The sequence below is a fragment of the Carcharodon carcharias genome, chromosome 18 (genome assembly GCF_017639515.1).
Source record: "Carcharodon carcharias isolate sCarCar2 chromosome 18, sCarCar2.pri, whole genome shotgun sequence".
Taxonomy (NCBI): domain Eukaryota; kingdom Metazoa; phylum Chordata; class Chondrichthyes; order Lamniformes; family Lamnidae; genus Carcharodon; species Carcharodon carcharias.
This window is the reverse complement of record NC_054484.1, coordinates 68201458-68262405: the sequence shown is the minus strand read 5'-3', so window position 1 is coordinate 68262405 and position 60948 is coordinate 68201458. Positions and strand designations below refer to the sequence as shown.

Here is a 60948-nt window from a genome sequence, read left to right as displayed (position 1 = left end):
GGTATCACACTGCTGTCTCTCCCATTGTGTTGTTTCATGGTTTCTCACTGCTCCCTGTCCGCTTTCGCTGTTCCATGGTGTTTCACTGCATTCTCTCCCCTCGTGCTGTTTTATTGTGTCCCAGTGCTTATTCCCTTCTGCGGTTTCATGTTGTCTAACTCCTCGCTCTCTCCATGTACTGGTTCACCACCTCTCACTGCTCTCTCCCATTGTGCTCTTTCAAAGTGTCTCACTGCTCTCTCTCCCCTCGTTCTCTTTTTTTGGTGTGTCACTGCCCTCTCTCCCATTGTGTTCTTTCATGGTGTCTCACTGCTCCCATCGTGCTATTTTCTCGCGACTCTCTCTCCTCTTGTGCTGTTTTATGGTGTCTCACTGCTCCCTCTCCCCTCGTGCTGTTTTATCGTGTCTCACTGCTCACTCTCCCCTCGTGCTGTTTTATAGTGTCTCACTGCTCCCTTTCCTCTCATGCTGTTTTAGCGTGTCTCACTTCTCTCTCTCCCCTCGTGCTGTTTTATGGTGTCTCACTGCTCTCTCTCCCCTTGTGCTGTTTTATGCTGTCTTACTGCTCCCTCTCTCCTTTTACTGTTTCGCCACATATCACTGCTTTCTCCCCTTTTGCTGTTTCATGGTGTCTCACTTCTCTCCCCCTTCGTGCTGTTTTATGGTGTCTCACGTTTCTCTCTCAACTTATGCTGCTCCATGGTGTCTTACTGCTCTCTTTCCGCTCCTGCTGTTCTATAGTGTCTCACTGCTTTCTCCCCTTTTGCTGTTTCATGGTGTCTCACTTCGCTCCCCCCTCGTGCTGTTTTATGGTGTCTCACGTCTGTCTCTCAACTTGTGCTGCTTCATGGTGTCTTACTACTCTCCCTCCCCTCGTGCTGTTTTGTTGTGTCCCAGTGCTCTCTCCCCTTGTGCTGTTTCATGTTGTCTAACTCCTCCTTCTCTCCATATACTATTTCACCACGTCTCACTGCTCTCTCCCCTTGTGCTCGTTCATAGTGCCTTACTGCTCTCTCTCCCCTCGTGCTCTTTTTTTGGTGTGTCACTGCCCTCTCTCCCATTGTGTTCTTTCATGGTGTCTCACTGCTCTCTCTCCCCTCGTGCTGTTTTATCAAGTCTCACTGCTACCTCTCCCTTCGTGCTGTTTTATAGTGTCGCACTGCCCTCTCTCCCCTTGTGCTGTTTCATGGTGTCTCACTGCCCTCTCTCCACTTGTGTTGTTTCATGGTGTCTCACTGCTCTCTCTCCCCTCGTGCTGTTTCATGGTGTCTCACTGCTCTCTCTCCCCTTGTGTTGTTTCATGGTGTCTCACTGCTCTCTCTCCCCTCATGCTGTTTCATGGTGTCTCACTGGCCTCTCTCCCCTTGTGATGTTTTATAGTTTCTCACTGCACCCTCTCCCCTCGTGCTTTTCTATGCTGTCTCACTGCTCTCTCTCCCCTTGTTCTGTTTTATTGTGTCTCATTGCTCCCTCTCCCCTCGTTCTGTTTTATAGTGTCTCATTGCACCCTCTCCCCTTGTGCTGTTTCATGTTGTCTAACTCCTCCTTCTCTCCATGTACTATTTCACCACGTCTCACTGCTCTCTCCCATTGTGCTCTTTCATAGTGTCTCACTGCTCTCTCTCCCCTCGTGCTCTTTTTTGGTGTGTCACTGCCCTCTCTCCCATTGTGTTCTTTCATGGTGTCTCACTGCTCTCTCTCCCCTCGTGCTGTTTTATAGTAACTCACTGCTCTCTCTCCCCTTGTGCTGTTTTTTGGTATCTCACTGCTCCCTCTCCGCTCGTGCTGTTTTATAGTGACTCACTGCTCTCTCTCCCATCGTGCTGTTTTATCGTGTCTCATTGCTTTCTCCCGTTTTGCTGTTTTATGGTGTCTCATTTCTCTCTCTCAACTTGTGCTGCTTCATGGTGTCTCACTGCTCTCTTTCCGCTTGTGCTGTTCTATAGTGTCTCACTGCTTTCTCCCCTTGTGCTGTTTCATGGCGTCTCACTGCTCCCTCTCTCCTTTTACTGTTTCGCCACATCTCACTGCTTTCTCCCCTTTTGCTGTTTCATGGTGTCTCACTTGTCTCTCTCAACTTGTGCTGCTTCATGGTGTCTTACTAATCTCTTTCCGTTCGTGCTGTTCTATAGTGTCTCACTGCTTTCTCCCCTTGTGCTGTTTCATGACGTCTCACTGCTCTCTCTCCCCTCGTGCTGTTTTATCCTGTCTCACTGCTCCCTCTCTCCTTGTGCTGTTTTATAGTGTCTCAATGCTCTCTCTCCCCTTGTGCTGTTCTATGGTGTCTCACTGCTCTCTCTCCCCTCGTGCTGTTTTGTTGTGTCCCAGTGCTCTCTCCCCTTGTGCTGTTTCATGTTGTCTAACTCCTCGCTCCCTCCATATACTGTTTCACCACGTCTCACTGCTCTCTCCCATTGTGATCTTTAATAGTGTCTCACTGCTCTCTCTCCCATCATGCTCTTTTTTCGTGTGTCACGGCCCTATCTCCCATTGTTTTCTTTCATGGTGTCTCACTGCTCTCTCTTCCATCGTGCTGTTTTATCGTGTCTCACTGCTACCTCTCCCCTCGTGCTGTTTTATAGTGTCTCTCTGCTACCTCTCCCCTCGTGCTGTTTTATCGTGTCTCACTGCCCTCTCTCCCCTTGTGCTGTTTCATTGTGTCTCACTGCTATCTCTCCCTTTGTTCTGTTTCATGGTGTCTCACTGCTATCTTTCACCTCCTGCTGTTTTATGGCGTCTCACTGCTCCCTCTCCCCTTGTGCTGTTTTATAGTTTCTCAATGCTCTCTCTCCCCTTTTGGTGTTATATAGCTTCTCACTGCACTCTCTCCACTTGTGGTGTTCTATGGTTTCTCTCTGCTCTCTGAGCCCTTGTGCTGTTTCATGGTGTCTCACTGGCCTCTCTCCCCTCGTGATGTTTTATACTTTCTCACTGCACCCTCTTCCCTCGCGCTGTTTCATGGTATCACACTGCTCTCTCCCCTTTTGCTGTTGCATGGTGTCTCACTGCTTTCTCTCCCCTCGTGCTGTTTTATTTTGTCCCAGTGCTCTCTCCCCTTTTGCTGTTTCATGGTGTCTCACTTCTCTCTCCCCCCTCATGCTGTTTTATGGGTTCTCACTGCTCTCTCTCCCCTCGTGCTGTTTCATTGTGTCTCACAGCTATCTTTCCCCTCGTGCTTTTTCATAGTGTCTCAATGCTCTCTCTCCCCTTGTGTTCTTTTATGGTGTCTCAATGCTCTCTCTCCCCTTGTGTTGTTTCATGGTGTCTCACTGGCCTCTCTCCTCTCGTGATGTTTTATAGTTTCTCACTGCACCCTCTCCCCTTGTGCTGTTTCTTGATGTCTCACTGTTCTCTCTTCCCTCATGCTGTTTTATAGTGTCTCACTGCTCTCTCTCCCCTCGTGCTGTTTCATGGTGTCTCACTGCTCTCTCCACTTGTGCTGTTTCATGGATCTCACTGCTCTCTCTCCCCTCGTGCTATTTCATGGAGTGTCACTGCTCTCTCTCCCCTAGTGCTGTTTCATGGTGTCTCACTGCTCGCTCTCCCCTCGTGTTGTTTTATGGTGTCTCCCGGCTCTCTCCCCTCATACTGTTTCATGGTGTCTCCCTACTCTCCCTCTCTCTACCCTCGTACTGTTTTATGGTGTCTCCCTGCTCACTCTCCCTTCGTACTGTTTCATGGTGTCTCACTGCTCTCTCTCCCCTCATACTGTTTCATTTTGTCTCCCTGCTCCCTCTCCACTCCTACTGTTCCATGGTGTCTCACTACTCTCTCTCCCCCCGTACTGTTTTATGGTGTCTCCCGGCTGTCTCCCCTCATACTGTTTCATGGTGTCTCCCTGCTCTCCCTCTCTCTCCCCTTTTGCTGTTTTATAGTGCCTCACTGCCCTCTCTCCCCTCGTGTTGTTCAGTGGTGTCTCACTGCTCTCTTTCCCCTTGTGCTGTTTTATGGTGTTTCACTGCTCCCTCTCCACTCATGCTGTTCTGTGGTGTCTCACTGCTCTATCTTCCCTCGTGCTGTTGCATGGTGTCTTACTGCTCTCTCTCCCCTCCTGCTGTTTTATAGTGACTCAGTGCTCTCTCTCCCCTTGTGCTGTTTTATGGTGTCTAACTGCTCCCTATCCCCTCATCCTGGTCTGTGGTGTCTCACTGCTCTCTCTCCCCTTGTGCTGTTTCATGGTGTCTCCATTACTATGCCCGACTTGGTTATCTGGACCTGCAGATGAAGAATAGCCACTAAGGCAGAGGACTGTTAGCACCACACATGGAACCAACCATATCTCATTTACAGCCTTCAGAAAAGGAAAAGAAAGTTGCAGATGGGGTGGAAATTATTATAATTCATTGTTCTGTTGTCAGCAGAAATATACCATAACAACATGAATTTACATAACACCTTTAATGTAGAAAAACATCCCAAAAGGTCTTAAAGGTGCATAACAAAAATACTTGGATGACTGTTCAAAAAAGCTGTTAGATGATGTGACCAAAGATTTAGTCAAAGATCTGGGTTTCAAGAGGGAGAGTGAGGTGGAGAACCCCCAGAGGAGTTTAGGAAGGGTATTCCAAAAGCATAGGGCCTAGTTTGCTGAAGATGAAGGTGAACAAAGAAAAGTAGGGATGCAAAAATGACCAAGTCAAACAAACAGAGTTGGAGAGGTTTGGAGAAGGGATTTCATGGTGAGTCACTTCTCTCTCTCCGCTCATGCTGTTTTATGGTGTCTCACTGCTTTCTCCCCTTGTGCTGTTTCATGGTGTCTCACTGCTCTCTCTCCCCTTATGCTGTTTTATGGTGTTTCACTGCCCTCTCTGCCCTCCTGCTGTTTTATAGTGTCTCAGTGCTCTCTCTCTCTGCTTGTGCTGTTTCATGGTGTCTCACTTCTCTCTTCCCACCTCGTGCTGTTTTATGGTGTCGCACTGCTTTCTCCCCTTGTGCTGTTTCATGGTGTCTCACTGCTCTCTCTCCCCTTGTGCTGTTTTATGGTGTTTCACTGCCCTCTCTCCCCTCGTGCTGTTTTATAGGTGTCTCGCTGCCCTCTCTCCCCTTGTGCTGTTTCCTGGTGTCTCATTGCTCTCTTCACTTGTGCTGTTTCACGGTGTCTCACTGCTCTCTCTCCCCTTTCACTGCTTCATGGTGTCTCACTGCTCTCTCTCCCCTTGAACTGCTTCATAGTGTCTCACTGCTCTCTCTCCCCTCGTGCTGTTTCATGGAGTGTCACTGCTCTCTCTCCCCTCATGCTGTTTCATGGTGTCTCACTGCTCTCTCTCCCCTCGTGTTGTTTAATGGTGTCTCACTACTTTTTCTCCCCTTGTATTGTTCTGTGGTGTCTCACTGCTCTCTCTCCCCTTGTGCTCTTTCATGGTGTCTCACTGCTCTCTCTCCCCTCCTGTTTTATAGTGACTCAGTGCTCTCTCTCTGCTTGTGCTGTTTCATGGTGTCTCACTTCTATCTCACTCCTCGTGCAGTTTTATGGTGTCTCACTGCTCCCTCTCCCCTCGTGCTGTTCTGTGGTGTCTCACTGCTCTCTCTCCCCTCGTGCTGTTCTGTGGTGTCTCACTGATCTGACTCCACTCGTGCAGGTTAATGCTTACTCTCAGCTTTCTTCCGTCGCCGTGTTTTATGGTGTCTTGCTGCTCTCTCCCGTTGCGCAGTTTTAAGGTATTTTGCTAATGTCTCTCTCCTCTCACTTTTTTAATGGTATTTCGTTGCTCGCTGTCTCCTTGTGTTGTTTTAGGTGGTGTTTCACCTTTCATTTAAATCTTGGTTGACTGCTGACTACCCAGTACCGTACCCGTTTCCTCTACAAGCTACTTTTCGTGCTCCCCTCTGTCTGCCAAATGACTTCTTATCCTTACTTGCACCAAATCCTGTTAACCCATCACCCACTGATCTCCACTGGCCTCCTGGTTAACGCCTCAGTTTTAAAATTCTCGAGTTCAATTCTCACCTGTCATTCTAATTCTCCACCTTTCTTTCGTGTTGATTTCTGTCTTCAGCCTCCCACAATGTTCCAATGAGGCTCGATGCAAGCATGAGGAACAACACTTCATTAGTTATGCACTTTCCAGCCTTCTGGACTCATTCAGCAGTTTCAAACTATAATTTCTGCCCCTTTTGTGTTTCTTTTCAATTTTACTGTCATTTTTCCCATTTTTGTTTCGTGGCAGCTGTTCATAATGCTGCCATTCACACCTCCTCTGGACACATTGTTTGCTTTCACTTGTTCCATTACCTATTATTACTCAACCTCTTCTGCCTTCCACCCTATTACAGCCCTTTCCTTTTGTTCGTTTTTGCCCTTTCCCTCCTTCACTTGATTAAAACCTATTACATTTATAATTCTCCCCAGTTCTGATGAAAACTCATCAATTCTGTTTCTCTCGCCACTGATGCTGCCCAGCCTGCTGAATACTCGTAGCATTTTGGTTTTATTTCCGATAACCAGCATCTGCAATGTTTCCCTTTTAGAATACTCATCCTTGTTTTCAAATTCCCCCATGGCCCAGCCCTTTCCTATCTCTGGTCTCCTCTAGCCTTACAACCCTGTGAGGTATTTGCATTGCTCCAATTCTGGCTCCTTGAGCATCCCCAATTTTAATCACTTCACCATTGGTGCTGTGCCTTCAGCTGCCTAAGTTCTGGAATTCCCTCCCTAAATCTCTCTCCCTCTCTATCCAGCTTTCCTCGTTTAAGACATTCCTTAAAAACTATCTCTTTTATCAAGCTTTCAGTCACCTGCCCTAATATCCTTCTGTGGTTCAGTGTTATATTTTGTTTTATAATGCATCTGCGAAGCAGCTTGGGATGATATGCTAAATTAAGAGTGCTATATAAATACAAGTTGCTATTGTTGTTGTTCAGGGAGTGACTCCAATTGCATGTTAATAGGAAGAATTTGCTTCATTATATATATAGATGATGTGTAGTGTAGCAGGTGGAAAATTTCACTAGTCAGTGCATGTTACGCTGGACCGATGGGGCAGGATTTTCAGGTCGTCGGGTGGGCATAGTGGGCGGATAGAGGAGCAGCCATAAAATGGCTCATTACCCCCCGACTGTGATTCCACGCCGGCCGGCCAATTAACAGCCAGCCAGCATGAAAAGTGTGCTGAGAAACTCAGTGCTGCCGGGGTGAGGGCGGGAGGAGGGTGAGTGCAAAACTCTGTGCATGCTTGGGGCAGCACGCACTGAAAGCTCTCGGAAAGCAGGGAGCTGTCTCAGGGAGCTGAAGAATTTTAAAATCAAAAATATAGATTTTAAAAATCAGAAAAAAATGCGCCCACATAGGGCTCACTCACAGGAGCAGAAACATAATAAAAACTATGTCAAAACGTCATTTTTTTTTTAACAAAAGCAAAAATACCTGGAGAAACTCAGCAGCATTTGCAGAGAGAAATACAGTTAACGTTTCGAGTCCCTATGACTCTTCATCAGAGTCTTCTGGTGAAGAGTCATATGGACTCGAAACGTTAACTGTATTCCTCTCCACAAATGCTGCCAGACCTGCTGAGTTTTTCCAATTATTTTTGTTTTTGCTTTGGATTTCCAGCATCCGCAGTTTTTTGCTTTTATGTTACTTTTTTTTAGTTAGTGTTGGAAACCTCATCCCGCCCGTGGATGAGGTTTCCTCAAAAATGCAAAAGCCTGCCTGGCAAATTTGCCCGCCCGCCAACTGTAAGGTTGGACGGTAGCGAAAAATGGCAGTTAATTAATACTTTAATGGCCTTGATAGGTCTTGTAATTGTCAGCAGGCGTGCTGCTGACTCTCGTGCGTGCCCACCAAGCAAAATATCGCACGCTATTGCACTCTTGGGCATGTCGGGTGCACACCCGCAAGCAAAGGTGAAAATCCTGCCCATGATATTTTTATTCTCAGGCAATGTGACATCAAGTGTGGTAACCCTCCTGCAGTTTCCATAGCCAACCCAGCTTGTCTAATCCCAGTGAATTCCAGGTACTAGTAACATGTCTGATTGGAAGTTTACCATTTTTGTTGGAATACAAAGGTTGGGGTGAGGAAGGTAAGAAAACTTGAGCGCTGTACAATTTATACCAAAAGTACCCAAATTATTCCTACATAAAATGTATACAAATAATGCACCATAAAATACAAAATTGCTGTTTCTATGTATCCATTTATTTTACATTATGGCTACAAGTTGTCAAATATCTGTAAAGTGAAGCAACTGTTTTCAGTTTCATTTGAAACACATGTTAAATTTTTTTAAAAATTACTATTAATATTTACAAACTTCATTCAGTATTCATGACTATTCTTTCCATTGCAAATATTTACAAGATTCTGCTTTTGTCTTTGAAATAGTATATTTTCTCAACGTCTTTTTAAGAACATGTTCATAAATGCATCTCATCAGCACCCAGTTAAGATGCCTTTGTCTCCAAGTATGCACACATTCCAGTAAAAATTTTAGTCACTTAAGTTTATAATTTTCTTTTCTGATAATTACAGCATCACTGGAATTAACGTGCAAAATGTCAAAACCTTTATCCTTTGAAAATTGATTCATGTGATTTATTCTAACTTGCTGGCACAATCCTAGCCTCAGGTGAAAGGTTGCTGCTGTCAGCTTTCCCTTGTAGCAGAAGTAGGATAGGATTCAAGGCATTTTACCAAGCTAAAACCCTGTTCAAGAGGCACTATCTGACAGGTAAGCTGAACTTAAGAAAATGTGATGACCTGCCAACAGCTCAACCATCAGGTTATTAGGTTTCGATATTGGTGTTGTTCTTGACAACCATGTTAGGTGTTTTGCATCTAGTATTTCTCTCTCACATACAAAGCAGATAAATTTGCTGTGATACCAAACAGTTTACCACAGAAATCCCCAAGATGAGTGAAGAATCTTAAGTTTTGATGCAATTAATTATTTTCTGTAAAATGTCCCAAAAAAATGTATACTTAATTTACAAGACAATTAGCTGTATTTTTTTTATCCTCCTGACCAGCAGATACTGAAGTTACAAAGTTTTTTGTGATTATTTTAGACCTTGCTTGCATGGGCTTTGAAGAACTTTGTCATGTTTGGCACTTATATGTTATTATAGGGCTTTCACATTTTAATCAGTATGCTAAACAGACTTTTACACAATATGAGACTCAAAAATCCCACTTCTATTTTGCTATCAAGGAACAATATAACAGCGCTTGACTTTAACAAACCAGTACACAAATTCATTTATCGTAAACGGTAAATATCCATTGAATGGGGTTTATTACATCTAAATCTACAGTGAATAATTTAGCAAGTTCTACATTTCCTATTCATTTATATATGGCAACTTTAGTGTGTGATTTATCAACATAGTGTTAACATTTGAAAAGGCAATTCAGCCCATTAAACATTTTCCTTCCAGCCAACTGTAAACCCTGCACTGTCATGGATTTTCCCCAAACAAGCTGTGTGATGAGAATAACAAGTAAGCCAACACCCACCCCTGAAAGATTATCAATGGGGGCAAGACTAGGGGAAGAGTTGATATAGTATAGGCACTAGAATGAGGAAAAGTGGGGCCCACCTGAGGCCCAAATTCTCAAAGATTGGAAGAGATTTTTTTTAAATGGGAAGCACATTCCTTATCTGCAGCCACTGCTTTTATTCTGGAAGTATGCATGAATGGATGGGAAAGGAAACCGGGTTTATCTTTCACATTGGAAAGTCTGCTGACTCTCTCAGGCTCACGTGAATAATGATCACATTGGTAAGGTGTCAGGGATGTCTCCTGCCTGTGGAATAACAACCCAGAAAGAGAATCAATTCCTTCAGAAAAGGGGAACTGGGAAAATTAGAATGAGAGAAAAATAAATTTGTTTAAAAATCTTGTGGCAGAATAGATCTACCCCTACTGAAAAAAAAGACCAGTATTCCACAATGTACCTTGGTTAAGTTAAGATAAGATCTAAGCATAGTTAAGCAGATGGCATTTAACTACCTGGAAGATAACTTTGAGGATACCATAAAGCTTATGTTACTGTTTTTTTTCCAAATGTTGCATTTGTGGATAAGAAACTTTAATTTGTCTAGAATTTGAATTCTGATATTCAGATTTCAAAAATATGATATTGAGTAATAATCACTGTAATTCTCAAATCATGTTGGCTTTTTGCACCAAAACTCACGTAGCAACTTTTGCAGGAAACTTAGTTGGAGAACAATAGTTTAGAAATTATGTACAATATTTTATTTGTATGATATTCCTATGCCAATCATTCTAACCGCTTAAAATAAAGGATGAGGCTTCTGTTTCTGACAGTAGAAAGAGGATTATCACATTGATACAATAACAAATAGTTTCAAGGTGAGTGAGTTTTTCACTCAAAGAAACCATGTAATTTGCATTTTATAAATCGATCACAAATACAAATTGGGAAAATTTGCATTTGCTCTAAATTGACTGAATGTGCAGAGAAATGATTTTTTTTTCAGTATTGCTGAAAAAAGACATTTTGTCAAAGCTTTTCATTTTACACTCATCGGGACAATCGCAAGAATACCAATACAAAAACAGAATTACCTGGAAAAACTCAGCAGGTCTGGCAGCATCGGCGGAGAAGAAAAGAGTTGACGTTTCGAGTCCTCATGACCCTTCGACAGAACTTGAGTTCGAGTCCAAGAAAGAGTTGAAATAATACCAATGTCAGGAGAACAACTTTATACTATATGAGAATCGAGTGCTGATTGGTTGGCAATTGGACTCTGATTGGTAGAGATGTTGCCATGGAGAATGCACCAGTTAATGGTGACTGACAGTTTACTGCCAAGCATTGTTTGAAATTTAAACCAGGCAGCTTGACTCTGATTGATTAAGGCAATGCCCTGAGGAATGAGTCAGGAAATGTCTGTCACTTATTTTGTTTAGCTCTCATGTGTACATGTTCTTTCTGTCTGCAAAGAACAGAGCCCTGTGCATTAAAAAAGCAGCTTCCAGCATATGCAAATGTGTCACACTGCGAGCCTGACTAACAATCTTAAATTGGTTGTCAGCATAAAATTTAGCACATTGATGATTATTTAGTAAATGTTGTCCAATCACAGAATCACATCTAATGTTGGACACTGTGATTTGAGTTCTGGAAGCACGAGCTAGTTGGGGATGCTCTGTACTTTGCCTGTTGCGAACATAGAAGGGACATGCTGTTTGATACGATCCGCCAATCTTTGGGATGTACAGCCTACATAGCTAGCACCACACTGGCACTGAAATTCATACACAACACTACTCATTTGTGTGATAGGCAGAGCATCTTTTTGCCTTGATCGCAGCATCTTGTTAGTGGTATATACCACTTGTGTTGCTACTGCAACTGCAAAGACACACAACACACCTGTTTCAGCTGAACCAAATAAGTGATAGCCATTTGCTGGTTCATTCCTCAGGGCAATGCCTTGACCAATCAGAGTCAAGCTGCCTAGTTTAAATTTGAAACAGTTCTTGGAAGTTAACTGTCAGTCACCATTAACTGGCATTCCCCATGGCAATGCTTCTACCAATCAGAGTCCACTTGCCAATCAATCAGCATTCTCTTCTCTTCAATATAAAGTTGCTGTTTTGGCTTGGCCTGAATAGCCAAGTGGTTATGGTACTGAGATTATAACCCCAAGATCAAGAGTTCAAATTTCACAATGGCAAACTATGAAACAATATAACTTGATTTGTATAAACAGATGGAAACGTGTTTGTACTCGAAAGAATTACAATAAAGTTGTTGTTTCCCCTGACATCGGTATTCGTGTGATTGCCCTGATGAGAGCAAGATGAAAAGCTTCGACAACATGTCTTTCTTCAGCAGCACTCAAGTTCTGTACTACCAAATGACAATTTTTTTTCAATTCTGTTTGCCGTTCATCTCCAGTTCTACTTCAGTTATGCACACTCAAGGATCGATACAATAAAAAGCTAATGAGTCACAAGTAGCAACTGGAAGTGGCACTTCATTTAGGATTGTTAATAGAGTAACCTTCACCACTGGGGTTGCATATTGTCAAACTAAGGCTACCATCCTGTTTAATTTCCATTTATTAATACTAATGGAATTTTAAAAAATCATGCAACATACGCCTGCAATTTCCTGCTATGTCCTCTGGGCAGGTAAGGCTTCATGCTGGGAATCTGCAATTGTTAAGTTTACTGTCAAGGTTCACTGAAATTAATAGCAGACAGAACCTTAATCATTGCACCACAACTACCTTTCATAGGAATTATAAGCTGCAGAGCTCATCTAAAGATAAGTTTATAATTTATAGTGAGAACCGTATCCAAACAAAATGGATGCATACAAAGAAAATGCTGTGCCTTGCCTATTGCACTCTGCAGGTTCTTCTAATCTTGAGATTTACTGGTAGGTTCAGCCCCCTGTTCATGGTCACTGGCATTGTTTGGTTCCAAGACAGCCTTTTCTGCAGGTTCAGAAGTTTTGCGACAATAGCATATAAAACAAACAAAACGGACGCAAGCTAACAATCCTTCAGAAATGCTGGAGGTGAAAAGTTTTTTACATGGGTGGCAAAACTGGTAAAACACAAGCATAAAAAATATTGCAATACAATACCCTATTAACAACTGTATGACCAACAAAGGAGCACATACATAGGTATACACATCAGTTTTGTAGATGTACCATAAGAGAATAAGAGCAGCATTTTCAATGAATCTTAACATATAGTACACAGCTAGTCTGTACCAATTCTGGGATTTATTAATTAAATCAGGATCGTTTAGCTTGAGCTGAACTGCTGACCAACAGAACATATTAACGCCAGCATAAAGAAATGTAAGGCAACACAATACTATTGTTGTACCTACTCTGGTAAATGTTTTTTCTATGTTCTCAGGGAAAGGTGATTTACTATTCCAGAATAATATCCATGGATAGAAAAAAAATGTAAAAAGGTTCAAGAGAACCACCGGAAGAATCCATATCTGCAACACAGAGCTGAAAAGGACCAAAACAACAACTCTGGTGGCAATCTCAAAGCTTCGCCATAGAAATATGCAGATGTAGGCCGCAGGCTTCACTTGTACCTCGTATTCATCATACTTGATTTTGATAGCAAGGATATTGCACCGTAAGGCTCCATATACAATGGTAAGCAGAGAAATGACCATGAGTACTCCTGAAAATGAAACAGGGCTTGTAGTATTTTTTTATATAAGAAAGAGGTGTCAAAACAAAGCAAAAATGGTCATGATAATCAATGTTCATATAAATGCATTAAATTATAAAGCAGACACATAATTTGGTAGCCAAGTGAACAGTGGCATTGAATGGTAAAGTGGTATAAATGTGAGGAAAAATTCATTTAGGTTGTTTTTCTGAGATTCCCCCAATCCTTCTTCAGAAGTTATGATGGACAATTAGGAGAATCGCTATGGAAATTCACCCCTAGATATTAAATTAAGTGTGGCAGCGTGAATTGAAAATTCATTAAAGTTCAGAAAACAGAAATTAATGGTGAATAGATTTTTTTTTGGACTGGATGGATATGTAAAGAGTGGCATCCTTCAGGGGTCAGCCCTCGTTTTTCTCCATATTTATCCTGGACTTGGGAGTGCAGTATCAAAATTGACAGGTAACACAGAAATAGGGGATGCAGTAAACTGGGAAGAGGGCTGCATTGGCTTCAGGAGGACACAGACTAGAAGGACAACTAGTAGATAGAGTACATAGATATCAGATAAAAGTTAATGCAGAAAAATGTGAGATGGTACATTACCGAGTGAAGAATAACGTTAGGAAATATACTCTAAATGGTAATACTTAAATATTAGAAGTAACAGAAAGTCTTGGGGGTTCAGATACATCTTTCAAACTTGATTAAAATAAAAACATTCAGGATCCTAAGGTCAGTATAGAGAGGTTTCAAATACAAAAGCAAAGAATTCATTCTAAAGCCTATACAAATTATTGATTAGACTACTGTTTGAATATTCTGTCCAATTTAGCTAAGGCCATGGAGGGGGTGAAGGGAAGGTTCACTAAGCTGATGCCAGGGCTGAGAAGCTTTAGTAATGAACCAAGAAACTGGAGCAGTTCTCATTAGTCCAAATAAGAAGGGTTAAGAAAAGGTCTGAAATAGAGAGTTAGGCCAGGAATTTCCAGCCCTGTTGCGGGTGGGACTCACCGCAGGTGAGGTGGCACCCCAGCCAGAAGTCCATTGACTTATGGCGGGACCGGAAGATCCCGGCGATGGGCGGGTGTGGAAAATCCCACCCTTAGAAGCAGTTTTGGCAAGGTAAATTGAACTGAGAAACCAGCATGTGCAAATGAATTTCTAGGCCTATGATCCTATTGTTGGGGTGTGGGCTGTCAGCAAGGCAGCAAGCTGAAATAAGGGGTATAATTAGGGCGACACTTTAACAAAATTAATACATAACTGTTACAAAATAATAGCAATTAACCTGGGACAATGAATAAAAGATGCAAATAAATATTGCAAACGCAAAGCACTGCAGATGCTGGAAGTCTGAAATAAAAACAGAAAATACTGAAACGCTCAGCAAATCTGGCAACATTTGTGGAGAGAGAAACAGAGTTAACTCAGGTTGATGCTAAAGAGCCTCCGAAGTAGCTAGGATGTGGCCTTAATATGTGATACTGGACTAGCGCAAGATACCTTGGACAGGATTTTTGGGTCCTCGGACAGGCGTGGTGGGCAGGCCCGGGAGTGGCTGGGAAACAGTTCGTCACCCGCGATCGGCCCCCAACCAGAGTGCAGGCCAATTAACAGGCAGCCAGCGTAAAAGGTGTGCTGAGAAGCTCAGCGTTGCAGGGTGGGGGCGGGAGGAGTGTGAGTGCTAAAGTCTGTGCATGTGCGGGGGAGCTGCCTTAGGGAGCTGAACAATTTTAAAATCAAAAATAAAGATTTTTAAAATACGGAAAAAATGTCCCGACATAGGACTCACAACACAAGCAGAATAAAATTCTGCTCAAAAATGTTTATTTTTTATTTAATTGTGGAAACCTCATCCTGCCCATGGATGAGGTTTCCTAAAAAATCCAAAGACTGCCTGGCCGATTCACCTGCCTATTGAATGGGCAGCAAAAAATAGCTTTTAATTAATACGTTAATGGCCTTAATAAGCCTCTCGCATACGCCTGCTGGCTGAAATATTGTGCGAGTGCACAATGACGTCAGGACGCTCGCCCAACGTCATTGCGCGTTATTTTATGACTGATCAGGTTGGGCGTGCGCCGTGGGACATAAAATCCTGCTCCTTGTTAAAGTTGGAGCAAGGAATGACCACCTGGATCCTGGTTAAACAGCTGACTGTCACTTAAAATGACTGCTAGCACTCCGTAAGGAGTCAGCATGGTATTTTGATGGCTAGCACTTCAACTAACGCCCTCTTCTATGTGTTTTGGAGTAAATAAAGTGTTAAAGCGTATTTCATGTGCTATTTAAGGGCTACACGCCATTTCATGTTATTTGCTGCTGAAGCTTTGAAGTGGATCTCTGAAACACAGCAGGAGACTTTTTGGGTATACTTTGTCAAGGCACCATTTTTTCTAGAAACCTTCACTTCAAAAGAGTAAGTGCTGTGCTACACCACCTTACTGGGCACCTTAAAAGAGTCACCAGGAGAAAAGGAGTACTTGGTCATGGGCATCTTGCTAGGTGTTCCCCTTGGGCCAGGTAAGGAATGGGAGGAGACATTCTGCATGGTGCCAGCAGAGCAGCGCCAGCTGCTGCAGCAGAGAGGAACAGGAAGATGAGACGGGCAAAGTGGTGTTCTTCCCCTCTTTGAATACAGGGCATCCCTCCTCTTCTGGACGGAACCAACAAGACCTCCAGTGCTGCAACCAAGAACCTGTGTGCCCTCTCCCTTCCCTCCTGAGCTATCCTGTAGTGTGCTGTTGTGTGCTAGCCACAGCACTCCACACCTTCAGTGGAAGTGAGTGTGAGGAATTCACATAAACTACTGCGTGACAATTGTGTCTAATCAGCACTTATGAGGGAAACTTGCAGGCTTGGGTTTTGCATCTCCAGGCAAGTTCAAATTATGGTCATCAGCAATTAGGAGCAAAATTACAGGCTAAATCTAGATTTTCAAACAGGTTTGTCTTATTGGTACTGCACCCATTTTGCATCTGTTTACATCCTCTTGCAAAAATAACTCCTTTTTATTTATTTATAAGGAAATTATTCCAGTTACATAAATATTAAAAGAACTGCATTGGTTCTTTTGAGCACATTGGTGATGTTGCTATCCCTGATGATCAGAGTAATTCTTTGACAATGGTAGACTATAGTGTCATTACAAAAATTAAAAGAAAAACTTAGCAGCAGATTCAACAGAAGTAATGCTGATGCCTGGATATAATGGTGATCTAATAATGGACCTTCATCCAATTAGTCTAGATTAACTCAAGCCCAGATCCCAATGATGTTGCACTCACTTAAGTAAATTTAGGTAAACATACAATTCTAGCATGACAAAAATACATACCTCTACCTGGTGTTACAAGCTGTTCTTTTACACTAATATAGAGCTGGAGGGTAAGTTGCGGTGCAGACCCTATGAAAGCCTGAATCACTGAAGTCCGGTTAAACGCAGCTCTGTGTGTGAACATTTTGCCTTCTGCTTGACCCACTTCCTTCTCAATTTCTTCAGAGTAACCATTTTTTCGCATCTGCCTCTTTCTGGTAATACTGACATAAGGTTCTTCAACTCTACCAACATTTAGGTAAATGCACAACGCTTCAAGACACCTAAAGGTATTAAACAGAAAGGAGCATGAAATAAGTATTGTGAAGTTTTGTTAAATTAGTGTATCGCTTTAAGGTGCAAAATATGTTCTAATTAATGTAAACAAAAAATGTTGGAAATACTCCACAGGTCAGGTAGCTTCTGCAGAGACAAATATAGTTAATGTTTTAGGTTGAGATGACTTTTCATCAGAACTGTTTTTGATGAAAGGTCATCGCAACATGAAAGGTTAACTCTGTTTTACTCCTCAGATGCTACCTGACCTGTTGAGTATTTCTAGCACTTTTTGTTTTTGTTTCAGATTTCCAGCATTACTGTTCTAATGAGTACTGTGGTAGGAAGAAACCATTTCAAGCCCCAGCTGCTGAATAATCAGTGATACTGAGTTCTGATGTTGAACCCATTTCCTTACTGACCAAATGACTTTCTAAAAGGGTGCTTTCTCCAGCAGACTGTCACAAGCCTTTTCATTCCTGCCACTCTGCTAACAATACAGCAGTTTCACGAGCACTTACCAGTGTCATCTCTAATCCATTTTGTGTGTGCTGTCCCTGAAGGCTGGCCCAAGTACTCCATAAACACATTTTTAGCTGACAAGTGGGGACAAACACGACAACTGCCTCAAGAGCATGACTGGTGCCCCCCTTGCACATTCCTATTACATTAAAATTGGTTTGTACAATCTTACTCTACTTCTCTTAGTTAATGTTTGTATACCAGTTGAAGAAATGTGTCAGCTCACTTTACTAAATTATGTATGTGAATGTTGGAATTGTGGGAATTAAAGGGGTGATTCTATGATCTTATGATAACATGATCTTATCATGTTGATGATAAATCTACATGGTTATAGCCCCAATTCTCTGGCCAAGCTTTCTGCAAGTGAAATGCCCTAACGGAAATGTGGAATCATGGGATCTCATCCATATATAGATATTCTTTCAATCTTAGATTATAAAGAGCCTTAAAACAATTTAAAAATAGAAGCATTACTAGAAATTAACTTGTGCACATGTTTGTTTTCTATTATTAAATCTTCATGTCATTTCTTGTAAGAAGCCCAGTGCCTGTATTTAGCATTAAACATAATTTTAATTTTATATTATTCAATCTACAATTTTACAACAGCATTAACATAAATTGATATATCGATTTTAAATGAAAAATGGCTCAACTATTGGTGTCTTATCTTTGTGCCAGGTCACTTAGATCTCTCTCACTTTTCAAGTACCATGCTGCAACAGGGCTTTGGCGACCATGGATTTCCATGTGTTGGGCCATGGTTATGCTTGGCGAGGTGTTGCAGTGGTTTGCCATTGTCTCCTGCAGGTTCTGCCTGACCAGGAGACTCTCCCACTCTTATCACCTGCCATAGGTGTATTGGAAGGAATTACAAGTTGATACTCAACTTGTTTGGCCACACTATGAACATACCTTCTTTGGCCAACAGGTCCTGGACTGGGACTTGAATCTGGAGTTTCTGACTCAGAGGGAGGGGCGCTACCTACTGCTCCACAAGACCTCCATATCACTTAAATTTAGTTCTCATGAACTAAGTTACATTTTCCTGATAGTAATCAATGTTATTTCACTATGTGATCACAATTTGCCAAAGAAAATGTCTGTGAGTGCTCCTGCGTATTCACTGGTTGGTTACTAGGGTAAATACTTAATTAGAACATATATTTGTTAGAATTATTTTTCTCTTTATTCTTTCATGGGATGTGGGTGTCACTGGCAAGGCCAGCATTTGTAGCCCATCTCTAATTGCCCTTGAACTGAGTGGCTTGTAGGCCATTTCAGAGGGTAGTAAAGAGTCAATTACATCAATGTAAGTTTGGATCCAGACTATGTGAGGATGGCAGATTTCTTCCCCAATGGGAATTAGTGAAACAGATGGGTTTTAACAACAATCGATGATAGTTTCATGATTGCCATTACTGAGACTAAGGGCAGAACCTTCCGGTCGGCGTGCAGGGGTAAAATGACACGAGATGACATCAGGCATGTGTCTTGATGTCATTGTGCGCCATTGCAATGTTTTGGAGGGTGGGCGCTATGACTTCTGAGGCGCGCCTGTCATTAATTAACAGGCCACTTAAGGTCCTTGAGGCGGTAATGCACAACGATTTTTCTCAGCCCATGCAATTTTCAGAGCATCGCATGGGTGCAATGGGCAGGCAGGTAGGCCACATTTTTAAAAACCCCATCCATGGGTGGGATAAGAGGGATGGGTGAGCTTGTGAATGCAAGTCGTTAGTCATTCACTTTAGAAACTTACTGCTACTTGCTTGTGTGAACAGAAGAACTTCAAATCTCTTAAGAGCTGTTTTTACAGGATTAACAGGCTTCAGGTCAGGACTCTGAAGGAAACATAATTCTTGGGGCCTTGCATGTATCAGGAAGCCTTCCCTTACCCTGGGAATGGGAATTGTGCTCTCCACTGGAGGCACCTCCTCTGTGGAGGAAGAGAGGGCCAGAAGGGGGAGGAGGCCAGGAGTCCATATGCAGCCTCCAGGGGAGCCATCCTTGGAAGGACAGGCACAGGCACAAGGGGCGCAGGGCCAACAGAAAGTACAAGGTGGAAGGGGCTGCAGAAGACGCCACTATCCTGCTGCCAGGGTTTACAGGCAGCGAAGCAGCTACCTCAATATGTCTGAGGTGCAGAGCCGAAGGAAGCTCTGTCTCTCAAGGGAGGCAGTGACCTCCATCTGTCGGATGATAGGCCCTAAGATCAGTTCCAGTTGTGTGGGTGGACACCCCATGCCAATGGCGTTGAAGGTCATGGCTGCCCTCAACTTTTATGCCTCCGGCTTTTTCTAGGGGTTGGTGGGTGATCTTTGCGGAGTCTCCCAATCAACTGTCCACAGTTGTGTTAAATTGGTGACTCTGTTCAGGCATGCATTGACTTTCATTCACTACCGATCGGATGAGGCCAGCCAGATAGAGCGAGCCAGAGGCTTTGCGGCCATTGCTGGCATCCCCCGCATCTAGGGTGCAATAGACTGCACACATGTGGCCATCAAGGCACCAGCAGGTGAGCCCAGTGCCTTCGTCAACAGGAAGGGCTTCCACTCCATGAATGTGCAGATAGTGTGTGATCACAGGATGCAGATTCTACAAGTCTGTGCAAGGTACCTAGGCAGCTCTCATGACGCCTACACCCTCAGACACTCCCAGGTGCCGGGGCTCTTCAGTGCTCCAGCTCAGCTGGATGGATGGCTGCTGGGTGACAAGGGCTATCCCCTCAGATGGTGGCTCATGACGCCTCTCCGCCATCCAAGAACAGAAGCTGAGCAGCGGTACAATAGGAGCCATGGCTCCACAAGGGCTGTGGTGAAGAGAGCCATCGGTCTTCTTAAGATGTGCTTCCAATGCCTGGAGCATTCAGGGGCCGCACTGCAATACCTCCCCAAGATCGTGTGTCACTGATAGTGGTTGCATGCTGCACTCTCCACAATCTGGCGCTGGAAAGGGGGGACACAGTGGAGGAAGAAGATGTAGACACAGTTGCTCTGGCGGCAGATAATAAGTCTAGTAGTGAGTCCGAGGATGAGCATACACAGGAGAACAATGAGGGGATAGACACTGACTCAGGCAACCTCCAGAGAGGCAGGGACACCTAGGAGGCTTTAATCCAATGATCCTTCGGTTAGCCTACCAAAGATGGACTTCCAACACATGCCAGGACTGCAGGCTCCACACTTGATATCTGACAGCAACATCTGTCTGGTTAGGAATATTAACTATGTGCCTTGTCAATAAAGCACAATGACAAATAAATCACTCATAACATCATGGGTTCCCATACACCTGCAGAAGTAATGATGCACCCAGAGGTTTGTTGAGAACTAAAACATTTAATGATTGGATACTAGAATATAGAAATAAAAGTGCATTAAAAGGTGTTGAGCAGTATACTTAATGAAAAGCCACTGATACGGGGGCAAAAGAAAACCACCAGTGAGAAGCCAGTATTGTGCCTAAGGTAATTTATGTTTACATTTGCGGGTGCTACGTTTAGGTGCTCCCCCCTCACTGGCACCGACATTGGAGACAGCCTGCTCACTCTGCTTGTCCTGTTGGCCTTGATGACCTTGGCGGGCATCCTCTGGCCTGTGGAACCTGTGCTGGTCCCGCCTGGGAGGGAGCGGCCAGTGGCACAGCTGGCACCTCCCCAGTCGCCGCAGCTTCATCAGATGCCACAGTCACTGGCAGAGGGGTGGAGGAGCTGCTGTCCTCATCTGGAATGCCCTGAGAGGAGCCAGCAGAGGCGACAGGCAGCTCATGCGCCAATGTGAGGTCGCTTCGGACCTCCCTGCTCACCACTGATGGGTGGGCACCTAGCTAGGATACTGGGTGCCCAATCCATCTCCCACACTGACACTGACCAGCTGAGGCCAATGCTACTATGAGGGCTTGCATGTCCAAGTGCTTCCCCAGGAAACCCTGACTGATCTCCTGATGGAGCCTCTCCATGAGAGTCGCCACTCTCTCCACGGAGGAGGTAGTGCGCTCGGCCATGAGGGTCATTGCATTGCTCATGCTCCACATAGACTCCTCCATCACAGAGACCATGGCATGCATTCCCTCATGTATCTCCGCCAAATCCTCCTGCACACCCTGCTGGACTTTCAGCATCTGCTGCGTCAGGGATGACTCCAGAGGCACATCATCAGCCACCGACTGAGCATGTTCCTGGTTCCCAGCAGTCCTCCAATTGTCCGCTCGCTGGGCACCCTGTCTCCATCTGTTCCTCAAGCGAGTGTGAAGTGACCTCACCACTGTGCACTGGGACACCAGCCAACGATCTTATCCCCACCGAGGTGCTGGTGCCTGCCTGGCTCAGAGGGTGTGACGCTGGTGCATTTATACCTTCTGGGCCCTCAGGGGTCAGTGGTGGTCCCTCTGCCTCCTGAGTGTAGGTGTGCTCCGGAGAGGCTGAAAGGAAGAACAAGGATATTTGATTAGTTGAAGTCGTTACACTGTTAATGTGTATGCCTGGCACCCGGATCAGGATGCGCTTCTCCTTCCATTATCAATGGGAAACCCATAATGGATGCTGAAATCTATATACAGTCAACAGTGGAATATTTGCACTGACATACATTGTGATCTCAGTGCATGGCACTCTTACTTCCCTGTGGCATCCCAACCTCACAGTGGCCAGTAAACCTGGATGCATGGTGTCTCTCCAGCTTGAGAGCCTCCTGCTCGTATCTGGTCAGTATGAGTAGGTGGGCCTGCCCTCCACCAGTCCACATCCGTTCAGCGTTATTGTGAGCTGTCTTCTCCTGAAAGGAAAGAAGAGCATTGATTAGTCCACCCTGTACCTGCATTGCCATTGCAGCCTGGCCAACCCCGCCTGAGTGAAACATTGCAGGGCTCATCCGACTCATGACCCTGGAGCCGCCATACACTCATTCCAAACAGCCAGGGCTGACCCCCTTGCCCAGCCGCTGCCTCCATCACATTTGCCACTCACACCGTAAGACCTTCCAGATCAAGGAGCACTACCACGTAGAACGCCAAGGCCAGCAGATGGATGGCTGCCCCACCACCTGGAAGTTCCCCTCCCAGTCAGTCAGCAGCCTGACTTTGAAATGTTTTGGCATTCCAGCACTGCACCAAGGTCCAGATCCTGGAGCTCGCCCCCAAAACAGCACTGTGGATATACATGCACCACATGCAGCGAATACAGAAGGCAGCTCACCACCACCACCAGGGGCAACTAGGCATGGGCAATAAATGCTGAAGGCCACATGAGAAGGCCGTGAATGCAATAACAAAATTTTGAGTTGGGGGAGGCCAACCTAACTGCTGTGTTAAGTGACCCATGCCAACACGGTACTTGCCCTTTCTGATCGCAAGAGGGCATTGAACTGTTTGTGGCACTGCACCCAGGTGCGTCTCACCACATCGTGGGAGTAACCCGTACTGCCACCTCCTCCCGGGCACACTTCATCATGTGGTTGGGGGGTGGGCCTCCTCCTCCTGTCCCTCGGCACTATGATGTGGCGGCATGCTGCCACCTCAGCGACGAGGGCAGCGAGTCACTCATCCGAAAATCTCAGGGCCCACTGCCCCGCCGACTTGCCCTCCCACCTGGCCTGCTCTCTAACAGCGCTCTCGGACATCCTCCTGCGTGACATCGGTGGCAGCTTTTGGAAGGCTGCCTGCGCCGTTTTTAAACAGGCCGCCCGGTTGCCATTGGACCCGGCTGTCATTGGACTCCGGCCGCCGTCCACTTGCGCCCACTCCCAAACAGCCCGCCCGCCATAGGAAAAATTCTACCCTAAGGTTATGCTCCATGTTATTAACTGAATTTAAATTCCACCAGCTGCCATGGTGGAATTTTAGCCTGCATCACCACAGCATTAGCCTGGGCCTTTGAATTATTAGTCCAGTCACATTACCATTATCTCACCATGTCCTCAATTGGAATGTGACAAAAGAGTGTGGGGGAAGACTGGAGACATGGGTCAGGATGGGATAGGGAGGAGCCTCTAAACGGGAATCAGTAGATGATCAAGAGCACCATATGTCTCAAATGTAAGAACATGTTCCTTTGTGTTGTGATAGCTGCACTAATCACAACCCCAACAGTCAAAACAAGTGATGTAAGGGGGCCAGAAGACTGAACCCTGAGCAACAGGGACATTGTGTCAACCCTATAACTGAGCAATAAGATGGTGGGTGTAAGCCAATGATTAGTCTGATAAAATTCTTGTTTTGAATTATAGAAAGGGCTATCCGAGGGAGTCTTGGCCAGACAGGAGGCGTAGAAGACTGCAGAGAGAACTTAGGGAATTTGAGAGACACTCAGAGGATAAACCAGGGGTTCAGGCCAGAGGGTGCAGGTACTTGTTGCTGCAACAACTGTCCAAGGCATAAACAGGGTAATATAACGCTCAACTATACCTTGTAAACTACTCTCAGATACTGTAATAGGAGCATAGGAACAGAAGGCCATTCAGCCCATCAAGTCTGTTCTGCCATTCAATACAATAATGGCTGATCGAACACGTCAATGCCTCTTACCCACACTATCCCCATAACCCTTTACATTAATGTTAATCAGACATCTATCAATCTCTCCCTTAAACATACTCAATGACTGAGCTTTCACAGCCCTCTGGGGTAGGGAATTCCAAAGATTCACAACCCTCTGAGTAAAGAAATTTCTCCTCATCTCAGTCCTAAGTGGCTTCCTCCTTGTTTTGAAATTGAGTCCCCTGGTTCTAGACTCCTCAACCAGGGGAAACATCTTACCTGCTTCTACCCTGTCTATTCCTTTAAGTATTTTGTAGGTTTCAATGAGATCACCTTTTATTCTTTGAAACTCTAGAGAATACAGGCCCTCTTTCCCTAATCTCTCTTCATAAGACAGTCCTGCCATCCTCAGAACAAGTCTGGTGAACCTTTGTTGCACTCCCTCTATGGAACAATATCATTTCTGAGTTAAGGGGACCAAAACTGCACACAGTACTCCAGGTGCGGTCCAACCAAGCTGCTATACAATTGAAGCAAGACTTCACTACTCCTGTACTCAAATCCTCTTGAGATAAAGGCTAACATTCCATTAGCCTTCCTAACTGCCTGCTCCACCTGTATGTTAGCTTTCAGTGACTTATGACCAAGGATACCCAGGTCCCTTTGTACATCTACACTTTCTAATCTCTTACCATTTAGGAAATACACTGCACATCTGTTCTTTCTGCCAAAGTGGATGACCTCACATTTTTCCACATTATAGTCCATCTGCCATGTTCTTGCCCACTCACTAAGTCTGTCCAAATCCTCCCGTAGCCGCTTTACAACTTCCTCACAACACACATTCCCGCTTAGCTTTGTATCATCCACAAACTTGAAAATATTACATTTGGTCCCCACATCCAAATCATTGATATATATTGTGAACAGCTGGGGCCCAAGTACTGATCCTTGCAGCACCCCACTAGTTACAGCCTGCCAAAGCAAGAATGACCCGTTTATTCCTACTCTCTGTTTTCTGTCTGTTAGCCAATCCTTAATCCATGCCAGTACATTGCCTCCTGTCCCACATGCTTTTATTTTGCTAATCAACCTCCTGTGGAGGACTTTATCAAAAGCCTAATGAAAATCCATGTATACTATGTCCATTGACTCTCCTTTATCAATTTTGTTAGTAACATCCTTAAAAAACTCCAACAAGTGCGGCAAATGTGATTTCCAATTCGCAAATCCATTCTGACTATACCCAACCAGATCATGATTATCCAAGTATCCATTTATCACATCCTTAATAATAGATTCTAGCATTTTCCATATTACTGATGTTAGGCTAACAGGTCTGTAGTTCCCTGTTTTCTTTCTCCCTCCCTTCTTAAATAGTGGGGTGACATTTGCTACCTTCCATTTCTCAGGAACCATTTCCAGAATCTATAGAATTTTGGAAAATGATCACCAAGCATTCGCTAACTCTATAGCAAGCTATTTCAGCACTCTGGGATGCAGAATATAAGGTCATGGGGACTTATCAACTTTCAGTCCCATTAATTTCTCCAATACAACCTTCTTACTTCTACTAATGTCCTTCGACTCCTCATTCTCTCTAGTCCCTTGGATCTTGAAATCTGGGAGATTTCTTGTATCTTCCTCAGTGAAAACAGACACAAAGTAATCATTTAGCTTCTCTGCCATTTCTCTATTCCCCATTATGAATTGTCCTTACTCTGCTTGTAATGGACCCACATTTATCTTCGCCAAATGCTTCTTTTTTACATTCCTATAGAAGCTTTTACAGTTCGTCTTTATGTTTTTTGCTAGGTTGCATTCACATTCAATTCTCTCTTTCTTTACCAGTTTCTTGGTCTTCCTTTGCTGTATTCTAAAAACCTCCCAATCCTCAGGTTTACTACTTACTTCTGGCAACTTTATAAGCCTTTTCTTTTAATCTTATACAATCGTTAACTTCCTTTGTCAGCTACAGTTGACTGACTTTTTGGGGGGGTTTTGCACTTTGAAGGAATTTATAGGTGCTGACTATCCATGTACAGTCATATCTTTTAACGTATTTTCCCAATCCACCTCAGGCAATTTGTCCCTCCTGCCTTCAAAGTTTCTTTTATTCAACTTCAACACCCTTGCTTCAGAGTGAGCTACCTCACTTTCAAACATAATGTGAAATTCTATCATATTGTGGTCACTCATCTCTAAAGATTCTTTTACAACAAGATTATTAATTAGCCCTTTCTCATTACATAATACTACATCTAAAATAGCCTGTCTTCTAGTCGGCTCCTCAACATACTGCTCTAGAAAACCATTCCTAACACACTCCAGAAACTCGGGTCTTCCACAGCATTAGTGCTCAATTGGTTTACCCAGTCTATATGCAGATTGAAGTCACCCATGATTACTGTATTGCCCATGCTAAATGCTTCTCTCATCACCTAATACCATGCCCTACATTACCACTACTGTTTGATGGCCTATAAACAACTCCAACCAATGTCTGCTGCCCTTTGCTGTTCTTAGCACTATCAAGTCTTGATAGCATTGAATAAAATTTAACTACTGTCACCAACACAGGTTAATATCAAAACATTGGCTATCAGATTGATCAAAATAACATATGACCACACAATGTTTTCACATACATTCTTTCATTTACTATCCACATACTCCGACATTAATTGCTTATCAGTCTTCACTGTCATGGTTTTCCACAGAAATGTTTCCCCATTTGCCACAAGAATGTCACCTGTGGTTGATACACTGGAGTTAACCTCACATTCAAATCTGCTAGCACACACTCACAGCTGATAGTGGTGAGCTCTTGCTCTCAAAAGATTGAATTGCTGCACCTTCTTTGTCCTGCAGTGCCCCATACCTAATGTCTTCAACATATTTTTGTTGACAATTAGTTTTCAGTCTTCTAGTCTTTAAAGTAAAAGTAAGGTCTTTAGTTCGTGTTTAGGTCTCTAGTCTTTTTTCTTAAAAACAGCTTGTTAAGTATAAGATCGATACTGGTGTAAAAAGAATTAATTACACTAAATTGTAAAGAGAAGGGGATTCTTCAAGTTTAAAGAGCAAGAATACATAGAGCAATTAATTAATAAATTAAATAAAATACAATAGTGATGGCAGGATGGGTGATATGTTGCTGCTGCAGCATGTGGGAGCTGCTGGACACCAAGGTGATCAAGAGTGAATACATCTGTAGTAAGTGTTTGTAGCTCAAGGAACTTCGGATCCGAGTTGAGGAGCTGGAGTCAGAGCTGCAGACATTGTGCCACATCAGAGAGGGGGAAAGTTACCTGGACACTTTGCCCCAGGAGGTGGTCACACCCCTCAGGTTAGGTAATTCAAATTTGGTTTGTATTCAGGGACAGGAGGGTGTAACTGCAGGTGAGGCAGGCATGGGGACCCAGGGCTGGCATTCGAGGAGCCTCGGTCCCTGAAATTGTCCAACATTTACAAAGTTCTTGCAAGCTGTGTGAACGAGAGTGGGGACTGCAGGGAGGATGAGTGAACTGACCACGGTGCGGTGGTAAAGGGTGACATTAAGTAGGGGGAGGAAATGGGAATGAAGTAGTGGTAGGGCACTGCATAATTAGGGGGATAGATACTATTCTCTACAGCCATGATCATGAGTCCCAAAGGCTGTGTTGCCTGCCCCGTGCCAGGGTTAAGGACATCGCCTCAGGGCTAGAGAGGAACTTGGAGCGGGTGGGGAGCGATCCAGCTATCATCGTCCATGTTGGTACCAACAACATTGACAGGACTAGAAAGGAAATTCTACTGAAAGAATTTGAACAGTTAGGAGCTAAATTAAAAAGCAGAACCTCCAAGGCAATGATCTCAGGATTACTACCTGAGCCACAGGCAAACTGGCATAGGGTAAGTAAAGTCAAGGAGTTAAATGCATGGTGCATAGATTGGTGTGGGAGGAATGGGTTTCAGTTCCTGGGGCATTGGCACCAGTACTGGGCTACAAGGGAGCTGTTCCAGTGGGATGGACTTCACTTGAACCGCGCTGGGACCAGTGTCCTGGCAAATAGAATAACTAGGGTGGTAGAGAGGGCTTTAAACTAAATGGGGGGGGGGGGGGGGGGGGGGGAGATACGTAGGCTTACAAAGTAAAAGGATATGGCAGGATTGCAGGGCAGTGCTTTAGGTAATGATACTCAGAGTGTGACAGGAAGGGACATAGTGTACAAACAAAAATAAAACAGCAGCAAAAGAGTCAAAGGGGAGAAAATGGTGAAAAGGCAAAATTAATGGCTCTTTACTTAAATGCATGTAGTTTTCGGAACAGAATAAATGAATTAACGGCACAAATAGAGGTTAATGGGTATGATCTTATAGACATTACGCAGAGGCGGTTACAAGGAGATCAAAACTGGGAACTAAATATTCAGGGGTATGTGACTTTTCAAAAGCACAGGCAGGAAGGAAAGGGTAGCGGGGTAGCTTTGTTAGTAATAGATTGAATATATATGATAGCTAGAAAGGACCTTGGATCAGAAGATGTAGAATCCATATGGGTGGAGGTAAGAAATAACAAGGGGAAGAAGCCACTGGTCGTAGTAGTGTATAGGCTCCCTAACAGCAGCTATACAGTAGGACAGAGAATGAATCAGGAGATAATGAGATAATGTAAAAAAGGCAGTACATTAATCATGGGTGACTTTAATCTTCTTGTAGATTGAGAAAATCAAATTGGCAGAGGTAGCCATGAGCAAGAATTCATAGAGTGTATTCGGGACAGTTTCCTAGAACACTATTTTGCTGATCCAACCAGGGAGCAGGCTATTTTGGATCTGGTCATGTGTAATGAGGCAGGTTTAATTAATGATCTCAGAGTAAATGATCCCCTAGGAAACAATGGCCATAACATGGTAGAATTCAGCATTCAGTTTGAGAGTGAGAAACCTGGGTCGGAAACAACCGCTAAACTTAAATAAGGGTTATTACAAAGGAATGAGGGCAGAGTTGGCTGGAGTGGACTGGGAAAGGAGTCTAGCAGAAAAGACAGTGGATGAACAATGGTAGATGTTTAAGAAAATAGTTCCTGACTCACAACAAAGATATATCCCAGTGAAGAAGAACAATTCCAGTATGGGGATAAACTAGCCATGATTAACCAGGGAAGTTAAGGATAGTATCAAATTGAAAGAAAAAACATTCAATATGGCAGAGATTAGTGATAAGCCAGAGGATTGGGAAAGTTTTAAAAACCAACAAAGGATGACCAAAAAATAATAAAGAAGGAGAAAATAGGCTTTGAGGGTAAACTAGCAAGTAATATAAAAATGGGCAGTAGTTTATTTAAATATAGACAAAGCAAGAGAGAGGCCAAAGTGAAAAAAGGCCCCTTAGAAAATGAGGCTGGGAAAATAATAATGGGGAGCCAGGAAATGGCAGAGGAGTTGAATAAATATTTTGCATCAATCTTCATGGTAGAAGATACTAATAGCATTCCAAATCAAGGGGCAAAATTGGGGGAGGAAATAAATACAAAACTATCACTAGACAAAAAGTACCAGGGAAACTAATGGGCTAAAGGTCAATAAGTCGACTGGATCTGATGGGTTGCATCCTAGGATATTAAAGGAAGTAGCTAAAGAGATAGTGGATGCACTGGTAGTAAACTTCGAAGAATCCTTAGATTCTGGAAGCATCCCAGAGGATTGGAAAACTGCCAATGTAAGACCCTTATTCAAAAAGGAAGGGAGACAAAAAACAACTAACTATAGACCAGTGAGCTTAACATCTGTCATTGGGAAAATGTCTATTATAAAGGATTTAATAGCAGAGCATTTAGAAATATATAGGGCAGGATTTTTAGCTCGGTAAGTGGATGCGCGCCCGACCTAACAGAGCCTACATCAATGCACCATTGCTTAATAGTTCATTTGGCGGGTGCGACCGGAGCCAGCAGCATGGTCACTGACAATTAAAAGGCCTATTAAAGCCATTAAGTTATCGATCGTGTAACTTTTCACTGCCCATTCATTTTTGAAAGGGCAGTGAAATGCCTTTGCAATTTTTTGGAAACCTCATCCACAGGCTGGAGGAGGCTTCCAAAATCAAATAGAAATGAAATAAAAACTTTAATTTTTAATTTAAAACATGTCCCTGCTCATGTCACATGAGGGGACGTTTCATTAAATTTTTCTGTTGTTTAATAATCTTTCCAATATATTCTTCATCTCGAGGCAGCTCTGTGCCTCAGGAAGATTATTCAGCGCTCCTTCGCGCGCATGCCTGGAGTTTGCGCTAGGTCTGCTCGCCCTCCTCCCACAGCCCACACAGGCAGTGCTCAGTGGTGCTGCTCGCGTATCAAGAAATCACGGTGTGCTGTCGATTGTGGGCAGCGGTCGGCTTCCCAAATGCTCCTGCCTGCCCCCACCAATCCCGCACGCCAAGTGCAAAATTCTGCCCATTATATAATCAAGCAAAGTCAGCATGGCTTCATGAAGGGGAAATCATGCCAGGTAAATTTATTAGAATTCTCTGAGGAGGTAACAAGCAGGATAGATAAAGGGGAACCAATAGATATAATATATTTGGATTTCCAAAAGGCATTCGATAAGATCCTGCACAAAAGGCTACTTAATAAAATAAGTGCCCATGGTGTTGGGGGTAGTATATTAGCATTGATAGAGGATTGGCTAACTAATAGAGGACAGAGAGTTGGGATAAGGGGGGCATTTTCAGGATGGCAACCTGTAACTACTGAAGTGCAACAGGGATCAGTGCTGGGGCCGCAATTCTTTATAATATATTATTGACTCGGATGAGGGAAGTCAATGTACTATCACCAAGTTTGCGGATGACACAAAAATAGATGGGAAGGCAAGTGATGAGGATGACACAAGTTGTCTATAGAAGTATATAGACAGGTTAAGTGAGTGTGTAAAAACTTGCCAGATGGAATATAATGTGGGAAAATGTGAGGTTATGCACTTTGGCAGGAAGAATAGAGGAGCTGAATATTATTCAAATTGAGAAAGACTGCAGAAAGCTGCAGCACAGAGGGATTTAGGGGTCCTCGTGCATGAATCATAAAAAGCTAACATATAAGTTCAGAAGGTAATATGGAAGGCAATGGAATGTTGGTCTTTATTTCAAAGGGAATGGAATATAAAAACAGGGAAATCTTGCTAAAACCATACAAGGCACTCGTTAGACCACACCTAAAATATTCTGAACAGTTTTGGTCCCCTCATCTAAGGAAAGATATAATGGCATTGGAGGCAGTCCAGAGAAGGTTCACTTAGTTGATCCTGGGCATGGAGGAATTTTCTTATGAGGAGAGGTTGAGTAGGTTGGGTCTGCACTCATTGGAGTTTAGAAGAATGAGAAGCATCTGTATTGAAACATATAGGATTCTTAGGGGGCTTGAGAGGATAGATGCTGAGAGATTGTTTCCCCTTGTGGGAGAGTCTAGGACCAGAGGGGATAATCGCTGAGTAAGGGGTCACCGGTTTAAGACAGAGATGAGAAGGAGTTTCTTCTCTCCTATGGTAGTCAATCTGTGGAATTCTTTACCTTAGGGGGCTGTAGAGGCTGGGTCATTAAGTATATTCAAGGCTGAGATAGGCAGATTTTTAATCAGTAAGGGAATCAAGGGTTATGGAGAAAAGGCAGGAAAGTGAAGTTGAGGATTATCAGATCATTGAGTGGTGGAGCAGGCTTGATGGGCCGAATGGCCTGCTTCTAAATAGACCCATCAAGATAATTTTAAGTGTAGCCCGCCCCCCTGCAATTTTCTTGAATTCCAGGGCGTATGGGTTACAAAAGGAAGATTCTCAGCGAAGTGTGATTTTGATATATGCAAAACTTGTCTGCTGTTTTATTGTTTAACAGTTACGCCACGCTATTGACTATTTCAACTGGCGAAAGATGCTTTAAAATATATTTATTTAGCGAGGCTAAAAGGGTTCTACATGGCCAACAATGCTGTGCTCTCCCGATATGGTTAAACACATTTTGCACTATCTGTTCACCATTCTCTACAGCCACGATCTATTGCTGCTGCACTGAACACGGTAAAAGTTTAACTGGGAGCATGAACGTCCATTCCAACATGGGCAGCTCAACGAGATAAAACAGAGGGGAGTTGCATGATTAGACACGCCTGGACCAACACACAGCGATGGCTGGCTGCACCATACGCACAGCTTGCAGGTTAACACGATCAGAAACGTGGGAAATGTTGCTAAATTATAAATGTTTCAAGGATCACTAATGAAATATCATGATTTTACATTGCTGTTTAATTTCGGCGCAAACCCCACCCCCACATCTTCCGTGGCCTTTTATAGAAATGCTTATCGTTTAATAATTCGATGTTTTTTTCCAAATAAGCAGGCTCAGATACACAATAAGCTGATTTCATTGTGATGTTGTTTGGACTTTTATCACGCGTGGGTTGCCAATTCCTGTATGAGGACAACGGCCTTGCTGCTCAAGCTCCATGATGTCGGATTCCTGGAAAGCCGTGTAGAGAGCAAAGCTATGTATCCCTCGCAATATGGAAGAATGAGAACTAAACCCTGAATTCTAAGGCTACCAATCAAGGGCGGCGACTGCAAGGGGAACATCGATGTTCTGTGCCGAGCTTTAAGTTTCAGTTTGGTAAAGAATTACTTTGGAACCTGATCATTGTGCAGACTCCACATTCTGTACAAATGCCCAGGTTGCACTTTCCGATTCATCAGATCTGCTTACAGTGATGGAGGATGAACAGTGGCAAATTATTTCATCAATGGGTGATGTTGCTGTTAAAATACTTTTACCCAGAGATGATTTTCTTCCTAGTTAACGCAGACTTTAATACACAAATGAGCACACGCCCATCCCTCTAGCTGAATAGTACTCGAAAAGCAGGATAATTTGATGCAGAGTTGATTTGTGGGTCTTACAAGCTGTAGCAGGCTCAAAGAAATGTCCCCTGTGCGCATGTATCTACAAATCCCCGTTTTCAATCTCGCTATCAATCTCCGACCAGGACGATATTCCTAATCCACCAAATGCTTGACATACATTATGTGCAGAAAGAGGACAAAGATGACCCCCTCTTTTTACAAACACTTCCTCGGTTATAAACAGATTTTACACCCGTGGTGTTTGCAATATTTGCCCTGCTTTTTAATCCATTATATCTCTCAGAAGCAAAACAAATTCGGAAATGAAAACGCTGTGTTACTAATGCACGCAAACTGCACGAAATAGCTTCGGGTTACCGCCTATCCAATAGCCCCCGCCTGCCACCAACCCCCACCCCCCGATTTTGAAGGCAACATCTAATTCGTTACACTGTCGGTTAAAGCGGTGTTCGGGCCGAGCTCAAAACTGACATGCACAAGAGATTCCGTCTTAACATTAACCCACATCCTCCCTCTCTGTTCACCACTGAGATACCCGAGGACAGGGGCGTTTGTTCCCTGAGAAATACAACCGCAGTCAGTATCGTGCACAGCATTTCGTCAAATATCCTGGCGAGATTCCTCATCCATCTCCCCATCTCCCAGTCACATCACTGGACCCGAACAGCAGCAACTGGGAGTTGCCTACCTGACGAATGGTCCCAGCTGTAAGAGATGAAGGAACAGCACCAGGGGTCTATCCCTGCTCACATCCCGGTGGACGAAGGTTAGAGTGAACTGGACCAGGATTGATGGTACCAGCACGAAAACCAGTGTCAGCCCTTGCCAGATCCTGTCCCCAGCAGATCTGTAGGTGCTGCTTAGATACAGGGCTGCGACCAGCTCAGCAGCGAAGAGAAAAACAGACACCAAGATGCCGCCCGGGGGTTTCATCCTCAACACGTTGGCTGGGATAAAAGAGGGTAAGGGGAAGGTTCAATTACCGCGAAAAAAGCTTAATGCACCCATTGCATCTGGCGCTTTGTCGCCGAACTGCTGCAGACAGAGGAGGTGGTTCGACTATTCCGCTAGGGGGAGTTTTAGAGATCTCACTGTGGAGGATCTACAATCTCAGGTTTTACCATCCTCACCCCAATCTCACCCATTATTGACAGGGGCTGCGCCATGTGGAAGCTAGGGTTTTATATTTTACGACAATCAATTATTTGATTAGAAGTGACAATAACAAAGACCAGAGGAATAGCATGTATAACATAACATGGCAAAAAAAGGGAAGACTGCAAATGGCAGATTTCAATGCCATCAATGCTGGATTTCTAAACTACTTCTCAAAGATTTAGCATATAACTTCAGTAGGGGTTGAGAGGAGTGTTATTGCTTCTTATCTAGTCAGGTTGGATGATAATCCACATTGTTTTACAGATGACTTTGTATCTGCTAATCTCAATGAACGGGTGTTCTGAATAATACATTTAAAAAGGATTATTAATCTGTAAATAATTGCTAATACAATCTCCACATGTATCTGAAGTGGCTAATAGCTTCTCTTCCATTCACAATGTCGCCCCCAGAGGTCCTTAAGGACTGTTCTTTGCCCCTATCTTTATTTACACACTGCCCCACATACATCATCATTCAGAGGTCGAGGGTCAACATGCTGATGATGTCCAGTTCTATTTCCACCACTTGCCTCACACATGGTCACCTCTGTAATGGTAGACTGTCAGATTGACATTATCAGGAATGAGCCACAAAGTATTTCAAGTAAACTTTGGACAGATTAAAGCCAACATTTTCAGTCCCCACTGTAAGTTCTAGTTTCTTGCCGCTGACATCTCCCTCTTCTTAGCTACTAGTTCAGGCTAAAGTAGATTGTATGAAATCTCAGCATTATGTTCAACCCAGAGTTGTCATTCAAACTCATACTCTATGTAACCAAGATTGACTTCTATTTCTATGGCATTGCCTTGCCTATACTCTTATACCCCCTGTTGCTGAAACCTTATAACACCTTTATTAGCTTGATGGTGTACTTAGAAATTAATTCTTATTGCATTCTTATTGTTTTCTAGATCAAAAATGGGGAAAGAAGTGAGCAATTATACAGGGCTGTGTACTTCACTCCAAGGATATTTGAAAACCATCCAAAATTACATATGGGCCTCAGCCAATTTCAGGAGTCTGGGGCAGCCACTTTAAACAGGGGTTAAGCCCCTTGTAAGTGCTAATGAGGGGTCTAACCCATGTTTTAGATCCCCTCTGGGGTATTGAGCTGTCCTGAGTGAAACAAGTAAAGGCCTGCTCAGCCCATGTTTTCTGAGTTAGCAAGTGATCACCATCAAAAAGCTCCACTGCAGTCCCAAGGGCCACAACTAACCCACAATCACCTCCACTCCCCTGCCCCTTCCCCTCATTTTTCTTTCCCTCTCCTCTCACAAACTGCTAATGAGGCAAGCAGCTCAAATTCTTCTGCCTGATATCAGTGCGCTTTCTCTGGAGGTGCACCAAGCATCACCAGCTTGCTTAAATAATTGAAATGAGATGCAAGATCCAATTTCTCATGCTCTATGGACCTGAAAATGGACAATAGCCAATTTTCACTGTGGTTTCTCTTATATCCTTCTTCCCAGCCCCACTTTCCATCCTCCATAAACTCCAACGCATCCAAAATTTCATTGCTCACTTCCTACACCTTGATCACATTCAGTGATATCCTTTATAAACTACATTAGTTCCCTATCCACAATTTATCCTCATCTTCAAACCCACACTATGTGTGCAACTGTGGCTTTGGGTGGTGTCCCTGGAGCCTACAATTTAAAATTACTGCCAGCATCTGGAGGCCATTGCGCCATTGACCAGTCTATTGCTGGGGCTGTGGGTTGTGGGTTTTAAGTCTGATGATGTGAATCAAGTAGTCAGGATTTAATTAGGATATTATTCAACATGAGAAACTGTGTAATCTGAAGAAAAAGATCAAACATTAAAAATGGAGAGAAAGATTCATCCTCAGCAAATTTAACAGGTGAAAATGAGGGAAGTTAGTTCATAAGAAAATAAGTCAGAATGGAGGTTTTTTTCTCAGTACTTTATACTTCCAGGGATATATATATACTTCTCAGATTATACTTGAGGTTGACGTTATAAATAAGGCACAATGCTCCTTGCACTGTTGTAAAGTATTGAATTTAGCTGAACCTTTATTTTAATCATGCTTTAATGTTAGGAACACTTTAGACATGAATACCCAGTGAACAGAATCAAAGAAGTAACACAAGTGACAAAATTGTAATTGATTTATAATGTGGTCCTGCCAGCTGGACAAATATTGTATCCAATAAATCCCTGACCATGTTTGTTTCAAATAATTTAGCTTAGAGAGTCAGAAACTGAAAACCAAAGCTAACCGGCAGCTTCAAAATGCCAAACTTTGCATAACTTATCTGCAATGCATCAGGGATTGCATTGTAAGAAAATGGATTGCTTGATGTTGAAAATTGGAGGCTCCTCAGCTGTCCACTGATGTCCAATTGCTGACTGATAGATTTTTCAGGTAGTACAGGCATAAGACTTTTTAAATGTGCAAGTAACGGTCCTAAGTTTGATTGTAGGACCCCTGATTGCAATTTTCAGGTTCAAATAGGTGGAGCAGGTGCCAGTGCATGATTTGCTCATCTGTACCAATGTGTGCAGCCTAACTAGCAATCTTTAAAGAGACCACTGGAGGTCCCTCAGAAAATAGTCCAAGGAATTTTTATTTTTTACTTTTGTTGGTCCAGATGAAGCAGGACTGCCCATTTGGTGCACCTGCAGGATCATTTTCACTCTCATTCCTTCAAACCTGATTGCTGCATAGCTCAGCATGGAGTCCAAATCATTTACATCCCTTCCCAATCAGTGAGCTGAACTTGGGTGCTTGCTAGCAACATTTAAGTGAGACCCAAGCACATATATGATTAATGTAGCAGGCGAGTCTGGTATATACAGGGTTAAGATGGGACTGAGTACAATACCGCCCACACAGTGATGTAAGAAGGCACATGACCTAGGCCTAGGGTCAGTGCGGTGATGGCCAGAGATGTGTTAAGACTTGGGGCGGAGATAGCTCCTTGCCTGTACCTTTTACTGTAGATTTGTATATAGTTACAAGCAGTGAATAAAAATTTGCTTTAACATGCAGAGGACTACAAAGACTTCTTTAATGGATATGTCTGTAACAAACATCATACCAACATGGTGACAGCTCCAAATCAAAAACCCTCATCATCACAGAAATGCTGAAAGACTAAGAAAAAGGACATCTTCAATGGATTCTGAACTGAAAGACTCTCCCAACTGAAGCTACAGATGCTGAGCAAATTTGTCAGAAAAAGCTCCAGAGGGAAGAGCCTGGAAGCTAAGTGCAGAAGCTTAACAGCGGCAGAAGATTCCACACAATCCCCCTTGGAAGTCCAGATTCAGCATGCAGAGTTCATTGCTTGCAAGGGTGAGCTAATCCTTTTCACTTCCAGGCTGCAGCCAGTCATGAGAAGCCCTTTCACTAATTCAGCCAGAATTACTGTTTGAACGAACCTCGTTGCTAATCCCGATCCCTGATTCCAAGTTTCAACACATGGCCATCCGGATGCTTAAAAAGAAAGCCTGTGGTGTGTTTATTTATATATTTGTTTAATTATCAATTATTTAATTAATTTTTTGTTTTATTTTATTCATTCACAGGATGTGGGCTTCGCTGGTTGGGCCAGCATTTAATGCTGATCCCTAGTTACCCTTGAGAAGGTGGTGGTGAGCTGCTTTCTTCAGCCACTGCAGTCCATGTGGTGTAGGTACACCCACAGTACTGTTAGGAAGGGAGTTCCAGGATTTTGACCCAGCGACAGTGAAGGAACGGCGATATATTCCCAAGTCAGGATGGTGAGTGACTTGGAGGGGAACTTCTAGGTGGTAGTGTTCCGACCTATCAGCTGCTCTTGTTTCTAGATGGTAATGGTCATTGATTTGGAAGCTGATGTCTAAGGAGCTTCGGTGAATTCCTGCAGTGCGTCTTGTAAATGGTACACACTGCAGATACTGTGCATTGGTGGTGGGGGGAGTGAATGTTTGTGGATTTGGTGCCATGACCAGAAACTGAACTGGACTAGCCATATAAATACTTTGGCCACAAGAGCAGGTCAGAGACTAGTAATCCTGTGGCAATTAACTCACCTCCTGACTCCCCAAAGCCTGTCCACCATCTACAAAGTACAAGTCAGGAGTGTGATGGAGTACTCTCCATTTGTCTGGATAAGTAAAGCTCCCACAACACTCAAGAGGCTTGACACCTTCCAGGACAAAGCAGCCTGCTTGATTGGCACCACATCCACAAACAACTTCTTCTCGAAGAGCAGAGCTGCCATTTTGCAAAGACCGCCAAAACTGACAAGTGTGGGAATTCCATTGTTCTGCAGTGAACAGCGACACCATCTTGGAAGCCTGTAAGCTCTTAAAGCTGCACTGACACTTTTAAAATCTTCAACATGGATCATAATTTCACATGCCAACTCCATTGGGACTCACCAAAGGCCCCCGACCAGTCACAAAATTGGAGCCTTTGGAGGAAAAGATTTTTAAGATACAGCATTGTTTCATGTTAAAATAAAATATCAGAAACTGAATAAGTAAACACACTTCTTTACTCAATAGGGTAATTGCAAATACATCTTTGCACAACAAGATATTGATAAGTGATCCGCCAAATTTGAGGAGGGTTTAAACTCCTTTGATGTTTATTTCAACTTGAGATCCAACAAAATATTGGAAGGAGCTAAATTCAATAAGAGAGTCCAACTGCTGGGAAACCTGTTAATTCCTTCATAGATTATCTCTACAGGATGGCACGGGGGGTGTGAGTATGGAGATTTAAAGCCTGACCACATCTGCGACAGAACCGTTGTGTGTTTTGCAGATAATTCACTCTCTGACCTCCTACAAGCTAAAGATTATCTTATCCTAGACAGTGCCCCTGAAGGTTACCGCTCCACTCAATTTTTTTGCCTGTAGATTGTTCCAGGGGTCACGGGGACCTATGCAGGTTCTCACAGTCATCAACGCATAAATGTATCAAAGCGACAGATGCCCTCTACTGTAAGGCTCATCATTATGTGAAGTTCACACTTGATGAAGCTGGCCAGGTTGCGAGGTTTATGGGGTTTGCAGCTATCTCAGGCTTCCCTAGAGTACAGGCTGCAATCGATTGCAAACAGGTGGCTTTGAGACCTCCAGAGCAGCAGCCCCTGATGTTCATTAACAGGAAAGGGATCCACTCCCTGAATGTTCAACTGGAGTGCATTTGTGCCAGGTACCCTGGGAGTTCCCATGACCCATACATCCTGAGTCACTCTCAGGTGTCTTACATATTCGAAAGGCCTCAGCGATTACAGGGCTGGCTGCTTGGGGATAAGGGGTACCTGTTCAAACGATGGCTAATCATGACAGTGCACTGCCCTCAGAGTGCCTCGGAGGAGAGGTACAAGGCGGCGCATGGCTCGACACAATCCATCATCGAGAAGACCACTGGCATTCTGAAGATATGCTTCCTATGTTTGGACTGCTCTTGTGGGGCTCTGCAGTAATCTCCAAAGAGAGGGTGTCCTGCATCATCATGGCCTGTTGCATCCTTCATAACCTGGCACTTCAAAGGGGATCCCTTGCCAGAGGGAGAATGGAAGAGGCTGAGAGTTTCTTAGACAATGAAGGGCAGGAAACTGAAGAGAGAGATGAGGGTTAGCTTCCATGTGAGGATGCCATTGAAGAGGCACGATGTGGAAGATGTGCCTGTGCCACACTGATAGTCACAAGATTTCAAGTGGAGTAAGATGCAGGCAGCAGGACACAGCCACATTCCTTCTGTCCCTGAGTGCCATGCCAGTGCACTGAAAGGCCTTTACAACCAGCAACATAGAGAACAAGTTCAGTATTTGGACTTATACCTTCAGCCCTCATGATTCACCAGGCCCTAATCTTTGGAAAGGTCAGTGGCAATTAGGAATGGGCAATAAATGCTGGCCTAGCCAGCGACACCCACACCCCATGAATGAATAAAAAAAAAGGGTGCCAGTGGGCACATGTGCACTGATCGTTAAAGGTGGCAGGTTGATTGAACTGGTCTGAACTTGTAGGATCTGGTTTTATTCTGGTCTGAGCTGGATTTTATTGGAGGTGACCAATTAACTGGTAATTCTACTGGACTTATCAAAAATCCAGTAGGGAATCCCAGTTGCTGAGTAGGCACCGGTAGTTTTCAGCTGACTTCAGCTGGAGCCATGGCATCTCTTGTTAATTTTACTAGGGGTCAAAGAGGGACTCACTGCCAGTACTGGGGCATAAACTCTCAGTCAGTGGGTTACAGGGTCTGAATGGTTCAGGAGTGAACTAGACCTCTCTCCCTTAGCCTGTCAGTGGGTACGTTACCCCAGAACCCCCTCCCTCAGCCTGTCAGTGGGTACATTACCCCAGAACCCTCTCCCTCAGCCTGTCAGTGGGTATGTTACCCCAGAATCCCCTCCCTCAGCATGTTAGTGGATGGCTTATCACAGATCTCTCTCACTAAATTTTTGACTGAGTTGCACTCCATCACTGGAAGTGTACAGTATGTCTGGGGTTTATATAGGGCTTCATTGCCTTGATGTGTTGCTATGTGGTGTTGGCATTATGGAGTTCATGCTCTGATACCTCTTTCATTTTGAGGTTGATGTTTCTGGGGTTCATGTTCTGATATCCCTCTCTGTCAATTGCAGCAACTCAACCCCAGCTCCCCCTACCACTGCCTGCAGAAAGTTCACCCACCCACCCCCCACCAACAACAGCCTACAGTAAATCCTCCCACCAAGCTTGCATCATTTCCCCCACTGCTGGGAGCAACTCCCTCCCCTGCTTGGAACAATTCCTTTCAGTACTGCTTGCAGCAATTCCTCCCCTCCACACCACCGTTTGCAGTAATTCTTCTCCTCCACCCCATTTATAGCAATTCCCACCTCTCATTTGCGGCATTTCCCCACCCAACCTGCATGCAGCAATTACCCCACTCACCCTGCTTGCAGCAATTACCCCACCCTTCCCCGCTTGCAGCAATTAACCCACTCCACCCCCCCGCTTGCAGCAATTATTCCACCCCCTCTGCATGCAGCAATTGCCTCACCCCCCGCTTGTTGCAATTACCCCACCCCCTGCTTACAGCGAATCCCCCCTCTTGCAGCTATTCACCCCCCCCTTGTAGCAATTCCACCCCCCCCCCCTTGTAGCAATTCTCCCCTTCTTGCACTCAGTTCCCTCCTTGCTTGCAGCAATTCCCTCCCTCTCAATTGCCCCAGAATCCCTCTGCAGCCTTCTCCTGCTGGCGAAGGCATCTGGAGGTTGGGAGGGGTGGTGGGGGGGTGGAGGCGGGGGCTGGAACCAGAAATTACATCAGAGGTCAAAGGGTGCAGTGCTCCAATGGTCGAGCAAGGCACCAATTTTAAACAGAAAAAAATCACCTAAGAGAACTGTGAAAAAACTGGAAACTGCCTGTGAAAAACACAAATGAGTGACACAAATTTGAGTAAGTGAAATGTTTGCAAAAGAATCAGGACAATGGTGCTGGTGTTGGAAATTTTTGGAGTCCTCCACTTGGATTAATTTTTTGTTGTGATAAGGAGAGACGAAGAGGGGAATGAGCAGTGATTGTATGTGAGAGAGAGGATTAATGGGGGGAGGAGAGACAGAAAGAGGGGATTAATGGGCATGAGATAGAGAGAGGATTAATGGGGGAGAGAGAGTGTGTGAGAGAGAAAGAGAAAGAGGGGATTAATGGGTTTTAGAAATGCAACGCTGTACTAACTAACTGGCTTGCTATAGCCATGTAACCTCTGCTATGAGACACTCTGCCTCTGGAGACAGACATCTTAAGATCAGTTCAATACTCTCACAGACACACACTAAAGGATACTGCTGCCCTTATACTTGAAACATGGCGTAGAGAAGTTAAGAAAAACAGATTTTTAAACCCTGCAAAAGGAGCAGAGAAGACACTGAGAACCCAGGAACTCAAAGATTCAAAGCTGCAAAAAAAAAGCTAATGAAAAGAACAAAGGAAAACAGACAAAGGCTGCAAATGAGACAGCCCAGAAAGGCACACAGTAAAATACAAATCTGCAAAACAAAAGCTGCAGAGAAAAGGACAAAAGAAACACACACGTAGGCTGCAAGTGAAATTACTGGCTGCAGAGAAAAAGGACTAAGTAAACACGGACAGAGGCTGCAAGTAAAAAATACTGAGTGAGTAAACAATAGCTGCAGTAAATTTTCCAATGCTATCTCCAGTAGCATTGAAAAATGATGCATGGCCAAACTGGCAGTTTTTCCATTCACAATGGCAAAACTATGAGATTGCAACAGATTTAATGAGCAAGCCAGAACTGTTAAGAGTAGCTACTAACGCTGCTGGGAAGGACTGCTACAAAGTGTATACCTCCCTAAATCTAATAGATGGGCAAAGAAAAAATACCATTTTAAAGATTTTTAAAGCCTTTGAATGCACGTTTTGAACTCTGAATGAATGTTACGTATGAACGATATGTATTTAATACTAGAGTTCAGAGTGAAAATGAGACTGTTTAACAATATGTCATGGCAGTAATGCAGCTAGCAGAATCATGTGAATTTGGACAGCTAAAAGATGATCTGATTAAAAATAGATTGGTCCTAGGCATGAGAGACCCCTCAGTGAGAGCAAGTCTACTGAAAGATGAGAAATTGACGTTAAAGAAAGTGATAAATGTGTGTCGAAATGAGGAAGTTGTGAAACATCGGCTAAAGCATATATATCGCAGAGCAGACCAGGAGTTATGCTGAGAGTCAGTCCAAGCCGAGAGAGCTGAGCAATCACAGACAAAGGGCAGGATACATAAACTGTGGAGGTCAGCATGCACAGGAGAAGAAAAATTGCCCAGCATGGGGAAAGCGGTGTTTTAGCTGCAAGAAGCAAAATCATTTTGCCCACAAGTGCTTGGCCAGAAAAAAGTAAAAGAAGTTGATGCAGATGGTCACAGCAGAGATATCAGCAGATAAGTCTGATGAAGAACTATGCACAATACAACAAGTTGGTTCTGTCAAGTCTATAAGAGACAAATGGTTTGTAACTGTTACTCACCTGAGGTCATCATTGTATCAATCGAATAGGAAATGTCAGATGAGAACCCAGGAACTCAAAGGTTCAAAGCTGCAAAGAAAAAGCTAATGAAAAGAACAAAGGAAAACAGACAAAGGCTGCAAATGAGACAGCCCAGAAAGGCACACAGTAAAGTGCGTCATGCAACATCATCACCTTCACAGACCTTTGCGAAGTAGTTCAATGTGGTGATCTGAAAATAAGCCCTCTAAAATAAGATTGAGGCTATATGAATGGCATGATACTCATTCCAAGAGGACAAGTAAGTCTGACAACCCAATGTAATGGCAAGAAGGAAGATCTGGAGTTCCAGATCATAGGGACGCAATGGTCACTCATTTTAGCTGAAGCAAGTCTAAAGCTTGGACTGGTATCCCTAAATATGCCAACAGAGATTCACAAAGTGTCACAGCACACAAAACCATTGACGGCAGAACAGATCCTAGGGGAGTGCAAAGTTGGGTTTACAGAGTTGGGATGTTGACAAGGTGAATGTCATCTAGAAGTAGATGAGAGTGTAAGACCAATTCAGCATCTGTCAAGAAAAGTTCCTGCTGCCCTCAAGTCAAGCCGAAAAGACAAGAGCTGGAAAAGAGGGGACTAATAATAAAAGTGACAACTCCTACAGAGTGGATTAGCTACATGGTGGCAGTGAAACAACCTGGAAAGCTGAGAGTATGCTTAGACCCAAAGGATCTAAGTAAGGCGTTGAGGAGATCTCACTACCGCATGTCAACCATCGAAGGAATTTTCCTGCAACTTGCCAAGGCAAAGACCTTTACTACCTTAGACGTGAAGGATGGTGACTGGTAAGTGAAACTGGATGAGAGCAGCAGCTTTCAAATGACATTTTGGATGCCGTTCGGAGATATGGATGATTGCATATGCTGTTTGGCATTTCTCTGGCACCAGAACAGTATAAATGCAGACAACATGAGGTAGTCAGTGATATTTCTGGAGTAGAAACCATAGTAAACAATCTACTAATCGATGGATGTGGAGACACAATAGATGTAGCCATAGCTGACCATGATCAGAATTTAATACGACAGCTAGAGAGAGCTTGCCAGATGAATCAAGCTGAACAAGAAAAAATTGCAATTGAAGATGCCTGAAGTCAAGTACATTGGTCATGTATTGGCGGCAAAAGGTCATTGTCTAGATCCTGACGAGGTGAGAGCTGTAGCAGCAATGCAGCAAGTGACAGACATGAAAGTGGTGTGATAGTTCACAAATCCAACAAATTATCTAGCAAAATTCTTGCTTAGTTTATTAGCAGAACGTGAACAATTATGCGAGCTCACGGCCTAGGAGGTGCTATGGTACTGGGGCATAGAACAAGAAGCAGCATTTACTAAAATCAAGCAACTAGTGATGACAATGCCAGTGTTGAAATACTATGAGGTCAATGAGGAAGTCACCTTGCAGTGAGATACCAGCTAGACAGGTCTGGAAGCAATTTTGATGCAGCAAGGACAATCGGTCACATTTGCATCCAGGGCACTAACGGAAACTAAACAGCGCAATGCTCAGATTGAGAGAGAGTGCCTGGCTTTTGTTTTTGCCTGTGAGCATTTTCATCAGTAACTGCTTGGAAGAGACAAAGTAACAGTGGAGTCCAATCACAAGCCCCTTCAGAGCATTTTTCGCAAACTGCTACTATCTGCCCCAAAGTGACTGCAAAGAATGTTACTTCATTTACAAACATATCATCTGTACATGGCATACAAGCAAGGAAAACAAATGTACATCACTGACATGCTGTCGAGAGCAGTGCTCCCCTGAAGAAAGTTGAGGATGCTACAACAGAATGTGACATCTTCCTGATTCATCGTGAAGCAGCAGCTAGACATGATCTGAAAGCCATCAACCCAGCAGAGACATTGAATCTGACAGACAAGTGCCTTGCTCCAATCAAGCAAACTACCCAACAAGATGCAACTTTACAAGCACTACAGGAAGTGGTGTTGAAAAAAATGGCCTGAGAGCATCAAGGACAAACCTATGGTCACAAGAGCATATTGGGCATACTGGGATGAATTGACAGCTCAAGGTGGCATCTTGTACAAAGGAAATAGAGTCATCATCCCTAAGGAGATGGGAGGAGAGATGCTGAAACGCATAATTGCAAGCCATCAAGGAATTGAATCGACCCTGAGAAAGGCAAGAGATGTGCTTTGCTGCCAAACATAAGCAATGAAATTAAAGACCACATTGGCCAGTGCAGTGCATATAACGAGTACCAAGCTAAATAAGCTGGAGAGCCATTGATGGCCCGTGACATCCCAGACAAACCATGGATGAAGCTGGGAGTAGATCTTTTCACTTTGGCAGGAACTGATTATCTTGTCACTGTAGCCTACTATTCTGACCACTGGGAGTTAGATCAGCTGACTTTGACGACAATGAGTGAAATAGTAGAATGCCCGAAAGCACATGTCAGTGGGTACAGCATTCCAGACATTGTGATGAGTGACAATGGCCTTCAGTTCACAAGTGAAGAATTCAGCTGCTTTACAAAGGATTGGGAAATTCAGCACTATACATCATCTCCGCACTATCCCCATTTGAATGGAAAGGCTGAGGCGGCAGTAATAATTCCCAAAGGACTCATCAAGGTATTGAGCAACTCTAGCGTTGACATAAGCAAGGCAATCCTTGAGTGGAGAAACACGCCGACTGAAGGCATGGAAAATAGTCCTGCCCAAGTCTGATGTCATGCCGCATGCAAGCTACTCTTCCAATTGCAAAAAAGCTACTGAAACTGGAAGTAGTAACAGGCGAGTGAAAAGATCAAGGTGAAACAACAGCCAAATTTCAGTTTGACATGACTGCTAAACCATTGTAAGAGCTGAGCAGTGGACTGCCAGTCAGAGCGCAAACCTTCAATGCTCTCAACAGGAGTCAACCCATGTGGAAACTTGGCATGAGTAGAGAAATTGTCACCTTGATCGTATGTAGTGGAAGTGAACGACCAAATATACCGGCGCAAACACAACTAGTGAAGCTGTTCCTCCACTGCAATCGAGTGGTCAGGAGGAAGGGATCTCACCAGCTGTACTGAGTATAGAACTAACATCAATCCCAGAGATCTACAAATCCCTAACAACTGCAATGGAACAACAACAGTCACCAAGGCAACAAGTGCCATGGGAACGACACTCTGTGGACAAGGGACATCACCCAGATGAACAGTCAATGTCAACGTGCACATGTTCCATTCAGAGACCTGCACGGTTTAAGGACTATGGGTGGAATTGTTCCAGATTTGCACTAAGTGCAATAGTGGGCAGGAAAAAAGAGGTTTTAACCACCGGTTGTAATGATGGCTTTTCACACCGTATCGTCCCAGTCCAGGTCCTGCCTCATTAATAATGCATTGCCAGGCAACATGCTGGTTCACTGGCGGTGCGGCCTCAGATTCATCCGCCCCACCATCACCTCATGCCTTCAGTAAACTGGGAGCCACATTTAAAGAATGCCCCTACATAGAGCCAGCACTCTTCAAGGGATTGGCCAGCTGCTGGAACTGATAGCTGCTAAAGGGAGCCCCCAAATTTAGTGACGCCCCCCCTTGAGCACCTACTGGACGTGGTAGAAGCCTGCCGAGATGGCGTCTACCCCATTCTGGGCAAAGAACAGCAAACAAGGTCACCAATCCAGCATGGGAGGCAGTGGCAGCTTTGGTCAGCATCAACACCCTGTAGAAGAGGACAGCCATCCAATGCCAAAAAAGGATGAATGATCTCCTCTGTTCCGCCAGAGTAAGTCACTCTTCCCATCACTTTCAACTCTCACACTCACAAACCCATCACACATCCACAAGGATCTCACTCACTGCCAGTTCAAGTGACATCACCATTCACTCTCTCTCACACACCTTCATTTGCCCTGTAGCTCGTGTCCTTAGCCTGTCCATGGCACCACTTGCCATCCACAAATGCCAGGCATCCTTGTTTTCTGGCTTGGCAGGTGTCCGGATTACACACTTTCCATCTCTTTTCATGCAGGACAAGCTGGCATACAACAACAGGGAGAGGTCACAGACTGGTGCAGGAATGCCCGACATCAAGGTCCTCACAGACTTTGAAAATAGAATTATCCAGCGGGCCAGCAATGATCTGTACCATTCCTGTGCTGACAGTAAGGTCGACGGTGCTCAACCAAGTGAGGATCTAGCAGTGCAACATCCATCAGACAACCGTGCTGTGAGTGAGTTCCCCTGTTCCGCAGTCCCTGCCATGCATTAATTATCTCTCCTTGTTTTCACAGGCACTTCTGGGAAGCAGCCGAGGGGGTCCATGAGCCAGGTCCTCAACTCAAGCCCCGAAGAGACCTTGGAAGAAGTATTCTGATGACACTCTTTGAAGACCCATCATAGCGTTCACCCACATCCTCCACCAGCACAGAGACACACACCTTGGTTGTCTGATGGACGTTGCACTGCTTGGTTGGAACTAGTTCTAGAGTCGCCTCAGGATCATAATCTGGTGAGCACATCACACTGTCTGATCCACAGCAGGTGGCAGCTTGGCACTCGGAGGACTGCTGAAGGCTAGAAATCTGCTGAGTCTGAGTCAGATGAGGAGCCTCTGGACTTAGTTATACCTCAGTTGTTGGAGCTGCAAAGGAAAGCTCGGGAACATCAGGAAAGGGTGTCCGCTGTACTCCTCAGAAAGCACGATGGAGGAGTCCGTTCGCCTTCAGTCTGAGGTGATAGCGCCGGCAAGCCAATGCACTGATGTCAATAATGGTAGGATGGCGGCCGCCATGGAGACCTTTGTCCAGAACATTGCTCCTGCATGGGCTGAACTCCATCATTGACGCCATAGTTGGCCTCCAACAGAGTCAACGTGAGAGGGGTGCAGGGCAGCTCGAACTCACTCCAGCTCCCCCTTCTCAGGGAATCAGCCAAGGGCCCTCAGGCATCCATAGGGAGGAGGATCAGTAGGTGCTCACCATGGGCTCATCCATCCAGGTGACTCCGGGAGTGTCTGGCCCATCCAAATCCCCTCTTCCTGTGACCCCAGCTCCACAGGCCAAGGAGGGTGCCACTGCCACACAGCAGAACCCTGAAAGCAGGCCGGGGCCCTCCAAGTCTCGGCCCTCCAGAGGATGCCCGTCAAGGTCATCACAGGCAGGGCATAGCAGTCAGCAGGCTGTCCCCATCTCAGCTGTGGATGTTGGGGAAGCATCAAGACATAGCGGCAGGGTTAGGAAAGTTATGAAGATGTAACTCTTTCTGAATTAAAACAATCAAACTAAATGAACAAAATTAGGATAAATTAGGCACAGCCCCTAATTCAGGTCAGCTGTAAAACCAAGAACAAAGTTTAAAGGAACCTTACAAACTTTAAACCAAAATGTGATAAAAGGGGTCAATAAAGCACCCAGTCCCCGCGGTGCCCACCGAGCACGGAAGGCATTATGAAGATGTAGTTGCACTGCGTGGGCACGGGTGTTAATCACTAGTACGTAATGTTCACTATTGTAAATAAACTCCCAAGAATGTCTTCTTGCCTATGATTCCTTGTTCTGATAAGCAGTGTTCATGTCACCTAGATCTGAACCCTTGGTTCCTGCACAATATAGAGGCAGGGGTCTCAGTCCAGGGCCTCTTCCTTGTGCTTTGTGCAACTTTCCCAGCACACTGATGGTGGGCCTTCACAGTCGATGGACACATCAGTTATGATTGCACCTCGATGGGGCTTATCATTGCTGCCAGAATGACCTGGGCCAGCAGCACAGAGTTCCATCATTCTCTCTGTGCTCTCGGCACCTTTGAGCTGTGGCTGGCCCCCATCTCATCAGCATCTGTATCCTTTGACAGTGTGGTCCTGAAGGGTTCACCTCACAAAGGATGCCATAGGATTAGGAGAAGTTAGTTTCCCCGTTGCATCTCCATGGTATGACCCTGTTCACAGAGTGCAAGCAAGCTGCCATCAGCTAGACAGGCGTCAAACATTCATAGATGCCATGTGAAGATCTATGGAGTCTCCTCACTGCATGTCGTCATCATCCTCCACAAATCTAGCTGTTTTGAGGGCCTCCCGAGTGCACCAACCTTATATAGCCAGTGGCCTTGTCACTGCCATCCTCGCCTTCGAGGACTTCATCACCCTCATCCCTGTCGACATCCTCCTCATTGTAGTAGATGTGCAGCTCCTCCCCTCGTTGCAGTGCCAGGTTGTGAAGGGCGCAGCCAGTGACGATGATGCGTGACACCCTCTGCGGACTGTATTGCAGGGCTCCAACAGACTGGTCCAGGCACCAGAACCTCATTTTCAACATCCCTATGGTTTGCTCCACCAAAGCGTGAGCCTCGTTGTACCTTCTCTCTGCTGTGCTCTGAGTCCGCCACATCCACTGCAGGTAGCCTTTGACCCCGAGGAACCAACCCTGCAGGCTCTGTGGACTCTGGAAGACATCAGGGATCTGAGACCTACTGAGAATGTAGGAGCAATGGATGCTCCCTGGGAACCATGTGCAGACCTGTAGGCTGCGTTTCTGGCGGTTGCACCCCAGCTGGACTATGAGCGAGTGGAAGCTATTGCGTTTGACATAGTTGACAGCTTGTGTTTTTTTTCTATTCATTCATGGGATGTGGGCTTCACTGGCTGGGCCAGCATTTATTGCCTATCCCTAGTTGCCCTTGAGAAGGTGGTGGTGAGCTGCCTTCTTGAACCGCTGCAGTTTGTGTAGTGTAGGTGCACCCGCAGTGCTGTTAGGAAGTAGTTCAAAGATTTTGAAGCAGCGACAGTGAAAGAACGGCGGTATATTTCCAAGTTAGGATGGTGAGAGATTTGAGGTGAACTTGCAGGTGGTGGTGTTCTCATCTACTTGCTGCCCTTGTCCTTCTAGATGGTAGTGGTCGTGGGTTTGGAAGGTGTTGTCTAAGGAGCCTTGGTGAGTTCCTGCAGTGCATCTTGTAGATGGTACACACTGCTGCCACTGTGCGTCGGTGGTGAAGGGAGCGAATGTTTGTGGATGTGGTGCCAATCAAGTGGGCTGCTTTGTGCTGGACGTTGTCAAGATTCTTGAGTGTTGTGGGAGCTCTTCTCATCCAGGCAAATGGGGAGTATTCCAACACACTCCTGACTTATGCCTTGTAGATGGTGGACAAGCTTTGGGGAGTCAGGAGCTGAGTTACTCATCACAGGATTCCTAGCCTCTGACCTGCTCTTGTAGCCACAGTATTTATATGGCTAGCCCAGTTCAGTTTTGGGTCAATGGTAACCCCCAGGATGTTGATAGTGGGGGATTCAGCAATGGTAATGCCAAAGAATTTCAAGGGGCGATGGTTAGATTCTTCCTTGTTGGAGATAGTTATTGCCTGACACTTGTGTGGCGTGAATACTACTTGCCAATTCTCAGCCCAAGCCTGGATATTGTCCAGGTCTTGCTGCATTTGGACATGGACTGCTTCAGTATCTGAGGAGTTGCGAATGGTGCTGAACATTGTGCAATCATCAGCGAACATTCCCACTTCTGATTATGATGGAAGGAAGGTCAGTGATGAAGCAGCTGAAGATGGTTGGGCCAAGGACACTACCCTGAGGGACTCCTGCATTGACGTCCTGGAGCTGAGATGACTGACCATCTTCCTTTGTGCTAGGTATGACTCCAACCAGTGGAGAATTTTCCTCCTGATTCCCATTGACTCCAGTTTTGCCAGGGCTCCTTGATGCCACATGCAGTCATATGCAGCCTTGATGTCAAGGGAGTCACTCTCACCTCACCTCGGGAGTTCAGCTCATTTGTCCATGTTTGAACCAAGGTCAGGAGGTCAGGAGCTGAGTAACCCTGGCAGAACCCAAACTGGGCATCAGTGAGCAGGTTATTGCTAAGCGAAGTGCTGCTTGATAGCACTGTAGATGACCCCTTCCAATACCTTTACTGATGATCGAGAATAGACTGATGGGGCGGTAATTGGCCGGGTTGGATTTGTCCTGCTTTTTGTGTACAGGACATACCTGGGCAATTTTCCACATAGCTGGGTAGATGCCAGTGTTGTAGCTGTACTGGAACAGCTTGGCTAGGGGCATGGCAAGTTCTGGAGTCTTCAGTACTATTGCCGGAATATTGTCAGGGCCCATATACTTTGCAGTATCCAGTGTCTTCAGCTGTTTCTTGAAATCACATGGAGTGAATCAAATTGGCTGAAGACTGGCATCTGTGATGGAGTTTAGAAGAATGAGAGGTGACCTTATTGAAATAAATAAGATTATTAGGGGGCTTGACAGGGTAATTGCTGAGAGGTTGTTTCCCCTTGTGTGAGAGCCTAGGACCAGGGGGCATAGTCTCAGAGTCAGATGAGGAGGAATTTCTTCTCTCAGAGGGTAGTCAATCTGTAGATTCTTTACTACAGAGGGCTGTAGAGGCTGGGTCGTTAAATATATTCAAGGTTGAGATAGACAGATTGTTAATAAATAAGGGAATCAAGGGTTATAGGGAAAAGGCAGGAAAGTGGAATTGAGGATTATCAGATCAGCCACGATCTCGTTGAATAGCGGAGCAGACTTAATTTACAGGACTAAAGTGCTGTTTTTAAATGGCCTACTCCTGCTTCTACATCTTGTGGTCTTATGAACTTTTGTTGGGGACCTCTGGAGGAGGCCAAGATGAATCACCCACTTCAGCCTTGTCTTTTGCACTGATGTGCTGGGCTCCCCCATCATTGAGGATGGGGATATTTGTGGAGTCTCCTCCTCCAGTGAGTTGTTTAATTATCCACCAATTTTCACAACTGGATGTGTCAGGACTGCAGAGCTTAGATTTGATCCGTTGGTTGTGGGATTGCTTGGCTCTGTCTATCATTTGCTGCTTATGCTGTTTGGCACGCAAGTAGTCCTGTGTTATAGCTTCACCAGGTTGACACCTGATGCCCGGTGCTGCTCCTGGCATGCCCTCCTGCACTCTTCACTGAACCAGGGTTAATTCCTTGGCTTAATGGTAATGGTATAGTGGGGGATATGCCAGGCCATGAGGTTACAGATTGTGTTCGAGAACAATTCTGCTGCTGCTGAAGGCCCACAGTGCCTCATGGATGTCCAGTCATGCGTTGCTATATCTGTTTGAAATCTATCCCATTTAGCACTGTGGTAGTGCTAAAACTCTGTTTCCCTCATCTCAAGTGCTGCCAAGTGTTTCCCACCTTTTCTGGTTTTTTTCCCATTTTGAGAGTTGTTCCAATGGATCAACAACAGTATATATTGAATACACATATATGTATATATGCATCTCTTTCATTGTAAAGTATTCTTGGTAGAATGATGAGTACAGAATTTACTCCCTGAAGTATTAGACAAAAGACTTAAGAGACAATGAATGCTTTTAAGAGGCATTTGGTATGCTGACTTTCTTATGTATATTATGCTTTGTTTTCTGATATTTCTGTGCAGTTGGAAGTAGCTTTGTTTAGACTATGCTTTTTAAATACAAAGGAATTCTAATATTCTCAGTAGATCAGAAGGACCAAAGAATATACTTATGTGCACAGTGCAATGTAATTACAATACTTATATCAATATTGAGCATCTGAACTATCAGCTTCCTCTATCAGGTTTACATGATTTCATTTCTACCAAATTTCTATGTATGTTAAATGTAATGGAACCAAAACTTTAATGGTACACAAATTGTCAAGTCCCTGTATAATTACAGCTTTAAGCTTCTGTTCATAAAGCCTTTACAAATGCACAACATCAAAACCTCCTTTTCTAACTGAAGCTATACATACAATAGACAATGCAAGATTTGTAGGTAAGGAAAAAGAGAGGATGGAAGCATGACTCCTTCCAGGAGATATTTCGCAAGTCTCCACTCCCAATAAAGAGTCTCACTGGAGGCAATTACTGACCAGAGAATCAGTTATGAAGATCAGTAAACCCAACGCACACTCCCAATTTTCTGGTCTCCACATTAGATAAAGCATTAATCTGTCTTTTCTCTTTTGGATACACATGTAGTTGCTCTATATTTCCAACCTGTTGCTGTCCTTATCTAATTTCCACACATGTGTACTTGCAACAGTGGTTGCTGAATAATAATTAAGAACAGGAATCCTGTCTGATCTTCCCTTCCCTAACCTATGGCTGCTGGGGCCAATTGTAGCATTGCACTGGGATTAGATTAACTCAGGCTGGGGTTGGTCCATACCATTCAACGACTTAATACATTGACTTTTCTTTTTTTTTCAATTTCTTGCTGCAATTATTACCTTAAAAGTGAAAAAAGAGTAGAGCATATCTTTCTTGTATAGTGCTAGAACAGCTGATCTGCCAGCTCAAAACTGACAAGCATCTGCAAATCCAGCATAGTACATGTTGAATGTTACACCAGACTGCTATTGTGTACACTATAATAATACTGAATCAGTGATGTACTTTCATTTTTCTATTCAAGAACATTTACAGGACTAAAGTGCTGTTTTTAAACATTTACTTCTGTAAAATTACATTTATATTTGCATTTCATAAATTATCTGCCCATTTCTAAGTAATAGCTGGGAAATTCTTTAGGGCACCCTCCCTGGACCTGGACAAACGCCCCGCCACCACCCTTCTCCTGATTTACGTCCAGAGCCCTTCCCCCTCATCAGTTACCCGACCAATCTACCCACTGAATATTCTTCTGTCAGGTTTCAATAACTCTCTGGTTGTGGCAATATGTAGGCTAATATAACTGGCTAACTCAATAGAATATGTGCAGTTAGAAGTGCTGTGTAAGGCATGTTTACTGATACAAACTGATTACAAATAAAATGCACAGCCTTTCTTTATGAGAATATGTTGCAGATTGGGAATTTAGTGCACTCTGGTTGAAGAAAATGCTGCACAGTTTGATCGTGGCTTTGTCAGACTTATAGGTCTGGATTTTTTTCTGGGGTTGGGATTCTGGCATTGGGCGAATCCCTGAGTTTTGACCCTGTGTTGCTTTGGTTCCTGATGCAATCTGTGACCAGCAGACCAGTTAGTAGCCAGGTTGTGTACTTGCCATTCTGCTGGGCTCCTGAGACCTGAAAGCCAATAGGAGGCCCTCCAGCAATGACACTTTGACAGCCCTCATCCAAGATGGGAGCGGGCGATGCAGTTGGAGAGAGAGAGAGACTGCCTCACAGTAGAGCTGCCCTCTGAAGAGATTTTTAAAATTTTCACCATTAAAGAGACCATGTTGGTGGAGAGGCATCTCTTCCGTTGGATGGACTGTGGCCACAGCTGGCCATAGGTAGGTGTGGGTGGGGGGGTTATCCTAACGGGATGGAGCACTGCACCGTAACACCTGGTTTGTTGCTGGGAGGCCGCCTCCATCTCTTGACTGTAGTTTTGGAAGGTGGCATCATCAGAACAGATGCAACAGAGACGGAGGAACTGAGAAAATGGTTTGGGGTCATTGGCTGAGGACGGGATGCAGGAGCTGGAGGTCTCCTCCGATGAGGAGGATGCCGATGGGGATGAGGGTAAGGAGTTCCTCGAAGGCAACGATGATGGGGATGAAGCCCTTGCTAGATGAGGCAGGTGTGCTTGGAGGCCCTAATAGCTGCTAGATTTGTGGAGGATGATGATAACATGCAGTGAGACACCATAAGATCCTCACATTGCATCTATCAATGTTTGACTCCAGTCTCGCTTACACATAGGTGATGCGTGACACCCTCCGTGGAATGTATTGCAGGGCTCCACCAGACTGCTCCAGGCACTGGAACCTCATTTTCAGCATCTCCATGGTTTGCTCCACCAAGTTGCGAGTTGCAGCATAAGCCTTGTTATATCGTTGCTCTGCTGCAGTCTGAGTCCACCGCATGGGTGTCATCAGCCATGTCCTCTGCGAGTAGCCCTTGTCCTTGAGGAGGCATCCCTGCAGCCTCTGTGGACCCTGGAAGACGTCAGGTATCTGTGGGCAACTGACGATACAGGAGTCATGCACATTCCCTGGAAACCGTGCACACACCTGCAGGATGTGTTTGTGGTGGTCACACACCAGCTGCACATTCAGTGAATGGAATCCCTTGTGGTTGACATAGTTGACCACTTGTTGCCATGGAGATCTGAGCACCACGTGAGTGCAGTCGATCGCACGCTACACCTGTGAGAAACCCGAGATCTGGGCAAATCCAATCGCTCTTGCATCCTGGCTCCCCTGCTCCTGGGTGAAATGCACAAAGTTGTGTGTCCTCACGAAGATGATATCCGTGACCTCATGGATGCATTTGTGGGTGAAGGCTTGTGAGATCCCACAGAGGTCACCTGTGGAGCCTTGAAAGGAGCCACTGGTGTTGAAAATGAGCGCCACAGTCATTTTCATGGCCGTTGGCAGTGTGTGCCCTCCATGCCCCCTTGGCGCCAAATCCTGCAGTAACTGGCAGATGTGACTGACCAGTTCCCTAGACATGCACAGTCTTTGGCGACACTGGTTCTTCATCATCTGCAGGAATGAAAGGTGGCGTTGATAGACCCTGGGTCCATGGCATCTCCTAACCCATGCTGCATGGCTGCATTGTTAGCTTGAACCATGGGGGAGACTGGTCCAAACGGGGATGCTAACGTTGCAAGGGGCTGTGAGCGCCTCCACCAGTATCTGTTCCATGGACAGCTTTAGCAAGAAGATTGTACAATGTGCCCAGTCATCCAACTGTTTTGCAGTCCACTGAAATGGTCATTACTTTGCAGTCTAAGCCCGAGAGGTGAAAAGCTCAGGAGCATTTGATGACACTTTGATGCCTCTGCGTTGCTGGAATGGGCAAAGAAGCTAGAGCCCCAACTCCAATCATATTCAATGTGGCTGCACTTGAACTGTCTGCAGAGGAATGGTCACTTTATACAAAGTTTCCCTCATGCATGGCTGCTTCTCTCATCCACCACCCCCCTCATCCCACATGTGCTCGTGCACTACCCTCAACCGCAGGCCAGCCCTTGACCCCCCACCCCCCCAACGTGCTTCAACCTTGAAGTCCAACAGATGACCCGGGCGAGCGCTCCACAACGTTACTGTGTACTCACCTCTGAGTTCCCCTCAAAGTGCAGCCTGCTAAATGCACGCCTTTTATGTGCTGTTGTGAAATATGTTGGTGTGCAATCACGCATGGGCGGACGATCCAGCAGGGGGAGGGACGATTCCGGCGGGCTGGGCTTATATTGATATGCAAATGTATTACAATGAGGTTCCTGATGTCCGATGGTGTGAAACGCGGCCCGCCATCGGCGGGTGGAGCAGGTAATCGCAAACTGGCTACATAGCATCATGAAACTGATTTTTGGCCTTCTTGCCATATTGTCCGCTCACGCCATCAAACACGCCTGATGCCAGGGGCCACAGACGATTCCGCCCATTAACTCTGTTTCTCTCTCCACAGATGCTGCCAGACCTGCTGAGTTTTTCCAACATTTTCTGTTTGTATTTCAGATTTCCAGCATCTGCTGTATTTGGCTTTTATTTTATTTTGCTTTTCTAATTACTTGCTGTACCTGGATGCTTAAATTTTGTGATTCATGCAATGTGGGAAAGGGAATTATATTAATTGCACAGCCTTTCAATAGACCATCAGTGATTGCCTTAATGCAATGTTAAGTAGCTCCCTAACTAATGTGACAAATGTTACCAGCTGCGGACTGGAAAGTTCTAGTTGCAAAGAGATTCAGGGCTCTTTGGAACCAATATCGGTTGGTGCAGGATAGGATATGAGCAGCAGAGTTTTGGATCATCTAGAATTTATGGAAGGTAGAAGACGGGAGACTGATAAAGAGGGTATTAGGGTAATAATCAGGAGGCAATGAAGGGACAGAGAAGCTCCACTGATTGTATAGTGCTCAGACAGGTGTTGCAGATAACATGAACAAAGAGGCTATAAAAGTATTCTGACGTGCAGTATGAATACCTAAAGAGAAAAGCTTGGCTTAAATAGCCAAGTGGTTATGGTAGTGGGTTTGTAACCCTAAGATCAAGAGTTCAAATCTCACAATGGCAAACTATGAAACAATGTAACTTCATCTGGAACAGATGGAAATGGGTTTGTACTCGAAAGAGTTAAATAAAGAGAAAAGCTTGGCCTAAATAGCCAAGTGGTTATGGTACTGGGTTTGTAACCCCAAGATCAAGAGTTCAAATCTCACAATGGCAAACTATGAAACAATGTAACTTCATCTGAAACAGATGGAAACAGGTTTACTCAAAAGAGTATCAAGAGTTCAAATCTCACAATGGCAAACAATGTAACTTCATCTGAAATGACAGATGGAAACATGTTGCTTGGCCTAAATAGCCAAGTGGTTATGGTACTGGGTTTGTAACCCCAAGATCAAGAGTTCAAATCTCACAATGGCAAACTATGAAACAATGTAACTTCATCTGAAACAGATGGAAATAGGTTTACTCAAAAGAGTATCAAGTGTTCAAATCTCACAATGGCAAACTATGAAACAATGTAACTTCATCTGAAACAAATGGAAATGGGTTTGTACTCGAATAAGTTACGTAAAGAGAAAAGCTTGGCCTAAATAGCCAAGCGGTTATTGTACTGGGTTTGTAACCCCAAGATTAAGAGTTCAAATCTCAGAATGGCAAACTATGAAACAATGTAACTTCATCTGAAACAGATGGAAACATGTTTGTACTCGAAAGAGTTACATAAAGAGAAACAGCTACTGTTTCTTCTCTACAAACTGTTTCCTGCACTCAATGACTGCTCGACAAATTACATAGATCTTCTAATTGCTCAATATGTATTCAAAATAAATCATTTGTTGAACAAAATGTTATCTTGACAAACTGTATTACGTTACTAGGATGGGTTATAATGGATGTGGTTCTGTAAGATAAATGAAATGTGAGAGATCCCAAAGTGTGCATTCGGTTTGGGTGTGAAGTAAAAATGTTAAAAATTTCGAACCTCACCTCAAACCTGCCAGCTTCAGGTTTTAATGAAGGTGGGATGACCACAGGAGGAAGATTGTTCCTTGAAACCTTTTAAGGAGGCAGTTTCTTTCTATTTTTGCATGGTTTATATTTTTTACCGCTATTGTCTGCTCCTCTGCAATCATTCTTGCCCCCTCCCACCACAATCGCTCGACGCTACCCCCACTACAATCTGTCTATACATCCTCACCCACCACAATTTCTCCCTTCACCACTGCTAAACCTACCTACAGCCTTTACTGAAGCTCATCCTCAGGCAGCCAACCCTGGCAATCAGGCTGGCTTTCAGGGCAGGGAACCTGAGGAAAGAAATCATATACCTCATGGAATGAAAATCTGCACTTTTGGGTTACCCAACCATAATTCCACGATTCATCCCATTCACCCCCACTTTGAAACCCCACCCCAGTAAACATCAGGGATGTAGCGTCAGTTTGAGTGGAGTTGAGGAATAGTAGGGGAAAGAAGTCAAGAGTGGGAGTGGTCTACAGGCCCCCTAATAGAACAAATGTAGGACAAAGTATACAAGAAGAAATACTGGGTGCTTGTGATAAAGGGACAGCAATAATCATGGGTGATTTTAATCTATATATAAACTGGAAAAATCAGATTGGCAGTAGAAACCTGGATGAGGACTTGATGAGGATGAGGATTGAATTTTACATCCAGTTTGAAAGGGAGAAGCGTGGGTCGAAGACTAATATTTTAAGCTTAAATAAGGACAACTATGTGTGCATGAAAGCTGAGCTAGGTGAAGTGAACTGGGATACTAGGCTAGGGGATAGATCAATAGAAAAGCAATGGCAGACATTTAAGAGGATGTTTCAGAATACTCAGAATTAGTATATTCCTACTATGAAGAAAAATTCTAAGGGGAGGACCCACCATCCATGGTTAACTAAAGAAGTTAAGGAAAGCATCAAACTTAAGGAAACGCATATAACTGCGCCAAGGTGAGTGGCAGATCGGATGGTCAGAAGAAAAGGGAATGACTAAAAGGTTAATCATGAGAAAGAAATTTGAGCATGAGAGGAAGCTAGCTAGAAATGTAAAAATGGATAGCAAGAGTTCCTACAGGTATTTAAGCAGGAAAGGATCAAATAAAGTGAGTGTTGATCCTCTAGAGAGTGACAGTGGGGAGTTAATAGTAGATAATAAGGAAATGCCGGATGAAATGAACAAATATTTTGTTTCTGTCTTGAATATAGAGGATACAAAAAATATTCCAGTAATAGCTGTAAATCAGGAGGTGGAAGGGAGAGGGGAGCTTTGTGAAATTACAATCACTAAGGAAGTGGTACTGAACAAACTGATGGAGCTGCAGGCTGACAAGTCTTTGGGTCCTGATCGACTTTATCCAAAGGTCTTAAAAGAGGTGGCTAATTTGTTACCAGATGCGTTGGTGTTAATTTTCTAAAATTTGCTTGATTCTGGAAAGGTTCCATCAGATTAGAAAGTAGCAAATATAACCTCTCTATTCAAGAAGGGAGGGAGGCAGAAAACAGGAAACTATAGGCCAGTTAGCTTGTCGTGGGGAAGGTGTTAGAATCGACCTTTAAGAAGGTGATAGCTGGGCACTTAGAGAAACTCAAGGTAACCAGGAAGACTCAGCATGGTTTTGTGAAAGGGAAATCATGTTTAACCAATTTATTGGAGTTCTTTGAAGGAGTAACATGCGCCGTGGATAAAGGGGAGCCTGTGAACGTGCTGTACTTGGATTTCTAGGAGGCATTTGATAAAGTGCCACATCAAAATTTATTGCAGAAAATAAAAGCTCATGGTGTAGGGGTAACATATTAGCAAGGATAGAAGATTGGCTGTCAGAAAACAGAGAGTATGCATAAATGGGTCTTTTTCTGATTGGCAGGATGTAACAAGTAGAGTCCTGCAGGGCCTTGCTGGGGCCTCAACTTTTTACAATTTATATCAGTGACTTAGATGAGGGGAGCGAAGGCATGGTAGTTAAATTTGCAGATGACATAAAAATAGGTAGGAAAGTGAAGAGGACATAAGGAGGTTGCAGACAGATATAGATAGGTTGGTTGAGTGAGTGAGTGAGCAAAAATCTGGCAGATGGAGTATAATGTAGAAAAATGTGAATTTGTTCACATTGACAAGAAGAATAAAAAAAGGCTATAACTTAAATAGAGAATGGCTGCAGAATTCTGAGGTGCAGAGGGATCTAGGTGTTCTAGTACATAAGTCACAAAAAGTTAGTACATAGGTACAGCAAGTAATTAAGGAGGCTAATGGAATGTTACCCCTTATTACAAGAGGAACTGAACATAAAAGTGAGGATGTTATGCTTCAGTTATACAGGGCATATTGTGTACAGTTTTGGTTTCCTTATTTAAGGAAGGATGTAAATGCATTGGAGGCAGTTCAGAGGAGGTTTATAGTACAGAGCAAGTTCTTCACAGAGATAAAAACAAAAAAACTGCGGATGCTGGAAATCCAAAACAAAAACAGAATTACCTGGAAAAACTCAGCAGGTCTGGCAGCATCGGCGGAGAAGAAAAGAGTTGACGTTTCGAGTCCTCATGACCCTTCGACAGAACTTGAGTTCGAGTACAAGAAAGAGTTGAAATATAAACTGGTTTAAGGTGTGTGGGGGGGGCGGAGAGAGAAAGAGAGACCTCCACTTCTCTCTCTCTTTCTCTCTCCGCCCCCCCCCACACACCTTAAACCAGCTTATATTTCAACTCTTTCTTGTACTCGAACTCAAGTTCTGTCGAAGGGTCATGAGGACTCGAAACGTCAACTCTTTTCTTCTCCGCCGATGCTGCCAGACCTGCTGAGTTTTTCCAGGTAATTCTGTTTTTGTTTTCAAGTTCTTCACAGACCTGCAATGGGAGAAAGATATTGAGTTTGATCTTCCCACTGATATAGTGAACCCAATTTAAACCTCAACGGTGATAACTGTTTATTTTTGTTGTTGCCAGCACCCAGCTGCAGTTCAGAATCTTTATAGAACATGAATCTTTGTGCCTCCAATGTCACTGGGGACAGATTTCTTACTTTAAAGAGTTCCATTTGTGAGTTTTCTCAAGTTGGAGGGTATCCTGTAAAGTAAATAGTGTCAGTTTAATTTGGAGCGATTGGTCTGCACTGGTTGAGTGCAAATTGTACAAAACAGAGGCCTTCAACTTCATAATGCCAATCTTTATTCCAATATTTTTAAATAATAGGTTTCAAATGTACTCTGCTATTCTATCCTCCACCATGGTTTTAAAATTGGCCATTCTA

The 60948-nt window shown here is 44.2% G+C and overlaps 1 protein-coding gene across 1 annotated transcript; it reads right to left on the bottom strand.

The window, feature by feature from the left end:
* Positions 1 to 12339: 12339 nt before the first annotated feature.
* Positions 12340 to 33542, bottom strand: xk (X-linked Kx blood group (McLeod syndrome)). The gene is made up of 3 exons (XM_041210897.1): positions 33298 to 33542; positions 16468 to 16730; positions 12340 to 13133 (listed from the first exon to the last, which is right to left on the bottom strand). Exons 1-3 carry the CDS (start codon positions 33540 to 33542, stop codon positions 12340 to 12342), a joined length of 1302 nt encoding a protein of 433 aa, XP_041066831.1.
* Positions 33543 to 60948: the final 27406 nt, after the last annotated feature.

Excerpts from the sequence above, each read along its gene's own strand:
- xk (XM_041210897.1), bottom strand. The coding sequence starts at position 33,542 with ATGAAACCCCCGGGCGGCATCTTGGTGTCTGTTTTTCTCTTCGCTGCT. Across the intron at positions 16,731-33,297 it reads CAGCTGGGACCATTCGTCAG|GTGTCTTGAAGCGTTGTGCA; the intron begins GTAGGCAACTCC and ends TAATACCTTTAG. Across the intron at positions 13,134-16,467 it reads GCTTGTAACACCAGGTAGAG|GAGTACTCATGGTCATTTCT; the intron begins GTATGTATTTTT and ends TTTCATTTTCAG.